The 71,656-nt window shown below is 46.8% G+C and overlaps 7 protein-coding genes across 7 annotated transcripts; 4 read left to right on the top strand and 3 right to left on the bottom strand.

The window, feature by feature from the left end:
- Positions 1 to 18,084: 18,084 nt before the first annotated feature.
- Positions 18,085 to 19,801, top strand: LOC149449479 (uncharacterized). Its single transcript, XM_089693191.1, has 2 exons — positions 18,085 to 18,651; positions 19,703 to 19,801. Exons 1-2 carry the CDS (start codon positions 18,085 to 18,087, stop codon positions 19,799 to 19,801), a joined length of 666 nt encoding a protein of 221 aa, XP_089549317.1.
- Positions 19,802 to 37,569: 17,768 nt separating this feature from the next.
- Positions 37,570 to 38,039, bottom strand: LOC149449478 (histone H2B 1.1). Its single transcript, XM_089693181.1, has one exon. It carries the CDS (start codon positions 38,009 to 38,011, stop codon positions 37,631 to 37,633), a length of 381 nt encoding a protein of 126 aa, XP_089549307.1. The 5' UTR covers positions 38,012 to 38,039; the 3' UTR covers positions 37,570 to 37,630.
- Positions 38,040 to 38,304: 265 nt separating this feature from the next.
- LOC149449477 (histone H2A type 1) lies at positions 38,305 to 38,778 on the top strand. Its single transcript, XM_089693195.1, has one exon. It carries the CDS (start codon positions 38,328 to 38,330, stop codon positions 38,718 to 38,720), a length of 393 nt encoding a protein of 130 aa, XP_089549321.1. The 5' UTR covers positions 38,305 to 38,327; the 3' UTR covers positions 38,721 to 38,778.
- A 1,199-nt stretch (positions 38,779 to 39,977) lies between these two features.
- On the bottom strand, positions 39,978 to 40,300 carry LOC149449476 (histone H4). Its single transcript, XM_089693196.1, has one exon. It carries the CDS (start codon positions 40,298 to 40,300, stop codon positions 39,989 to 39,991), a length of 312 nt encoding a protein of 103 aa, XP_089549322.1. The 3' UTR covers positions 39,978 to 39,988.
- Positions 40,301 to 57,100: 16,800 nt separating this feature from the next.
- Positions 57,101 to 57,475, top strand: LOC149449475 (histone H4). The gene has a single exon (XM_089693194.1). The coding sequence runs from the start codon at positions 57,107 to 57,109 to the stop codon at positions 57,416 to 57,418; it is 312 nt and encodes a 103-aa protein (XP_089549320.1). The 5' UTR covers positions 57,101 to 57,106; the 3' UTR covers positions 57,419 to 57,475.
- Positions 57,476 to 58,449: 974 nt separating this feature from the next.
- LOC149449474 (histone H2A type 1) lies at positions 58,450 to 58,936 on the bottom strand. Its single transcript, XM_089693193.1, has one exon. It carries the CDS (start codon positions 58,898 to 58,900, stop codon positions 58,508 to 58,510), a length of 393 nt encoding a protein of 130 aa, XP_089549319.1. The 5' UTR covers positions 58,901 to 58,936; the 3' UTR covers positions 58,450 to 58,507.
- Positions 58,937 to 60,769: 1,833 nt separating this feature from the next.
- LOC149449473 (histone H3) lies at positions 60,770 to 61,251 on the top strand. The gene has a single exon (XM_089693180.1). It carries the CDS (start codon positions 60,780 to 60,782, stop codon positions 61,188 to 61,190), a length of 411 nt encoding a protein of 136 aa, XP_089549306.1. The 5' UTR covers positions 60,770 to 60,779; the 3' UTR covers positions 61,191 to 61,251.
- The last annotated feature ends 10,405 nt before the right edge of the window (positions 61,252 to 71,656 follow it).

Genomic DNA, 71,656 nt, shown 5'->3' with positions numbered 1-71,656 from the left:
AGCGAGATATCCAGGGAGAAACTCCTAGTCTACGTCTGACCTCCCTCCAAGTGAAGAGTGTATCCCGTATGAGTGGATTATGTTTAAGATGAACCGGTATTGAGTTGGAGTTAGAATGTAATAGGGCCGACAGGTCGAACGGACTCACCATGGCTGATTCAAGTAGGTAATTGGAGAACATGGACGCTTGGGATAGCCAATCTATACACACCCGTAAAATACAAGATAAATTATAGAGCCGAATGTTGGGGAGGCCCAGGCCGCCCTCACATCTAGGGAGAAACAGCTTGTGTATAGCTATACGCGGGCGACGCCCCCTCCATAGGAAGCTGGAAATCCCCTTGTTTAACTTGACTATATCTGTGCGTTTGAGCAGAAGAGGGATAGTTTGGAGAGGGTATAAAAGCTTCGGAAAGCTTGTCATCTTGAAGAGATGGGCTCTACCCATGAGGGATAACGGCAGGTCTTTCCACACTTCCAATTCCGCTAAAATTTTTTGAATAACTGGCGAAAAGTTGAGAGAATAAAGGGACGAAGCCAATTTCCCAATTTTGATACCCAGATAGGTAATGTAACGTGTATTGATTTTAAAGAGGGAGTCGCAGGCCCAATCTGGAAGTCGAGCGTGGTAGAGGGGAAGGACCTCACTTTTTGCAAAATTAATACGAAGACCCGAGCAACACCGAAAGTCTGCAAAAACTTTCTGAATATATGGCAGATCTAGTGACGGGTTGGAAGTGAATATTAATATGTCGTCCGCAAATAAAGCTAGGCGAAGGTCTTGTTGAGCAACTTGAACGCCATGAAGTTGTGACTGAAAAAGCAGGAAGCGGGCTAGGGGTTCCAATGCTAAATTGAAAAGCAAGGGAGATAGTGGACAGCCTTGCCTTGTTCCTTTATGTAGTAGAAAAGAGTTTTAGGTGTGAGACGGGGAAACTGAAGGGAGCGAGGGCCACGGTCAACATTCTGCGATTTATCCTCCTGCTCTTGCATAACAGAATTAAAGTCCCCTCCCACGACGAGCGGCTTGTGAACATATGCCGCCAGCCGTGAAGAGAGGGCCTGGAAAACCTGCCTCGTCGGGCAATTGGGTGCGTAGAAACTAGTAAGAACCAATTCTTGGGTTCCGAGTTTGATATGTGCTGCTATGAAACGGCCTTCAGTGTCAGCATCCATAGCGACTAATTCCGGATTAAGCCGTTTGTGAATAAGAATAAGTACCCCTGCTTTATTATTTAGGGAGGAGGAGCCGAAAACATGACCCACCCATAGTTTACGCATGCGGATAAAGTCAGATTGGGTAAGGTGAGTTTCTTGGAGCAAAGCTATATCCGCACGCAAGCGCCGTAGATGTCGTAGAACCGCCATGCGTTTGTGAGGGGACCTGAGACCCTTGACATTCCAAGAGAAAATACGTGTCATCTTAACTGATGTGCTTGATATGATAGAAGGATAAGCATTTTACCCATTAGAGATGTACGCAAAATGAACACTGCGTCGCTAGACAATTGGGGGTAATTAGAAACCGGTCTCAGAGGACGGAGGAGTTCTCCCAAGAAATAAAGTTGGAGAGGAAGAGAAAAGCAAGAGAGAAAGGCGAGAACAAGATCAAGGGCCCTAATAGAGCCCAACAAAAAGTCAAAACATACAATATACCAATACAGTATACAGGACTTCACGTCATTCCGCATGCTGTTTCCACCAATACCAGCGTGACCGGGAGTATCTGGGAGAGGAGCCTGCCCCAGGGGCCAGTGTATAATTGCTGGGATGGGAGAGGGCCTCCCTCAAATTTATTCCCAGCAACGGCTCCAGCATCTCCCCCCCCCCAGCATCGCTGAAATAGGGAACCAGGCACATGCAGGAGTAGGGAAGTACAAATTCAGGCATATATATGATTTACACAATAATGTTGAAGCAGGTGAGCGTGAGAGAACGCCGCACCATCAGATAATATATATAACATTACAAGTTGAACAGCCAATAAAACTCAGACTTTGGAAAGTATGTTCATTGCAATAGAAAGCAATAGAAACCAAGCAAAAAATGAAAAACAGTCACATCTGTACCAATCGGGCCAGGAGATAAGCTTAAAGCTAATATGTAGAGACCAATGGCCTCTTAAACCTTCAAGGCGGGCGAGATTTGGAAGACGCTGGGTTTGTGCGTTGACGCTTAGGTGGGTCTTTGCGAGGACTACGTTGATCTCTAGGGCCAGAATTCCTGCCCGCAATACGTGTCGACGGATCCCCGTCATTTAGGTGATCTTGGAGGTATTGGTGGGCTTCTTCAGGGTGGACGAAAGATTTGGATTCCCCGGATGGTGCATTGAAACGTAACGTGGCCGGATACGCTAATGTGAATTTTATTCCTTTCTGGTGAAGAGTGGCGCAGACTTGCTGAAACGCTTTCCGTTTACGTGATACTTCCTGTGAAAAGTCCGCAAATATTAATAATTTGTGACCCTCAATTTGTAGAGAATGGGAATTACGAAAAGAGGTGAGGATCGCCATGCGATCAGCATAGTTGAGATAGCGGACAATCACCAAACGTGGCACCCGGCGTTCGTTAGATGGGGGCCCCAGGCGATGAGCTCTCTCTACCTGACAGGAGGAGGATAGACCCAAAGCTGCAGGGATTCGTGCTGAGCAGAGATCGGGAAGAGAACCTGTATTAAATGATTCTGGGAGACCCACGATGCGTAAGTTATTTCTACGTGATCGATTTTCCAGATCGTCGATTTTATCCAAAATATTTTGCTGTATACGATTGGATTGTGACGTAACTGCTTGTATGGAATGGACTTCATCTTCTAAGTCAGATAAGCGCTGCTCAGCCACAGTTAACCGTTTAGAATGTTCGCTCAAATCTATTCGCAGCTGTTCAATGCCCAGGCTTACAGCCTTATCCACAGCCTGTGTGATATTTGGGAGCAAAATAGAAGAAACTGCCTGGGCTATTTTTATATACTGCTCAGAAGAGCTATCAGTGCCTGAAGTGAGTGGAGAGGCAGTGAGGATGGTGGAGAGAGGTGCAGACATACCTGCTCCCACGTTGTGATCTCCTTCTGTGCCTGTGTCCATGCTGTGACAGGCAGCTTCGGCGGCCATCTTGGCTGCAGGAGGGGGAGAGCCGCACCCCTCCGCTCTAGCAGCCGACTCGTGGCCGGACTGCATCGGCAGAAGGTACCGCTCCATGCTGGGGCCGCCACGGGATGTGAGGAGGCACCCCAAAGCCAAGATGCGGGGTCCCCGAGGCAGATAGCAGGTGTTATAAGGGCGGGTTCCCGGGAGCCGCGGGTCCCGCTAGTCACAGCATCCGGCGCCGGAACCGGAAGTCTAGTTCAACCTTTCTAAAACCCTGCTCATAATATCCTCCCCACCCCCTCACACTTGTGCCCTCCTCCATGACTTTTCCATCAAGATCAATAATGCAACTATCAGTCCCTCCCCTCAAACAAGGGTACAAGTTGAAATTTTGGACTCTGGCCTGGCCTTTCAGAACTGTTTATCTCTTTTTTTGGAATGGCAGTATCTTTGCTTTTTTGGCTGCCTCTTTGCTGCACGGGCTTTCTCTCTGCTGCACGGGCTGTCTCTTTTCTGCACTGGCTGTCTCTTCTGCATCATCTGTCTCTGCTAGATGGGTTTTCTCTTTTCCTGAGAGGCTATCTCTTTTCCCAGTTGGGTCCAGCAAATAAATATCCCAATCAGGCAAAGAGAGAGCCCAGTCCAAGAAGGAACATCCACATCCAGCAAAGAGACATCCCTGTCCAGCAACAAAACATCCCATCTTTGCTATATGGGGATGTCTCTTTGCTGGACAGTCTGTTTCTTTGCTGGACTGGCCTGTCTCTTTGCCCAGTTGGGTCCAGCAAAGAGACATCCCAATCCAGCAAAGAGACAGTCTAGCAAAAATCACCCATCACACAGTTAACCCTTTGATTGCCCCCAAATGTTAACCCGTTCCTGTCCAGTGCCATTAGTACAGTGTCAGTGTTTTTTTTTTTAGCACTGATCCCCGCCGACCAGCCAGCCTCCCCAGGGTCCCCCTCACTGACCCTGGGTCCATCCCCGACCACCGGGTACCAGCTTGCCTGGAGCAGCCACCTGATTGCCAGCTCCGGCGCCCCTGCGCCCCATCCGCTGCCATCCGGGCCCCTGAGCCTGCTGCCGAGTTCCCCACCAACACCCACAGACACTCCGTCCCTCCAGCAGCGCTCCGGCGGTCCGAAGCCGCTTGAGGCCTACCACGGCACCCGAAGCTGCGATGTTTCCTGCCGGCCGTGGCTGGAATCGCAGCGGGAATTGCGGCCGCGGCGGGACGCCTCCGCTCCTCCGGGGAAGCTACCACCACCACCAACGGTCCTTCTAACCTAGGAGGGATCCACCTCCACCCCGACGCTCCAGAACCCAGGACACCAGGTACTCCACCAGGGGCACCCACTACCCATCAGGGAGCCCAACCACCATCCCACCGCCAGCCACCAGGGACACACTCAGGGATCCCACCATCCACCGGAAACTCGCTACTACCCCACCAGGGATAGCACGGCCACCATCCCACCAGGGATCCCCTGCTCACCACCCCACCTGGGACTACCAGCCAGCCACCCCACCCAGGACCTCTAGCCCACCACCCTGCCTTCCGGCACGCTTTTCCCTCTGGCGAAGCCCCGGCGACTCGTGGCTCACCACGACCCCTGAAGCCACGGTCTCTCCTACCGGCCGCAACAGATCACAGATTAGCACAAACCATGTAGGGCCAACGATCGCTACCGCAACGCCCCGCTCGACCCTGTTATCGCCATCCCTGACCAGCACCCCCTCACCCACCCCAACCTTTCCAGCACCCCACTCACCCCAACATGTCGCCCGCGCTCCTCCTCCTCGTCCTCCTCTCCTCCATCCCTTAAACCGCCTCCCTCTACGCACCCACCCCCGCTAAGCAGCTCTATATCGCCCTCTCACTTCTCCCCTCTCCCCACTACGGCACCCACCACCTCCTCCTGCTACTCCACTTCCCCGCTGACCCACTTGCCACCACTTTCAGACCCACGCGCTCCTACACCTCCCGTTCCCACGCCACCTTCCTCACCCTCCTCCTTCTCATATCAGCTGGAGACATCTCCCCGAACCCTGGCCCCTCACCACCTCACCCCCCCCTAGTGACCCCCCTGCTCACGCCTCATACATGTACCCCTCCTCCCCATATCTATCCCCCCTCTCTCGGTTGCACTCCTGAATGCCCGTTCGGTTTGCAATAAGCTTACCGCCATCCATGACCTCTTCATCTCCCGCTCCCTCAACCTCCTAGTAGTCACCAAAACCTGGGTACAGGCCACTGACTCCACTTCCCCTGCGGCACTCACCCATGGACGTCTCATCTGGACCCATTCACCAAGACTGAGCGATCGCAGAGGTGGTGGTGTCGGCTTGCTCCTTTCACCGCTGAGCACCTTCCAGATCCTCCCTAACCCACCCTCTCTTTCCTTCCACTCCTTTGAGGTGCACTGCATCCGACTCTTCTCACCCACCCCCCTAAGGATCGCAGTGATCTACAGACCTCCTGGGACCATACCCCACTTCCTGGACAACTTCGCCGCCTGGCTCCCCTTCTTCCTCTCCTCTGAGCTACCGACCATCATCCTCGGGGACTTCAATATCCCCATCAATGACAACAACCCGGCTACTTCCCAATTCCTCCACCTAACCTCCTCCTTCGCGCTCACACAGCACACTCAATCCTCCACCCACTTCGGAGGGAACACCCTGGACCTCATCTTCTCCCACCTCTGTACCCTCAACCAGTTCTCTAACACCCCTTCCCTCTCTCCGACCACCACCTCATCACGTTCTCCATCTCCCTTTCCCCCAACCCCTCCCCCCCAAAAACACCAAACCATCACCAGCCGCAACCTCCACAACCTGAACCCGGCCCCCCTCCACTCGGCCGCCGACTGCCTACACGACAGCATCCTCTCACTGTCATGCCCTGACATAGCCACCACCTTGTACAATGACTCACTGTCAGCTGCCCTAGACTCTCTGGCACCCCTTACCACACGCATCATCAAACCCAGACCGCTTCAACCCTGGCAGACCGACAGCACTAAATGCCTCAAATGTCGCAGTCGTGCACTGGAGAGACTGTGGCACAAAACCAGGTCCCCTCATACATTCTCCCTCTACAAATCTGCATTTCTCACCTACACCTCCTCCCTCCATGCCGCCAAGCAGGCCTACTTTGTTAACCTGATCAACACCCTCTCCTCCTGCCCCCGCCGACTCTTCTCCACCTTCAACTCCCTGCTCTCCCCCCCCCTCCCGCCTCCACTCAGTACCTCTCTCACCGTCCACGAGATTGCCACCCATTTCCACAACAAGATTGACGCTATCCGTAAGGACATCGTCAACTTGCAATCTACCCACTTAGCCTCCCCACCCCCGTCACCCCTTCATCTCCCCCCTCCTTTGCCCTCACAACCGCTCTGCCCCCCACCTCTCCCAAGGCCCCGCCCACCATAACCCCCCCTGCACTGCACTCCCTCAGCCCTGTCACTACTGAGGAAGTCGCCAAAGTCCTCTCAGAAGCCCGCCTCACTACTTGCCCCCTGGACCCTATCCCCTCTCAACTCCTCCGGTCACCCCCGCCTCCCTCATCCGCTCCCTCACCCACATCTTCAATCTCTGCCTCTCTACTGGCACATTCCCCTCCCCCCTAAAGCACGCGCATATCACCCCCATCCTTAAAAAGCCCTCCTTGGATCCCGCGGACCCCAACAACCTCAGACTCATCTCCCTGCTGCCACTCACCTCCAAGCTCCTCAAGCGCATAGTCTACGATCGCCTAAGCTCCCACCTTACAGACAATAACCTCCTTGACCCACTACAGTCCAGCTTCCGTCCCCTACACTCCACTGAAACTGCCCTCCTCAAAATCAGTAACGACCTACTAAACGCCAAAGCCAAGGGCGACTACTCTGTCCTCCTTCTCCTGGACCTCTCTGCGGCCTTCAACACAGTTGACCACCCCCTCCTCCTTAATAAACTACTCTCCCTTGGCATTAGAGATACCACTCTCTCTTGGTTCTCATCCTACCTATCCCGATGCTCCTTCAGTGTCACCTACAATGGTGCCACCTCCCCCTCCCTCCCCCTCTCTGTCGGGGTCCCCCAAGGCTCTGTCCTTGGACCCCTTCTCTTCTCCATCTACACCTCCTCCCTGGGCAAACTCATACACTCCCATGGCTTCAATTATCACCTCTATGCTGACGACACTCAAATCTACCTCTCCACCCCTCTCCTCACCCCCACTATCTCCGCCCACATCACTCACCTCCTAAATGACATTTCAGACTGGATGTCGCTACATTTCCTCAAGCTCAACCTCTCCAAAACCGAGCTCCTCGTCTTTCCCCCTGCCCACACCCCCCCCCCATTCTATCCATCATCACTAACAACTCCACTATCACTCCCGCCCCGCAAGCCAAAGTCCTTGGCGTCATTCTTGACTCGAACCTCTCCTTCCAACCGCATGTCAAATCACTCACAAACACATGCAGGCTCCATCTCTGCAACATTGCCAAGATACGTACCTTCCTCACCCTTGACCCCACCAAACTTCTAGTACACTCCCTCATCATCTCACGCCTTGACTACTGTAATTCTCTTCTCACCGGCCTACCCAAGTGCAGGCTCTCCCCGCTCCAGACCATCCTGAACTCAGCGGCTAGACTCATCCACCTCACCACCCGCTCCACCTCTGCCACCCCCCTCTGCCTCTCCCTCCACTGGCTCCCGATTGCCCAACGCATCAAATTTAAACTTCTTACCCTGACCTACAAAGCCGTTCACAACACTGCCCCTGAATACCTCACAAACCTGATCCCCAAGTACCGCCCTACCCGTACCCTTCGCTCCTCACTGGACCTCCTTCTATCCTGCTCCCTGGTCTCCTCCTCCCATGCACAACTACAGGACTTCTCCAGGTCCTCCCCCATCCTCTGGAACTCACTGCCCCAATCCATCAGACTGTCGCCTTCCCTCTTCACATTCAGGCGCTCCCTCAAAACCCATCTCTTCAGGGAAGCCTACCCCACCCTTACCTAACGGCCATTCTCCCTCTTTCCTCCCACCCCTCATTCCCCTCTGCCACTTCCTACTGTACCTTTACCCCCTCCCTCCTAGATTGTAAGCTCGAAAGAGTAGGGCCCTCTTACCCCTCGTACGCTGTTCGTTTTTGTTGTACTGTGCCATGTATTGTCCCCCCCTCTATTGAATAGTGCTGAGCAAACCCTTTGGCGCTATATAAACTCGATGTAATAATAATAATAATAATAATAATAATAATAATAATTGGTGTCACTGGGGATGTCAGTGGCACCAAGTCAGTTCCCCCCCAGTGTTAGAATGTGCACCGCCGTACCGCTATATGCCGCTAATCGCCAACATTATTATTAAATCAAAAAACAAAAAAATTCCAGTATCTATACCGCTATTTGTAATCGCTATAACTTTCACATAAACCAATGTATTGGGATTTTTTTAGCAAAGACATAGAGCAAAATACATTTTGGCCTAAATTTATGACAAAATTAGTTTTTTTTTTTACTGGACATGTTGAACTTCTTCTACGCTGCCCTATAGTAGAAATACCTTGTAAATCACCTTAACCAAAAATGTGCAGATGTCTATACTCCCCAGCAAAACATCTACGTTGATGAGTCCCTCATTAATTTTTCTGGCCGCCTTGCATTCAAACAATTTCTCCCCAGCAAGCATGCCAGATATGGGACCAAGGTGTAGAAGACCTGTGAGAGGGCAACAGGCTATACTTATAAATTTTGGATTTACGAGGGAAAAGATCACATGGAGCCCCTCGAATGCCCAGACTAAATAGAGAGCAGTGGCAAGACAGTTTGGGACTTGGTGTCATCCTTTTTCCATATGGGGTACCACTTATACGTGGACAATTTTTATTCAAGCGTGCCACTATTTAGACATTTGTACAATCTTGGACCAGTGACATACTGGTACATCCCTGGACTTTCAATGGTTATACCAGGATGATGCCTGCAGCTGCAGCTGCAGCTGCAGCTGCAGGCATCATAGTGGTATTGTTTTTTTTAAGTTGGTGATCGGCTTTCATGTAAAAGCAATCCTAGTGGTTAATTAGCTGCAGGATTGCTTTTATAAGCAGTGGGAGTATAAGCCCCCCTCCTCCACTGCCTTCCATGCTCTTCTCGGGCAGTCTCGTGCCATTGGGGGAACCTGAGAATGCAGCCGGTGTTTCTGCCAGCTGACCATAGAGCTGATTGGAGACCAGAATGGTGCCAATTGTCTCTATAGTCTAACAAATTGGAAGCTATGAGCATTTCATCACTTCAGTTTTGCAAGATATAAACAGCACCATTTGAAAATTGGGAAAGCATCTTATCACACCGATCTTGGTGAGATTAGAGAATGTAAGAGCAGTGGAGATATCTAGAGTATGATAGACCCCAGATTTCTCAAAAAGAATATAAGACAATGCCCATGAAGTTATAGGGGATATTTGCATTGCATGTGATAGCATTAAAAGTGTTCAAACAAAAAACAAAACAAAAAAAATTAAATCAGCACCCTTTATTTCCTCATTACACTTACTGACTGCCTATCACAGTTCTGGAGGCCCTGAAATGCCAGGATAGCACCAACAACCCCCCCCCCCCCCCATGACCCATTTTTGGAAAGTAGACACCCCAAGGAATTTGGTAAGAAGCATGGTGAGTATTTTGCAGATCTCGTTTGTTGTCACAAGTTTTTGGAAAATGAAGAAATAAAACAAAACATATTTTGTATTTTCTTTTTTTATATTTCAAATATGTGGCTGTATGTGGCTAGGCTTCCAAAAATAATAATAATAGATAAACCACCTGCGCTACTCCAACTGCACAAACTATGCACTAAACATATATATATATATATATATATATTTGGAGCTGCTATCGTCTGACTAAAACCTGAATGTGCTAATGAACAATCCAAAAAATGGTGTTGTGCTCCCTAAATGGTATCTAAATATTAGTTTATACATCCCATAAATATATACATTAAACCAATAATCTTATGCATACAGACTTAAATAATAACATGTGATACTTAGAATAATAAACATACGTGTGTAAACAAAAAACATCACATGATGACATAAATAAGTGAAAACTAAACATGCATCCTCAAAAACAGGGAAAAAATGTGACTTAGGTCACGAGTGAAGTTATAGATGAATGGCATTAATTGTGCCTCAATAGAAAGTGCTGTGTAAACATAACACAACAAATGTGAATGCACTAAAGTGGTAAGGTCAGGATAAAACCTGATAACAAAAAAAACTTTTAAAACCACATGACCTCCTAACACATCAATGTGTGAAATCAAAGTGATAAATAACAACCAACTGTTGTCTAGCTGGTGTGATATAATTGTAGTGGATTGTGATAGACAGCCCACGTTCTATTAGATGATCAGTAAAATGACAATTTTATAGTCTTGCTACTTTCTGCTTCTTGCTCTTTAAATTCCTTACTCTCTTAAGTAAACAATCAGATATAGGTTGAAAGAACAATGATGATAATTAAGATGGCGCCTTCATCCAGAGTCTCACCCTTGGTGACTCATTAGGAGAAAAGTATCTTTTAATGTAAACAACCCGCATAAAAGGGAATGAGTCTTTTTGGGGACAATGATTGGAAGATATCAACACGGATGGAAGAACACGCAGAAACCCAGTGGACTTTTCACCCAATCAATGTATATGCTTTGCCTGCATCATAAGCCCTATAAATGATACTGTTAGTTCCTCAATAAAACAGAATTTTAGGAAGTTGGCAAAAAGCAACAATGTCAGTGTCTTGCTTCCAGGTGCACGTAATTCTATATTAATTTGGCTCACTGGTAGACCATGGTAAATGGTCTGTAGGTGACCTAGTCCAAAACATTTTGGCGCCCAACGTGGGGCCCGGGTTTTCTGAACACTGGACCAGCCGACCGAAAGTGGATGAGGGGGACTGTGGAGCATTTCAGACTCGGTGACTGATCACCTCCTAAAGCGGTAAGTGAATTTTTATGTTTAATAATTCCTTACCTGCGTAGTCTGGAATTGCCCAGCGGGACTACTCACCCGTCTGGCTGTCCGTTGGTCAGCAAAGGACAGGTACTTGCCCGGGGCTCCTTTGAACCCACCTGCCTGTGTAATGTCATCTACCAGTGTGATATGTCTTGTCTTTTGTGTTGTCTGTGTGTACCAGTGTGATTGGTTGTTGCTGATGCGCCTGTGAGGGAGGGGAGAAGTATGGCACAATATTCCTCATCAGGAGTGGACAGGATACGCCCTGACTGGAGAGAGGGTGCCAGGGAACTCGCAGTTGCAGTAATGGCGACACGAGGGGAACTCGCAGTCGCAGTAATGGCGACACAAGGGGAACTCGCAGTCGCAGTAATGGCGACACAAGGGGAACTCGCAGTCGCAGTAATGGCGACACAAAGGGACTCGCAGTCGCAGTAATGGCGACACGAGGGAAAAAAACACAGCCAGGGATTGTTCTTGTGGAAAAGAATTAAAAATTTTACTCCCAACAGGCGTGTCTGAAATACTATGTCATGGTCACACTGTGTATGTGGATTAACGTTTGGTGTGCATGAAAGAAATAGGGGATTGGTGAAAGTAGTACAAGTTTTACAAGGTTTTAAACAGGGTTTACAGGGTTAATGTACATTCCTCAGTGTAGCTGGAAAAATAGGGAAGTTACTGGAGGAGAAGCAGGGGCGGGAAGGTGCTACGTGAGCTCTGTTTAAACCATCTCACGACAACAGCACTCTCAGAACAAGAGAGAGTGACGGCTTTGGAGTTCACCTTAGGGTCCCCGGGAGGGAAGTAAAACAAAATGGGACAGAAACTTACAAAGCCAGGGAACAGTTCATTTGTTTGTGAACTGGTGGAGGAAAGAGAGGGAGGAGAATATGTAAAAGAGTTGGAGAAGTTAAACAAACTGGGTGGAACATGTAAAAACGGCGGAAGATAGCAGGCGGAGGATTGGAGGAAACTGTGTAAAGAGAAGAAAGGGCTTCTAATGAAGCATAACATGTTAAAGACAGCGGAAACTTGGTTTAATGTGGCCCACACCCTACATCAGGAGGGGTGGGTGGAGCAAAAGCTGAATCAGGACGGGGGAGTTATATATGTATATTACAGGAAAGGAGACGCACCCGGCAAGGCGCCACCCCCCTATAATGATGGCCCGTCCTGGAGGTGCAAGGCATGTGGAAATACAGGAAAGCCTCACCCCGAGATTTCAGATTTTTGCATACCGTGTAGTCAAAAACGGATATGTAAGGGGTGTTCAGTTAAGAATCCGGGGTGGGAGGAGATTTGCAAGGTATGTGACCAGAAGCTGACTATGCAACATCCGATGCTTCCAACTCAGTCACCCCCATTTCCGCCTCCGGCCCCACCCCTTCCGCTTCCGCCCTCATCAAAGATGGCGGCGCCCAGTGAAGCCACCGGAAGCCATGTCGTCTCTGGGCCTAGCACACCGATACACCATACACACCTCATGCCAGCTGCCCCCCTTTGCCCAGTACTTACTGTCTCTTGCTCCCAACCACCTTCAGCCCTCCACACACCCCTAAGGCCTGTAGTACCACCACCAAAACGAACAGAAGTTTCAGACCAATTTGAACTGAAGACACCCACAAAATAGCAGAACAGGAATTTTACAGATGTGGTGACCCCAACCTGTCTGCCAGACAGAAGAGGATGGGCTCAAGAAAAGACAGTGGCCGGGGCAGTCCATCAGGTCACCCGAGAGGATGATGCTGTTTCCATTTGTTCCCAACAGGATGATCCGTTCTCAGAAGGCCATAGTCCAGAAAGCAAACCACTCATTCAACTTCCCCGAACCACACAACCCCAACGCCAAAAAGTATTTATGTATGAGTCTGGAATGGGAGCAGACTCAGCACTCCATCCCTTTTCTTCCACTCACCACCACAATCCTGTCTATCACCCCCAAGGATCTGAAGAAGACCATCCCCGCCCGGCGCCCAACCTACCTGATGCTCCTATCATGTATGTGGCCTTCACTCTATCCCAAGCCTCCGCACTGGTCACAACTCTCCCGGACCCGGAGAAACACCCGATGCCTTTTTACCGGCGCATAGCCCAGATCCATAAGACCTATTCCACAGCCTGAAGGGATTTATTCAGTCTGTGTGAGATCAAGGCTGGGGATGCATATTGGCCTATAATGGAAAAGGACCTCACCAGAGTAAAGCCAAATGAGGACACCACTTATGCCTCGGGAATTTCCTTCTGTGACCAGTTGCAGCAGTGGGCCAGAGAGAGACTGGCGGACCAGGCCACCACGTTGCAGAACATTACCCAAGACAAGACTGAGTCTGTGGAAAAATTCCATACCAAACTAACACAGGTGTTTACAGACCTGGAATTCAGTATCCATAACAAGGTACATACCCAAATGTTGGCCTCTGCATTTGTATCAGAACTAAAGGAGTCTGTCCGCAAGAGTTTGATAGTCGCCCGCCCGGAATATCGCACCCTTAGCCTGGATATACTACTGCTGGTGGTAAAAGGTCTGGAAGCGGCCCAGATAACCCAGAAGCTGACACCACTCATGTTGTCAACTGGAGAGCAGGTCCCCAGAAGAAACCCACTTGTTTGCTTCAACTGTGAAAAACCAGGACATTTCAGAAGGGAATGCAGAGCTCCCAGACGTTCACAGCGACTCGATAACTACAACTCAGAATGAAAAGAGTCTGCAGTGCCACCACCTTTACCGCCTCCAGGACCCTCACGGACAGGTCCTACCCAAGAACATCTGAACCTTCTCCAATAGGACAGGGGCAAGCCTGTGTCCACTCCCTTCTGACAGTTTCTTCTCATAAATATTGTGCTAGTGGGCCCCTGGCAAAGGTCACTGTTCCCATTGAGGGACATCCTACACAATTCTTAGTGGACACAGGTGCAGCCAGAAACGTTTTGCATAGAGAAGATCTACCCAATGAAACATACCTCTCAAACATTGATGTCTCCTGCGTTGGAGTAGACGGTTGCCCACAACGCAGTTGGCTTACAAAACCTCTACATATCGGCACCTTACCCAATCTTCTGTTTCGTTGGCGCGGCTGCTTAGGTTGCTACACATGCTGCTAAATTTGGGAGGAGAAATGGTGACTGTACCCCCTCTACATGACTGTGAGGAAATGGTGTTAGAGAATACTTCACCCAGAGATGATCTAAAGGACATCCCCCAATCGGGCAGTATAGATGTTTTGTTGATGGCAGCTGTGTCAGACCAGATGATCATACCTACCAAACGGGTTATGCTGTAGTGATGCTACCAGACATAATCATTGAAGCCAAACCGCTTCATGCTAATTCAGCCCAGCAAGCTGAGTTAGTCGCGTTAACGCGCGCCTGACGACTTTTTTCTGACCAAAGAGTGAACATTTACACTGACAGCAGATATGCATTTGGGGTAGTACATGATTATAACATGATCCGTTAGCCAGAGGTAACAATTTAGCAGACAGAGCAGCAAAGGAAGCAGCCGCGTCATCCACACCCACACACAACATGACATTGTTTATGCAAGATTTCAAATCACCCGACTTTGAGACAGTGGTACGTGTGATGCAACAGCTCTCCACAAAGACAGACTGAAGAAAGCCACAGGGGGAACTTTAAAGAACTGGCTGCTATATCTCCCCGCAGTTCTTTACCAAATTAGGACCACCCCTAATAAAAAGACTGGACTTTCCCCATATGAAATACTGATGGGTAGACCCCCAAATGACTGCCAAACCCCAGGTGACAAAACTAACTTTTCTTACAGGAGGAATACGTAAAACATCTGGTAAGTGTGTTATCTGAAAACCAAGAAAAGGTGTCTGTCACCTGTCCTCCTCTTTCCACAGATCCCACTCATCCATTCCTGCCGGGTGACAAAGTCCTGATCAAACAACTGGCTGCAAGGAAAAAGACGGGACCCATTTTTCAAGGCCCATTTGAAGTCCTTAAAGTCACCAAAACAGCAGTTCTAACTGACCAGACTCCACAATGGATCCATGCATCGAGGTTGAAGAAATACCTGAAGATGAAGGACTCCCCAAGAGGTTCGCCAGAACAAGAGAATACAGTTTCTATGCCCCCCGACATCCCACCCCAGAACTCTTGAAACTGATACCCCCAGCACAACAGCACACTTTTACCTGTTGGATGAATGGATATCCCACCCCACTGCATCCCACTGACCCACAGACATTGGAGGAGTTATACATAACCAAGACTGTTAACATACACATGATCAGTATGCTAGAAGATCCATCCATTAAGACACTGAATGAACCTCATCCACTTACTGCACATTTTCAGTTCAAAATGAGACTTACTGATGACAAATGAAAGAATCCTATAAGACATAGACAGCTTACATCCCAAAGGCCTCAAGACCCGGAGGAAGATGAATCTCAGGACAAAGGGGATTCCGAGATAACAGAGGACCCCCTTTCTTCTGACAACCAATCAAATAATGGAAGGTGCCATAATATTCGGAAGTGGTACCGGGGTATTCAAAAGATTTATAAAATAATTAATTGCACTTTATACACTAGCACTTCTTTTTGCAATTTTTATTTATTTAAATTTTGCTATATGGGGAGTGGGTAAGACTATGAAGCTAGCAGTTAAGCACAAGAGCCCAGACTCCACCTCTCCAACAGACGGCTCCAGACTTACTTTGTTTGGACAATCCAGAGAGGAGGTGTGGTATTCTGAGTGATCATGTTGAACAAAGGTTCAGTATGATCAAAGAGGGGGTTGTGGGGAAATATGAACTAGGGCTATTGCTTCAGGTATACCATTTCTGTATTCATTATGCTTGCATTGTGATAAGAGTTAGAGTGATGCTTTAAATAGATGAAATTATTATGTCTTAAGTAAATGTTATAAGAAATGCCAGCATTATTTTCGAGCTTATATGGAAAATTTTAAATGGTATATGTATGTAACAAGTACAACCGCAAAGTGACAGGGTGGACGCCTAGACCGCAGGTGTCTGCAAAATATCGTACAAAACATAGATAGATGTTCAGATAAGAGATCTGGGAACAGAGCCAAAATGGCAGGATGTACTGACTGAGGTTAACATTTTAACAGTTTAAGTAAAAGGTGCACCTTGTCTAGTATCTGGGAAGAAGTTAAAGGTACGCTTTACTATTGGATAATTTGGGTTTGTGGTTTTTACCTTTATAAACTGTTGTGTACGTAATAAACTTTGCAATCTTCCTGTATCCTACTTGAGTGTTGGTTATGTTGATTGCCCGATCGCGATCGAGCCCGTGACACACCCAGACGCTGCGCAGCACAAAGAAAATATAAGAAATAAGAATATAAGGATTCCAGGAAAGGGGGAATTCCTTACAGCTTTGTAGTGTCAAACACTTGCCCGCTGAATCTACTGGGAGCTGATGTCTTATCCAGGTTGCAAGCAACTATATCCTACAAACCAGATGGCACCATTCAGCTCTCCACCCCCCAGGGAGAGGAAGACACCTTGGCTCTGTATTCATTACCACTGATGATGTCTCTACTGGAAATTTCAGGCCGCCCTTTGCCAGACCATGTAGAACAGGGCTTACAGGAGCTGCCACTCACTCTTTAGTCCACCGGCCCTGAGGATATTGGCCATCTGAAAGTTACTCCAGTGTTAGTCCAGCTTAAGCCTGGAGCACCATTGCCAAGGAAGCCTCAATATCCTCTGAAACAGGCCCAGATAGACGCCATCTCCAAACAAGTCAATATACTTCTAGAAAACGGGGCATTAATTCCCTGTGTGTCCCCTTGCAATACATCCCTTTTTCCAGTGAAGAAAAGAACTCCAAAGGGTGAGCCCACCAAATATCGCATGGTTCAAAATCTAAGAGCAGTCAATGAGGCAACTATTTTGGAAACCCACATTGTGCCAAACCCCCACACCCTGCTTGCAGGGGTACCTCCCACAGCCCAAGTGTTCACAGTTATTGACTTGTCAAATGCCTTCTTCAGTGTCCCACTGGACCCCTCCTGCATATACCTCTTCGCCTTTACCCATGCCGGCCGACAGTATACCTGGAGAGTTATGCCCCAAGGAGCCCAGAATTCGCCAAGCCAATTTACAAAAGCCATGGCAACCATCCTCAGCACCTGGCAACAGTCACACCCGGAAGTCATAGTGCTCCAATACGTGGACGACTTGCTCCTATGTGCCACCAACCACTCTGAAGGAAAAATCGCCTCTCTGAGCCTTCTCCACCACCTGACTGAACAGGGCTGCAAGGTTTCCAAGGACAAGTTACAGTGGTGCCAAACTTCTGTCATCTTCTTGGGACATTGCATTTCCCAAGCCACTCGTCACCTCACGCCGGATAGAGTACGGGCTATCCAGAATGTCCCAATACCTCAGGGACCAAAAGCCCTGCATGCTTTCCTAGAATTAATTTCCTATTGTCGTTCCTGGATTCCAGAAGCCTCCATTTTGATGCAATCCCTTTATGATGCCTAAAATCTGAACCCTTCTTCCTGACAGAAGAAGCTGTATTTGACTTCCATCGCCTAAAAAAGGCCATTTCCACTGCACTTGCACTAAATCTACCAGATTATAATGAGCTCTTCAAACTCTTTGTGGCTGAGAGACAGGGTCATGCAACAGGAGTTCTGGCACAACGCCATGGGGGTCGCCTCCGGCCTCTGGGTTATTACTCCTGCAGGCTAGACCCGGTTGCACGGGGTGGTCCCTCCTGTCTGAGGGCTGTCTTTGCTGCTCATCTTCTCCTGGACTTGGTCTTAGGACATCCACTCACACTTCTGGCCCCCCATGACATTACCGCAATACTGAACCAAACCCAACCAAAACATCTATCTGCCGCCAGGCATCTGCGACTGCAAGGCTCCCTCCTTTTACCTGATCATGTCACCCTGGTCAGATGCACCCAGATAAAACCTTCCTCTTCGGGGGGGCTAGAAGAAACAGAAGAAGATACCGAAGACATGGAACCAGAGGATGTGGCACATGACTGTTTGGAACTTATGCAGGCAGAATCTACACACCTACCAACAGTCCATGATACGCCCCTATCAAATCCTGACCTAATACTTTTTGTGGATGGATCCCGCTTTGCAGATAATGCTGGCACCTACCACACTGGATATGCTGTGACTACCAACACAATGGTACTGCAAGCTAGACCTCTTCCACCTTTTATGTCTGCACAAGAGGCTGAACTAAGGGCCCTCACCAAAGTCTGTGAATTAACAAAAGGAAAGACAGCTAACATTTACACAGACTCCAGATATGCACTGGGGGTTGCACTTGACTTTGGCCTAATCTGGAAAATGAGGGGCTTCTTCACGGCAGCTGGGACTTCTGTAAAGCATGAAAAGGCGATCAACCGCCTTATGGAAGCACTCTTACTACCAGCTCAAGTAGCCATACTGAAGGTGAAGGCCCATGGTAAATTGACCACTATGGAAGCAAAAGGAAATCATATGGCAGACATGGCTGCTAAGCAAGCTCCGGTCAGGGAGCAGGAAGAGGATGAAGAGATGTGCAGTGAGGTGGTGCCTGTGTTAATTCATCAGCCCAAAAACAACCAACTCCAGGAAACCCAGGATAACGCTTCAGAAGAAGAAAGGAAGGAATGGATACAGAAAGGAGCAGTTGAGGACAAAGAATTGTGGGAAGTGAGGAAGAAAGTTTTATTTCCAAGATCCTTATATCCGGCTATAGTGCAGTGGGCACATGGAGCGTCACACCTGTCCAAGATGCTAATGAGCTCTTTGATCAATAAATACTACATAGCTCCCGGAATTACGGCTTACACAAACAGATTCTGTAAGTCTTATATTGTGTGTGCCAAGTGCAACCCTGGAAGACCTGAGAAACCTCCAAGCAAACATCTGGCCAAGGCTCTATATCCATTTCAGAGGATCCAGATAGACCATATCCAGATGCCAAAAAGTGGACAATTTGAATATGCTCTAGTAGTGATAGATATGTTCTCAGGATGGACAGAGGTGTTCGCAGTAACCAACCAGACGGCAAGAACCACTGCCAAGCTGCTCACGGAGATAGTCTGCAGATATGGGGTGCCCGAGGTGGTTGAAAGTGATCAGGGACCGGCTTTTACTGCCAATGTCACAAAAGAGATCTGGGGGCTCTGGGGATCACACTTGCATTTCACACACCCTATCATCCCCAAAATAGTGGGAAGGTAGAGCGCCTGAATGGGGTCCTGAAGTCAAGAATGTTAAAATGGCCCAAGAGGTAGGCATGGGATTGCCGGACAGTTTGCCTATTGCTCTTTTCAGTGTTAGATACACACCAAGGGGAAGTCATAGGTTGTCTCCCTATAAAATTTTGTTTGGGTCCGCCCCTAGACTGAATACCTACTATCCTCAACAATTACAATTGCAGTCTGATTCATTGATAAAGTATGTGATATCTTTGGCACGTGTGTTGACTAATATCCATGAGCAAGTTTTCTCCTCCATTCCAGATCCTGAGATGGACATAGGAACACACACTTTACAACCTGGAGACTGGGTCTTGGTCAAGAAGTTTCTGCGAAAACATGCATTGGAACCCAGATATGACGGTCTTTTCCAGGTGCTCCTGGTGACGACCACCTCAGTGAAGCTAGAAGGAAAGAGTACCTGGATCCACGCCTCTCACTGCAAGAAAGCTGCACCCCCAGAAGACAACTAGAAACATAAGAATATACGCAGATATCCTTTTGTATGTGCTTTGGGGAATGGATAGAGAACAAAGAGTGTCAATCACAAGGGAAGGTGGAACACCCAAACAGAGTGGCCTGAGTACATTTTGATACAATTCTTCCAACACCCGTGTGGCCACTTTCACCTTTGACTTCTGCTACATAGTGCCTTGTCCGAAACAACCTTGGCAATGCACTATGTATCAGGATCACTCCAGTAGTATATACATATGTGTGACGAATGATTATTGGGGAGATGAGTGCGGATACTGGAACTCAGTAGGATAAAATATGGGGCCTGACTGGGGGTATAAACCACTAAGAGCTTTAAACCGCAAAGATAAGAATAGGAAGAACCTAATTGATAGATTGACTATACTTAAAACAGGCACATGTTCATATGAAAAACCAACAGAGAGAACTATGCCACTCACCCTCACCATAGAAAACCCCAGCCCAGAAAATGAGGGGCTTTACTGTTTGGGACACTGGTTGGCAGGGGCACATGGAGGAATGATGGAAAAATTCTGGATAAAGGATATGTATGGGTCAAAACAATGGGAATCTTCCAGAAATACCGCTCCCACCCACAACCCACTGATGTCAAAGATCAAAACGTTGGCAGAGATGGTGGCCATAGCAAACCCTACATACGAAGATACCATAGCAGTAGAAACCGGCCTCTCAGACACTAATCTGTGGTTAGAATGGATGAGATACAATGCAAACTCGCATAATAAGTCCAACTGCTACAGTGGGGATCGAAGGTTTGGGCACCCCAGCTAAACATTTATAATAATGTGCATAAAGAAGCCAAGGAAAGATAGAAAAATCTCCAAAAGGCATCAAATTACAGATTAGACATTCTTATAATATGTCAACAAAAGTTAGATTTTATTTCCATCATTTACACTTTCAAAGTAACAGAAAACAAAAAAATGGCGTCTGCAAAAGTTTGGGCCCCCTGCAGAGTTAATATCTTTTACTGCCCCCTTTGGCAAGTATCACAGCTTGTAAACGCTTTTTGTAGCCAGCCAAGAGTCTTTCAATTCTTGTTTGAGGTATCTTTGCCCATTCTTCCTTACAAAAGTCTTCCAGTTCTTTGAGATTTCTGGGCTGTCTGTCACGCACTGCTCTTTTAAGGTCTATCCATAGATTTTCAATTATGTTGAGGTCAGGAGATTGTGAAGGCCATGGCAAAACCTTCAGTTTACGCCTCTTGATGTAATCCCCCGTGGATATCGAGGTGTGTTTAGGATCATTATCCATTTGTAGAACCCATCCTCTCTTTAACTTCAGCTTTTTCACAGATGGCATCAAGTTACCATCCAAACTTTGCTGAAATTTTATTGAATCCACTTTTCTTCTACTCGTGAGAAGTTCCCTGTGCCACTGGCTGCAACACAACCCCAAAGCATGATTGATCCAACCCCATGCTTAACAGTTGGACAGAGGTTCTTTTCATTAAATTCTGTGCCCCTTCTTCTCCAAACGTACCTTTGCTCATTCTGGCCAAAAAGTTAAATTTTAACCTCATCGGTCCATAGAACTTGTTTCCAAAATGCATCAGGCTTGTCTATACGTTCATTTGCAAAGTTCAAACGATGATTTTTGTGGTGAGGACGTAGAAGAGGTTTTCTTCTGATGACTCTTCCATGAAGACCATATTTGTACAAGTATCTCTTTATAGTGGAATAGTGTACCACAACTCCAGTGTCTGCCAGATCTTTGTGGAGGGATCGTGCAGTCAAACGTGGGTTTTGAATTGTTTTTCTCACAATCCTGCGAGCTGTTCTGTCTGATATTTTTCTTGGTCTTCCAGATCTTGCTTTAACTTCCACTGTTCCTGATGACTGCCATTTCTTAATTACATTCCAAACAGAGGATATTGACATCTGAAAATGCTTTGCTATCTTCTTATAGCCTGCTCCAGCTTTGTGAGCGTCAACTATTTTCAGTTTCAGTTTTCTAGACAACTGCTTAGAAGAACCCATGGTGCTGATTGTTGGGGCAAGGTCAGATGAGTCTGGGCATTTAAAACCTTTGAGATTGACATCACCTGGTCTTCCCAGACGATGATTGAGAACAATCCATGACACTGGCAGGTCTCAGCTTGGCAAAGGGGGCAGTGCATGCTATAAATTCTGCAGGGTGCCCAAAGTTTTGCAGACGCCATTTTTTTGTTTTCTGTTATTTTGAAAGTGTAAATGATGAAAATAAAATCTAACTTTTGTTGACATATTATAAGGATGTCTAATCTGTAATTTGATGCCTTTTGGAGATTTTTCCATCTTTCCTTGGCTTCTTTATGCACATTAATACAAACTTTTAGCTGGGGTGCTCAAACTTTCGATCCCCACTGTATGTGTGTGGACATGCCAGACCACATCTGGGGACGGTGCCACTAACCCTACCAGATTCCATAGAGGAGTGTGTCTTAAGCCTGTATACTAACATCTCTACGAACCAGTCTTTATATGAGGACTGGAAGAAGCGTTATCCCCTAATCCAAGGAGACGAAAAGGCCCCAAATGGTTTAACTATATATCCCGGTAATTATACCTGCTATGCCAACTACGAGGGAGAAGGAAGATTCCTGGGGAATTTCGCAAAGGGATTCTGTGCTGCTTATAGTACAGCCTGGTCGGATCTAACCCAGAACCAGGTCATATCATTGGGGGATATATTCTGGATCTGTAGTGATCAGAAGATTAGGACCCGACTGACAGGGAAATGGAGAGAGGAATGTACCCTTGCCAATGCCATAATGCCACTGCATATCCTCTCAGTCCATTACTTAAGGGGACGCTCAACCCCCCCCCCCCCCCGTGCAACCAAGCACAAACGAAGAGCCCCACAAGGGAGTTTTGACCCCCATGTCTATATAGATGCAATAAGAGTCCCAAGGGGGGTACCCAATGAATTCAAGGCCAGAGACCAGGTGGCCTCAGGATTTGAATCCCTATTCCTCTTCATCACTGAGAACAAGAATGTAGATTGGATAAACTACATTTACTATAACCAACAACGGTTTGTAAACTACACACGAGATGCCCTAAAGGGGATAGCAGAGCAGTTGGAGGCTACTTCTAACATGGTTTTTCAAAATTGTATGACACTCGATATGTTATTAGCTGAAAAAGGGGGGGGGTCTGAAAAATGATACCAAAGACCATGACCTGCTGTACGTATATCCCAGATAACACAGGCCCAAATGGGAAGGTGACACTGGCCATCAAGAGGTTGGAGGACCTATCAAATGAACTTAAGGAAAACTCAGGTATTACACATCCCTGGGATCAGTGGTTTGGATGGCTGAGTGGCTGGCAGAAGGCCCTCGCCCAAGCAGGGGTGGTTATCCTGGGTATTATCGTTCTAATGGCGGTAGTCGCCTGCTGTGTGATCCCTTGCATTAAGAGGCTAATAGGAAAAGCTGTGAATGAGATCTCCCCTACATTCCTGAACTATAACAATGTTGAACTCCCCCGTGAAGAAAGGGAATCCTATACTCCCTTACAGACTGTGGCCCCTGTTCATCATATTTCAGACTTATAAAAAAAAAAAAAGGTAATGCTACAATTTCCCCTCCTTAACAGACAACTATAAGCAGGGAAAGACAGTGCCTGACTGTGGCCTTCTCAGGACGTATCGAGACTCTAGGGATGGATAAGCCACTCGGGGGCTCTATATGCGTCTTAAAAGAGTTCCAAGGGGAGGGCACCAGGCAGTTAGGACATCAGAAGACATAGGGACAATCAGGAATAAAATAGCCATTTTAAGGGGGGATTGTAGTGGATTGTGATAGACAGTCCACGTTCTATTAGATGATCAGTAAAATGACAATTTTATAGTCTTGCTACTTTCTGCTTCTTGCTCTTTAAATTCCTTACTCTCTTAAGTAAACAATCAGATATAGGTTGACAGAACAATGATGATAATTAAGATGGCGCCTTCATCCGGAGTCTCACCCTTGGTGACTCATTAGGAGAAAAGTATATTTTAATGTAAACAACCCCCCATAAAAGGGAATAAGTCTTTTTGGGGACAATGATTGGAAGATAACACGGATGGAAGAACACGCAGAAACCCAGTGGACTTTTCACCCAATCAATGTATATGCTTTGCCTGCATCATAAGCCCTATAAATGATACTGTTAGTTCCACAATAAAACAGAATTTTAGGAAGTTGGCAAACTGCGAAGTGTCAGTGTCTTGCTTCCACGTGCACGTAATTCTATATTAATTTGGCTTACTGGTAGATCACGGTAAATGGTCTGTAGGTGATCTAGTCCAAAACATAATCCCTAATTGGGTTACATAAGTGTAAACACAAACACAGAAAAAAAACATTGTTACAACACCAAAACAGATAGTGAAAGAAAAACTTTTCAAAGAAAACCGCGTATTGTTGAAAAATGTGCCACTAAGTCATTCAGTTATAATTAGAGATGAGCGAATCGAAGTATCCGAAGTGGAATTCGAGTCGAATATCGGAAAAATTTCGATTCGTGCCGAATCCGAAAAACAGCCTAATTCGGACGCGCGAATCGAAATTTTTCCGAAAATGGCGGCTGACATGTGCGGCGACGGAGCGGGGATGTCGGGGAAGGCGCGCAGACAAGGCGCGCTGCCCCAGAATGCATTCCTCAACGACATGTGATCGCATCAGCCAATCAGCAGCCAGCCAGCCAGCACTGTGTAATGGTCGAGGTATATATAGCGGCCATTTTGGAAATCTTCATTTGCCTGCAGTCATTGAACAGAGGCAGACCGCTCTGTACTAGGGACAGGGACAGAGTTAGGGCCACAGAAACGAGAATTGGGGACAGAGAGAAGTTACTTAGGGACAGAGAACCATTACTCAGGGACACAGACTTGTTAATGAGGGCCACAGAATCGTTATTTAGGGACAAAGAAACGCTAGTTAGGGCCACAGAATTCATACTCAGGGACAGACAGAATTTTCACTCAGTGCCAGAGAATTGTTACTTAGGGCCACAGAAACGTTATTAGGGCCACAGAATTTTTACTCAGGGACAGACAGAATTGTTACTGAGTGCCAGAGAATTGTTACTCAGGGCCACAGAATTCATACTCAGGGACAGACAGAATTGTTACTCAGGGACAGACAGAATTGTTACTGAGTGCCAGAGAATTGTTACTCAGGGACAGACAGAATTGTTACTGAGTGCCAGAGAATTCTTACTCAGGGCCACAGAATTCATACTCAGGGACAGACAGAATTGTTACTCAGGGACAGACAGAATTGTTACTGAGTGCCAGAGAATTATTACTCAGGGACAGACAGAATTGTTACTGAGTGCCAGAGAATTGTTACTCAGGGACAGACAGAATTGTTACTGAGTGCCAGAGAATTGTTACTCAGGGACAGACAGAATTGTTACTGAGTGCCAGAGAATTGTTACTCGCACAGACACAAAATTGTTACTCGCACAGACACAGAATTGTTGCACAGACACAGAATTGTTACTCGCACAGACACAGAATTCTTACTCAGGGCCACAGAATTCATACTCAGGGACAGACAGAATTGTTACTCAGGGACAGACAGAATTGTTACTGAGTGCCAGAGAATTGTTACTCAGGGACAGACAGAATTGTTACTGAGTGCCAGAGAATTGTTACTCAGGGACAGACAGAATTGTTACTGAGTGCCAGAGAATTGTTACTCGCACAGACACAAAATTGTTACTTGCACAGACACAGAATTGTTACTCGCACAGACACATAATTGTTACTCAGGGCCACAGAGTTCATACTCAGGGACAGACAGAATTGTTACTGAGTGCCAGAGAATTGTTACTCAGGGACAGACAGAATTGTTACTGAGTGCCAGAGAATTGTTAATCAGGGACAGACAGAATTGTTACTGAGTGCCAGAGAATTGTTACTCGCACAGACACAAAATTGTTACTTGCACAGACACAGAATTGTTACTCGCACAGACACAAAATTGTTACTTGCACAGACACAGAATTGTTACTCGCACAGACACAGAATTGTTACTCAGGGACACAGAATTCATACTCAGGGACAGACAGAATTGTTACTGAGTGCCAGAGAATTGTTACTCAGGGACAGACAGAATTGTTACTGAGTGCCAGAGAATTGTTACTCAGGGACAGACAGAATTGTTACTGAGTGCCAGAGAATTGTTACTCGCACAGACACAAAATTGTTACTTGCACAGACACAGAATTGTTACTCGCACAGACACAGAATTGTTACTAAGGGCCACAGAATTCATACTCAGGGACAGACAGAATTGTTACTGAGTGCCAGAGAATTGTTACTCAGGGACAGACAGAATTGTTACTGAGTGCCAGAGAATTGTTACTCAGGGACAGACAGAATTGTTACTGAGTGCCAGAGAATTGTTACTCGCACAGACACAAAATTGTTACTTGCACAGACACAGAATTGTTACTCGCACAGACACAGAATTGTTACTCAGGGCCACAGAATTCATACTCAGGGACAGACAGAATTGTTACTGAGTGCCAGAGAATTGTTACTCAGGGACAGACAGAATTGTTACTGAGTGCCAGAGAATTGTTACTCAGGGACAGACAGAATTGTTACTGAGTGCCAGAGAATTGTTACTCAGGGACAGACAGAATTGTTACTGAGTGCCAGAGAATTGTTACTCGCACAGACACAAAATTGTTACTTGCACAGACACAGAATTGTTACTCGCACAGACACAGAATTGTTACTCAGGGCCACAGAATTCATACTCAGGGACAGACAGAATTGTTACTGAGTGCCAGAGAATTGATACTCAGGGACAGACAGAATTGTTACTGAGTGCCAGAGAATTGTTACTCAGGGACAGACAGAATTGTTACTGAGTGCCAGAGAATTGTTACTCGCACAGACACAAAATTGTTACTTGCACAGACACAGAATTGTTACTCGCACAGACACAGAATTGTTACTCAGGGCCACAGAATTCATACTCAGGGACAGACAGAATTGTTACTGAGTGCCAGAGAATTGTTACTCAGGGACAGACAGAATTGTTACTGAGTGCCAGAGAATTGTTACTCGCACAGACACAAAATTGTTACTTGCACAGACACAGAATTGTTACTCGCACAGACACAGAATTGTTACTCAGGGCCACAGAATTCATACTCAGGGACAGACAGAATTGTTACTGAGTGCCAGAGAATTGTTACTCAGGGACAGACAGAATTGTTACTGAGTGCCAGAGAATTGTTACTCAGGGACAGACAGAATTGTTACTGAGTGCCAGAGAATTGTTACTCAGGGACAGACAGAATTGTTACTGAGTGCCAGAAAATTGTTACTCAGGGACAGACAGAATTGTTACTGAGTGCCAGAGAATTGTTACTCGCACAGACACAAAATTGTTACTTGCACAGACACAGAATTGTTACTCGCACAGACACAGAATTGTTACTCAGGGCCACAGAATTCATACTCAGGGACAGACAGAATTGTTACTGAGTGCCAGAGAATTGTTGCTCAGGGACAGACAGAATTGTTACTGAGTGCCAGAGAATTGTTACTCAGGGACAGACAGAATTGTTACTGAGTGCCAGAGAATTGTTACTCGCACAGACACAAAATTGTTACTTGCACAGACACAGAATTGTTACTCGCACAGACACAGAATTGTTACTCAGGGCCACAGAATTCATACTCAGGGACAGACAGAATTGTTACTGAGTGCCAGAGAATTGTTACTCAGGGACAGACAGAATTGTTACTGAGTGCCAGAGAATTGTTACTCGCACAGACACAAAATTGTTACTTGCACAGACACAGAATTGTTACTCGCACAGACACAGAATTGTTACTCAGGGCCACATAATTCATACTCAGGGACAGACAGAATTGTTACTGAGTGCCAGAGAATTGTTACTCAGGGACAGACAGAATTGTTACTGAGTGCCAGAGAATTGTTACTCAGGGACAGACAGAATTGTTACTGAGTGTCAGAGAATTGTTACTCGCACAGACACAAAATTGTTACTTGCACAGACACAGAATTGTTACTCGCACAGACACAGAATTGTTACTCAGGGCCACAGAATTCATACTCAGGGACAGACAGAATTGTTACTGAGTGCCAGAGAATTGTTACTCAGGGACAGACAGAATTGTTACTGAGTGCCAGAGAATTGTTACTCAGGGACAGACAGAATTGTTACTGAGTGCCAGAGAATTGTTACTCAGGGACAGACAGAATTGTTACTGAGTGCCAGAGAATTGTTACTCGCACAGACACAAAATTGTTACTTGCACAGACACAGAATTGTTACTCGCACAGACACAGAATTGTTACTCAGGGCCACAGAATTCATACTCAGGGACAGACAGAATTGTTACTGAGTGCCAGAGAATTGTTACTCAGGGACAGACAGAATTGTTACTGAGTGCCAGAGAATTGTTACTCAGGGACAGACAGAATTGTTACTGAGTGCCAGAGAATTGTTACTCGCACAGACACAAAATTGTTACTTGCACAGACACAGAATTGTTACTCGCACAGACACAGAATTGTTACTCGCACAGACACAGAATTGTTACTCAGGGCCACAGAATTCATACTCAGGGACAGACAGAATTGTTACTGAGTGCCAGAGAATTGTTACTCAGGGACAGACAGAATTGTTACTGAGTGCCAGAGAATTGTTACTCAGGGACACCTAATCGTTGAATTAAATAGTATGTCAGACAACATGCAGAGGAGTGGCAGAGGAGGCAATGTTTTAGGAGCGAGCAGACGTGGCAGCAGAGGAAGAGGTCGAGGCAGCAGTATTCGCAGCCAGAGGCCAGTGCTCCCGGTGTCATCCAGCGGTCGTGTCTCCACCGACAACCCTGCCGTCATTGATTGGTTGGCTCGGTCGTCTTCCTCTTCCCAGGTCACCTCTGACACCTACAGCCAACGGTCGGTGGGTACGTCAGACACAACCGTTAGTTGGCATGGCCCGGGAGCAAGCCCACTGAAATCACGTGTCCTCTACCTGCCCCTGTCCTTTGCTGTTCCCTCACCAAGCGAAGTATCGCATGCTGTGGGCTCAGCCCCACTGTACAGTGAGGAAGAGCTAACAGAGGGCGGTCAGGAACGGGGGGAGACATCGGCCTTTTCAGCAGCCAAGCGAACAAGTACTGGCGAGGAGAGTGGCTCGGTAGCCGGTCTAGAGACAGGTCTGTCTCCTGACCCAGACGCAGCCGAGGGGGCTAGTAGTGAGGCGGAGACCGTACTTGATGATGAGGAGGTTGATCGCACTTGGCTGCCTCGTCGTCATCAGGCAATTTCTTCCGCATCATCAGGAGAAGAGGGTGCCAGCTTGGCAGCGAGCGAAACAGTCGGTGGGTTGCCCAGGAGGCAGCAGGGTCGCATCAGTGTCAGTGGAGCCAAACGTCCAAGGAGTAGAGCACCAGCTCCACTGCAGCCTACCACCACGGCCAGTAGTGGTGCCGGTGCGCACGGAGGAAGTAGCAGTCAGCCAGTGAAGAGTAGCGGGGGCAAAGTTTCCTACTCGGTGGTGTGGCAATTTTTCGTCAAGCCGCCCGAGGAAGTAAACGTAGCCGTATGTCGACTATGTGGCCAGAAATGCAAGCGTGGCCAGGGGGCCCATGTTGGGACTACAGCGTTGCGTCAGCATATGCAGCGTCACCATTCGGTGGCCTGGGAAAACCGTGATAAAGATACGGCGGTTCTGCCTGCCCCAGCCCCCGCTCCATCACCCGCTCCGTTACTTGCTCCGTCACCCGACGTCGTCAATCGCCCTCTATCAGCCAGTCAAGGCTCCAACACCTCTGCTGAGGGGAGTTGTCGCTCATTGGCATCTTCCGCTCGTTCAGATGCTCCTTCTCCTGCTACTCCTCTTCTCGGATTCCGTCAACAGTCTTTCTTGGAATCTGTATCCAAGAGACAACAGTTTGCGAGCACGCACCCGACGGTGCAAAAGCTGAACGTCCTCCTGTCCAAGTTGCTGGTGCTGCAGTCCCTCCCTTTCCAACTGGTGGACTCAGCACCTTTCCGAGAAATGATGGCTTGTGCCGCGCCGCGGTGGAGAGTGCCAAGCCGTCATTTCTTTGCCCAAAAGGCAGTGCCAGCCCTGCATTCACATGTAGAAGAGATGGTGGGCCAGTCTTTGAGCATGTCGGTCTCTGCCAAAGTGCACGGCAGCGCCGACGTGTGGAGCTGTAACTACGGTCAGGGACAGTACATGTCATTTACGGCCCACTGGGTGAACGTGGTGCCGGCACAGCCGCACCAGCAACTTGGACAGGTCACGACGCTTTTGCCTCCACGTTTGCACGTCCTTGGTCCAGCAAGCATGTCCGCCTCTACCACCTCTTTTTCCGCCGTGTCCTCAGCCGCCACCCCCGTGCCAAGTCCCATTACCCGACCGGCATATCACATGTGCAGGGCGCAACGGTGTCACGCTGTGCTGCACCTGGTATGCCTTGGCGAACGTAGTCACACAGGGGAGGAACTGCTGAGTGTAATGAACAGAGAAATCGACAGATGGCTGTCTCCGCGCAAACTAAAAATCGGAACCATGTTGACTGACAACGGAAAGAACATGGTGTCTGCTCTGCGTCAAGGAAGGTTGTGCCATGCGCCATGCATGGCTCACGTGTTCAATCTGGTTGTCAAGCGGTTCCTAAAATCCACCATCCCACTGCAAGACATCCTTAAAATGTCACGTAAACTGTGCATGCATTTCAGCCATTCCTACACCGCAAAGAACACCCTCATTGAGCTGCAGCGGCAGAACGGAATTCCACAGCATCGCCTGATCTGCGACGTTGCAACAAGGTGGAATTCAACCCTACACATGTTAGACCGCCTTTACGAGCAGCGAAAGGCCATCACCGATTTCCTGATGTTACAAGCGGATAAAGGTACTCCCCTGTGTAACTTAGATGTCAGCCATTGGCAGCTCATGCGTGACACCTGCCGCTTGCTCAGGCCCTTTGAGGAGGCCACGCTATTCGTGAGTCGGCAGGACTATGGGATGAACGACGTCATTCCTCTGTTGCACGTCCTGGAACAAATGCTGTTAACAATGGCTGGTCAGGGTGCGGTAGACGTGGCGCACAGATCTCAACGCCACATGACCCCTGTGGGGGCAGGACAGGAAGAAGAGGAGGAGGTAGAGGAGGACATTTGTGCTCAGGAATTATTGAGTGAAATGGGTGGTTTTTCCACTCAGCGGACAGGAGTGGAGGAGCAGGAGCATCTGGTAGAGGAGGAGGAGGAGGAGACAGAGGACCCAGACGCACCGTGGCAGTATGCTGTGGAGATGGAGGCAGGGAGTCCCTCGCATTCCTTGGCACAAATGGCCCATAGCATGCTCGCTTGCTTGCGTAGCGACAGCCGAATAATAACCATCAGACAGAGGGATGACTTTTGGCTGTCCACCTTGTTGGACCCTCGCTACCATTCCAAAATGGTGGCCTTTTTCACACCTGCTGAGAGGGAGGCCAAAATTACGTACTATAAAAACCACCTATGTAGTCAGTTGGTCTCTGCCTTTGTGCGCCAACGTCCATCCTCAGACACTGTGGGCCCTGTGCGCTCGCGTTCCGCTGGCATGGCAGCAGGGGAGGGGTGGGGTGGTAGGAGCAGTGGCAGCTCCACCAGCAGCGGCTGCCTCAGTCTGCAGTCGATGATGAGTAGCTTTCTTCACCAGCGCAGTGAGGAAACTACTAACCAGCCGCAGCAGCAGCAGCAGCAGCATCAGGTGGACCTGGAGCAGGAGCTCAAACAACAGGCTTGGGCCTACTTGGACAGCACCCTGCCAACCGAGGTAGACAATCCCCTTGACTACTGGGCAACGAAACTTGACCTTTGGCCCCAACTAGCTGAATTTGCCCTTGAAAGGCTGTCATGCCCGGCCAGTAGCGTGGCATCGGAGCGCGTGTTTAGTGCGGCAGGAGGTATTGTAACTCCGCGGAGGACACGACTGTCCACCCAAAGTGTGGAGAGACTCACGTTTGTGAAAATGAATCAGGCGTGGATTAGTCTGGACTTCAAACCACCAGTTCCTGACACAACTGACTAAATCCGCCATGAATCATGCCTCAAACATGTGCCACTTTCAGGTCTCCTCACACTGCTGGTGTGTTGAATTTTTTGACATAGGGTGCTGGCAGATTACGGGCCTCACATAGCTGCTGCCAGGCCCCTAATCTGCCATAGGCCCCTATATACCGCCTCCTCATGCTGCTGCTAGGTCCAGAGTCTCTCATGGGTCCCTGTACGGCCTCCCATTGCTGCTGTCTCCATCACCACACTCTGCTGCCATGTGCCACTTTCAGGTCTCTTCACACTGCTGGTGTGTTTAATTTTTTGACATAGGGTGCTGCAAGATAACGGGCCTCACATAGCTGCTGCCAGGCCCCTAATCTGCCATGGGCCCCTATATACCGCCTCCTCATGCTGCTGCCAAGTCCAGAGTCTCTCATGGGTCCCTGTACGGCCTCCCATTGCTGCTGTCTCCATCGCCACACTCTGCTGCCATGTGCCACTTTCAGGTCTCTTCACACTGCTGGTGTGTTTAATTTTTTGACATAGGGTGCTGCAAGATAACGGGCCTCACATAGCTGCTGCCAGGCCCCTAATCAGCCATGGGCCCCTATACCGCCTCCTCCTGCTGCTGCCAGGTCCAGAGTCTCTCATGCCATGTGCCACTTTCAGGTCTCTTCACACTGCTGGTGTGTTTAATTTTTTGACATAGGGTGCTGCAAGATAACGGGCCTCACATAGCTGCTGCCAGGCCCCTAATCTGCCATGGGCCCCTATATACCGCCTCCTCATGCTGCTGCCAAGTCTAGAGTCTCTCATGGGTCCCTGTACGGCCTCCCATTGCTGCTGTCTCCATCGCCACACTCTGCTGCCATGTGCCACTTTCAGGTCTCTTCACACTGCTGGTGTGTTAAATTTTTTGACATAGGGTGCAGGCAGATTACGGGCCTCACATAGCTGCTGCCAGGCCCCTAATCTGCCATGGGCCCCTATATACCGCCTCCTCATGCTGCTGCCAAGTCCAGAGTCTGTCATGGGTCCCTGTAAGGCCTCCCATTGCTGCTGTCTCCATCGCCACACTCTGCTGCCATGTGCCACTTTCAGGTCTCTTCACACTGCTGGTGTGTTAAATTTTTTGACATAGGGTGCAGGCAGATTACGGGCCTCACATAGCTGCTGCCAGGCCCCTAATCTGCCATGGGCCCCTATATACCGCCTCCTCATGCTGCTGCCAAGTCCAGAGTCTGTCATGGGTCCCTGTACGGCCTCCCATTGCTGCTGTCTCCATCGCCACACTCTGCTGCCATGTGCCACTTTCAGGTCTCTTCACACTGCTGGTGTGTTTAATTTTTTGACATAGGGTGCAGGCAGATTACGGGCCTCACATAGCTGCTGCCAGGCCCCTAATCTGCCATGGGCCCCTATATACCGCCTCCTCATGCTGCTGCCAAGTCCAGAGTCTGTCATGGGTCCCTGTACGGCCTCCCATTGCTGCTGTCTCCATCGCCACACTCTGCTGCCATGTGCCACTTTCAGGTCTCTTCACACTGCTGGTGTGTTAAATTTTTTGACATAGGGTGCAGGCAGATTACGGGCCTCACATAGCTGCTGCCAGGCCCCTAATCTGCCATGGGCCCCTATATACCGCCTCCTCATGCTGCTGCCAAGTCTAGAGTCTGTCATGGGTCCCTGTACGGCCTCCCATTGCTGCTGTCTCCATCGCCACACTCTGCTGCCATGTGCCACTTTCAGGTCTCTTCACACTGCTGGTGTGTTAAATTTTTTGACATAGGGTGCAGGCAGATTACGGGCCTCACATAGCTGCTGCCAGGCCCCTAATCTGCCATGGGCCCCTATATACCGCCTCCTCATGCTGCTGCCAAGTCTAGAGTCTGTCATGGGTCCCTGTACGGCCTCCCATTGCTGCTGTCTCCATCGCCACACTCTGCTGCCATGTGCCACTTTCAGGTCTCTTCACACTGCTGGTGTGTTAAATTTTTTGACATAGGGTGCAGGCAGATTACGGGCCTCACATAGCTGCTGCCAGGCCCCTAATCTGCCATGGGCCCCTATATACCGCCTCCTCATGCTGCTGCCAAGTCCAGAGTCTGTCATGGGTCCCTGTAAGGCCTCCCATTGCTGCTGTCTCCATCGCCACACTCTGCTGCCATGTGCCACTTTCAGGTCTCTTCACACTGCTGGTGTGTTTAATTTTTTGACATAGGGTGCAGGCAGATTACGGGCCTCACATAGCTGCTGCCAGGCCCCTAATCTGCCATGGGCCCCTATATACCGCCTCCTCATGCTGCTGCCAAGTCTAGAGTCTGTCATGGGTCCCTGTACGGCCTCCCATTGCTGCTGTCTCCATCGCCACACTCTGCTGCCATGTGCCACTTTCAGGTCTCTTCACACTGCTGGTGTGTTAAATTTTTTGACATAGGGTGCAGGCAGATTACGGGCCTCACATAGCTGCTGCCAGGCCCCTAATCTGCCATGGGCCCCTATATACCGCCTCCTCATGCTGCTGCCAAGTCCAGAGTCTCTCATGGGTCCCTGTACGGCCTCCCATTGCTGCTGTCTCCATCGCCACACTCTGCTGCCATGTGCCACTTTCAGGTCTCTTCACACTGCTGGTGTGTTAAATTTTTTGACATAGGGTGCAGGCAGATTACGGGCCTCACATAGCTGCTGCCAGGCCCCTAATCTGCCATGGGCCCCTATATACCGCCTCCTCATGCTGCTGCCAAGTCTAGAGTCTGTCATGGGTCCCTGTACGGCCTCCCATTGCTGCTGTCTCCATCGCCACACTCTGCTGCCATGTGCCACTTTCAGGTCTCTTCACACTGCTGGTGTGTTAAATTTTTTGACATAGGGTGCAGGCAGATTACGGGCCTCACATAGCTGCTGCCAGGCCCCTAATCTGCCATGGGCCCCTATATACCGCCTCCTCATGCTGCTGCCAAGTCCAGAGTCTGTCATGGGTCCCTGTATGGCCTCCCATTGCTGCTGTCTCCATCGCCACACTCTGCTGCCATGTGCCACTTTCAGGTCTCTTCACACTGCTGGTGTGTTAAATTTTTTGACATAGGGTGCAGGCAGATTACGGGCCTCACATAGCTGCTGCCAGGCCCCTAATCTGCCATGGGCCCCTATATACCGCCTCCTCATGCTGCTGCCAAGTCTAGAGTCTGTCATGGGTCCCTGTACGGCCTCCCATTGCTGCTGTCTCCATCGCCACACTCTGCTGCCATGTGCCACTTTCAGGTCTCTTCACACTGCTGGTGTGTTAAATTTTTTGACATAGGGTGCAGGCAGATTACGGGCCTCACATAGCTGCTGCCAGACATGTAATCTGCCATGGGCCCCCGTACCGACTCCTCATGCTGTGACGTTGCAACAAGGTGTAATTCAACCCTACATATGTTAGACCGCCTTTACGAACAGCTAAAGGCCATCACAGATTTCCTGATGTTAAAAGCGGATAAAGGTACTCCCTGTGTAACTTAGATGTCAGCCATTGTCAGCTCATGTGTGACACCTGCGCTTGCTCAGGCCCTTTGAGGAGGCCACGCTATTCGTGAGTCGGCAGGACTATGGGATGAATGAGGTCAAATCGGCCATGGGCCCCCGTACCGCCTGTTCACGCTGATGCTGGTCCCACAGTGTGACCTGGGTCCCTGTACGGCCTCCCATTGCTTCCACTCTGCCATGTGCCACTTTGAAATCTCCTCACACTCCTGCGGTTGTCCATTTTGTCATAGGTTGCTGGCAGATTACAGGCCTTCCATAGGTGCCACCAAGCCCCATATCGGCCATGGGCCCCCGTACCGCCTGGTCACGCTGCTGCTGGGCCCATAGTGTGACCTGGGTCCCTGTACCGCCTCCCATTGCTCCCACTCTGCCATGTGCCACTTTCAGGTCTCCTCACGCTCCTGCTGGTTTCCATTTTGTCATAGGTTGCTGTATGGCCTCCCATTGCTGCTGCCTCCACCGCCACACTGTGGCTCCAAACACTGGTTTTGGCCCCGTGACTGGCCAAAGGAGTGAAGTGTGCAGTGATTCTAAGATCGACGGCACTCATCTGCATGTCATACTGACAGACAGTATTATTTCTCTTCCCCAGCAGACTCCAAGGGCATTTAAATTAAAGGTACAGTTTTCTGCACTAATATTAAGTCTCTCTGAAGCCTAGAAACACCCTTTTTTAAGTTAAATTCACAGCGAATTTATTCGACTCGAATCGAATATTGTCCACGAATTCGCCGAATCAGTCGAATCAAATTTTTCATTTCTTCGCTCATCTCTAGTCTCTTTTGTTTTTTTTACTGCATTTAACCCTTTAATGAATGAGTAGGTGTGCAAGAACCCCTTACTCATTCACAAGTGATCAGGGTGCCCCCTTATTTATTATTTATTTCAGGTACTTATATAGCGCCGTCAATTTACGCAGCACTTTACATATCTATCTATATATATATATATATATATATATATATATATATATATATAGATCATTCAATATATACCGAACAACGATCCTCCCAACAGATCTCATCACCTCCTTCACACTCCACGTAGAAAAAAAGATGTTTTACTATCTGAAGGAAACGTCTATAACTGTCATTGGATCAACTTTCTAATTGCTTCATTCAAATCTCCCGCCGGAATTCTATGTGACGTCACAGACAATCCGCCCTCTTACCGCCAAATCCGATACGGAGAACCGACCGCATCCATTTACCGGTTTATCTGGGAAGATCGATTTATTTTTTTTAATCACTGAAAACTCTCATAATACAAAATCCGACAATGATATAAAACAAGAGCCGACGTTTGCCCATCTGATGGTCTGAGTCGTGTCTTCCTACGATGTAAGTTGGGTGGATGATGGTGTATATATGTCCCATAGTTAGACTCCCAGGAATGTATGACAAATGAGACAAATGATGAGCCCTAAACTAGACCAAGTGTGTCCAGAAGTCCCCATCCTGACAATGTCCCCCCTCCCCCAGCAGCATCCCCCTGTATACTGACAATGTCCCCCATCCCCCAGTATACTGACAATGTCCCCCATCCCCCTGTATACTGACAATGTCACCCATCCCCCAGCAGCATCCCCCTGTACACTGACAATGTCCCCCATCCCCCAGCAGCATCCCCCTGTATACACGTCTCCAGACATGAGCCTGCTCTGTGCATAGTCCTACATATGTCATCAAACACAAAGCGAACCTGTCCCCCCCATGACCCCTATAGATCTATATTCCTGGATACTATAGGATCGCCCTCCATAGGATGGGAAATACTGACTTCTGTATCGGGGAAGATATACAATGCGATCGGGCGGTTTATTTTCCGGCTCCCACTAGCAGACAATATTTAATGTACAATTGAGAACCTTTACATCTCCAAGAGGGAAAACATCAGAAACTCCGGAATAAGGGGAATGTGGGGCTCGGATGGATTTCTTGTACCTAGCATACATCTTCAGATTTACACCTTCCAATCAGATTGTACAATGATCGATGTCATGACCCATGGAAGGCCGGCCATACATTGTACAACCTTCCTGTAGATTCCCCCAAACCAGGTGCCCCCTCCAATGTGTATCCAATGAGGGAGGCCCTTGTACTACAGACTGACGAATGTCCAGTGTAAGTGTGACGTGTGGGGGACCTCTAGCGGCAATACAATGTGATGACAGCTCAGTGATTGGAATGGTGGGCGGCTCTTAGAAGAGCCTTTGTGTCCTTGTTGGGATGATGGGGCCCCGGCGGGGGGATTACTTGGCGCTGGTGTACTTGGTGACGGCCTTGGTGCCCTCGGAGACGGCGTGCTTGGCCAGCTCTCCGGGCAGGAGGAGGCGGACGGCGGTCTGGATCTCCCGGGAGGTGATGGTGGAGCGCTTGTTGTAATGAGCCAGGCGGGAAGCTTCGCCGGCGATGCGCTCGAAGATGTCATTGACGAAGGAGTTCATGATGCTCATGGCCTTGGACGAGATGCCGGTGTCGGGGTGGACCTGCTTGAGCACCTTGTACACGTAGATGGCATAACTCTCCTTCCTAGTCTTCCTCCGCTTCTTGCCGTCCTTCTTCTGGGTCTTAGTCACGGCTTTCTTGGAGCCCTTCTTGGGCGCCGGCGCAGACTTGGCTGGTTCAGGCATGATCAGGGTTCACCACTGCTTGGCTGGCTGCGGGGAAAGTGTGCTGGAGCCGCCCTCATGTGCTGCTTTTATAGGCGGCCTATGCAAAGGAGACTCATCTATCCTCACTCTTCTATTGGAGAACTCAGTCATGTGATGGAGAGTGACGTCACGCTTTCTTTTCTCAGTTACAGATTGGTGTAGAAACAAGTCTGATCGCTATTAGCTGAATTCTAAAGCAACCAATCCCAGCGTGTGACGTCAGAGCATGGAGTGTATAAAGGAGTGGAAGCGGCTGCTGGGGCCTATCTGTGTGTGATTCGTCAGTCATCCAATCATGTCTGGTCGCGGCAAACAAGGAGGCAAGACTCGGGCTAAGGCCAAGACCCGATCGTCCCGGGCCGGTCTGCAGTTCCCCGTCGGTCGTGTTCACCGTCTGCTCCGGAAGGGCAACTATGCCGAGCGGGTCGGGGCCGGAGCTCCCGTCTATCTGGCCGCCGTCCTGGAGTATCTGACGGCTGAGATCCTGGAGCTGGCCGGCAACGCCGCCCGAGACAACAAGAAGACCCGCATCATCCCCCGACACCTCCAGCTGGCTGTCCGCAACGACGAGGAGCTCAACAAGCTGCTGGGCGGCGTCACCATCGCCCAGGGAGGAGTCCTGCCCAACATCCAGGCCGTGCTGCTGCCCAAGAAGACCGAGAGCCACAAGGCCGCCAAGAGCAAGTAATCCCCCCACAGGATTCCCTTCTATCCGCCAACACAACGGCTCTTCTCAGAGCCCCCCACATCTCCATACAAAGGGCGGACATACGGCTTCTATGGACACCAATCCCACACTCCTCTCTATCTCCCGCTTCTATGGGATTCTCGGGGTCTGGGGGTGGAGGAGGAAAGTCGGCGACTTCTTCCCTCCGTCCTGCTCTGTAGATCTCGGATTAGTAAAGGACGTTCTGGGATGGAAGCTGTCACGTGTTTGTAATGACAATTCGAAAAGGTGGAAATCCTTCCCGCCGTCCGGACAGTAAGTCTCCTCTACATCCGGGTGTCATCTCTGCTTCTCCATAGGAAGACGTTTGGACGCCGGGAAGGATTTCTATGTTGAACTTTCTGCGGAGAAAGTGATCTCTCGGCGCCCCGGGATTGGGCGGGTTATTTGTAGCCGATTACCGGTTTACACATCCGAATTCTAAAATTTTCCTAAAATCATTGTTTATCGATCCTGATCAGATAATTTACTTCCAAATAATTTTTTTCTGTCTCTATGATTAAAAAACTGTCATTGCTTCAATTGTATAATAAATTCCACTTTCCCGCCGGAGTTCTATGGACCGTTACAGACAATCTGCATCCATTGACCGTTATATCCGGGAAGATCGATCAATCCTTCCATTCATTCCGAGCATTGCAGATATTCATGTGAAATGTTTTATTTGTACTCAAAACCCGACAAGATGGAGTTCTCAGTTTACTGATTTTGTTGCATTTTATTTTTTTTACCCATAAATGCATTACTGGCTGATGGAGACAACGCCCACAGCTGTGATTGGCTCAGATTTCAAATTCTGGCGCCAGAATTGTGTAGATCGTTCCAGAGAAATATTCCGCCCGATTATACCGCCAAATCCGAGCCGGAGAACAAAGATCATCAGATGAGACATTTATTGGCGATCAACAAACACCACTCCCCTGACTAATCGATAAATCTGCTTGGAATGAAAATCTACAACTGGATTCTGGTTACTGAATCCTTTCAATATCAGATCTATTAGAGACTTGCAGCTGTTACAGATCTCACATCTAGAATATTGATGAAATGATTGGTAGAAATAACTCAACACTGCCAAATAAATATGTACAATGAAAAGAATGTTTGAGTTTCTAAATATTCCCCGAGAGATTGATGATCGCGATGTTTCTATTAATAGCCCTTTGTATGAGAAGGTGGGCGGCCCTGAGAAGGGCCTTTGACGATGAAAGGGGGGGGGTTATGAGGATTTATCCTCCGAATCCGTAGAGAGTGCGTCCCTGCCGTTTGAGAGCATAGACGACATCCATGGCGGTGACGGTCTTCCTCTTGGCGTGCTCGGTGTAGGTGACGGCATCGCGGATGACATTCTCCAGGAAGACTTTCAGCACTCCGCGGGTCTCCTCATAGATGAGGCCGGAGATGCGCTTGACTCCCCCTCTGCGGGCCAAACGTCGGATGGCGGGTTTGGTGATGCCCTGGATGTTGTCCCGGAGCACCTTCCTGTGGCGCTTGGCGCCGCCTTTCCCCAGACCCTTCCCTCCTTTACCACGACCAGACATGACGAGTCTTCTCTGCTACAAACACCGACTGAGCTCTGGGCTGGGCCCGCCTTCCTTTTATACAGCCTGAGCGGACCTGATGGGAACCTTCCTGGGAAGAGGCGGAGTCACACCCATTCTTTACACACAATACAATTGGATTCATTTGGAAGCTTTCTCCACGTTCCGCCCTTTTCAGATCCCTTCATGACAATAGAAATCCATTTCCAGGAGAGAAATCTCTTCATTCTTCTCAATGGTTTTCTATTTCTTCCTCGGAGATTACACAGAAACATTCATCTTTCACATTTCAGAACACAAACCATCATCAGCAGTTACTATTGTTAGCAGCAATTTAATATTGAGAAATATGACTTGGAAATAAACAACACAAACATTTATACCGATGCCCCACGTTCCTGGTTATAATTCCGAGCGGACCTGAAGGGAGACTGTTGGAAAGGGGCGGAGTCACAGTGATTCATTCCTCTGCAGAGAATTTCATTGATTTAGACCCTTGTAAACATTTGGATGATTTTTAGTGACTGATTTGGAGGAGGAAACCGATTTGGTTCCTCAGACATGTCATATGTTCTCTCTGGATACATTGTCCGTATTTCATTTGTTTTTATGAATATTCTGGATGTGATATGGGGGAGGGGGGATCTGTATTCACAATGTGTTACATGATTCGGTAAATATGGAAATCCATCTCCAGACTCATCAATACATCTACTTGGGATGAAAGCGATGATAATACTTCTCGGATAAATGTCTCATCTGATCAGTTCTCAGGTCGGATTTGGCGGTATAATCGGGCGGAATATTTGTCTGGAACGATCTGCACAATTCCGGCGGGCAGAATGTGATGACAGCGATTTGAAATCTGAGCCAATCACAGCTGTGGGCGTTGTCTCCATCAGCCAGTAATGTTTGTCTTACGAGAAGTCCATAGAAATGTATCCGGAGATCTCGGTGTCGATGTTTCTAGTGCAGGAAGTGTTTTCTTGTTCTGTAGACTTTTCATTGATCTCTTCTCTACAACTAAATCAACAGACTAATAACTAGATCTTGTCGGGTTTTGTATTCTGAGGGATTGGAGGGAAAACATAAATCTTAATAAACGTTCTTTATATGAATATTTGCAATGTCCTTATAATGATGTTTGGCTGATCGCAGAGCCTGGAATGAATGGAAGGGTTGATCGATCTTCCCAGATAAAACGGTAAATGGATGCGGTCGGTTCTACGTATCGGATTTGGCGGTAAGAGGGCGGATTGTCTGTGACGTCACATAGAATTCCGGCGGGAGATTTGAATGAAGCAATTAGAAAGTTGAGCCAATGACAGTTATAGACGTTTCCTTCAGATAGTATATTTATTTTATTAGTATTAGATTTTTTTTTAGTTTATTTTTTACTCGTAATCAATGTGTCTTTGATGATAATAATAGAGGAGCGCAGCACGATATTTATCTATATATTGGTTGACACAATTGTATGAGTTGGTGTGATGTGTTTGCAAACCTATAATTTTGATTTAATAGATGTTTATTGAATATTTTTGGGTTGTTTGCAGAGAATTCACTGTATTGGCTCACAGGTGGACAGTTGGTTTTGCTGGGGAGAAATTGTTTGAATGGAAGTTGGCCAGAAAAATTAATGAGGGACTCATCAACGCAGATGTTTTGATGGGGAGTATTGACATCTGCAAATTTTTGATTAAGGTGATTTACGAGGTATTTCTACTATAGGGCAGCGTAGAAGAAGTCCAGTAAAAAAAAAAAAACAACAACATCAAATTTTTTATAAATTTAGGCCAAAATGTGTTTTGCTCCATGTCATTGCTAAAAAAAATCCCAATACATTGGTTTATGTGAAAGTTATAGTGATTAGAAATAGTGGTATAGATACTTGAATTTTTTTGTTTTTTGATTTAATAATTATGTTATTTGGAGTGTTAGAATGTGCATATAGCGGTACTGCAGTGCACATTCTAACACTCCAAATAACTTGGTGTCACTGACATCCCCATTGACACCAATACAGTGATCAGTGCTAAAAAAAAAAAAAAAACTCTGACACTGTACTAATGACACTGGACAGGAAGGGGTTAACATTTTGGGTTAATCAAAGGGTTAACTGTGTGATGGGTGATTTTTGATAGACTGTCTCTTTGCTGGATTGGGATGTCTCTTTGCTGGACCCAACTGGGAAAGAGACAGCCCAGTCCAGCAAAGAAACAGACTGTCCAGCAAAGAGACATCCCCATATAGCAAAGATGGGATGTTTTGTTGCTGGACAGGGATGTCTCTTTGCTGGATGGGGATGTCCCTTCTTGGACTGGGCTCCCTCTTTGCCGGATTGGGATATTTCTTTGCTGGACCCTGAAAGGATGATTTTCTTATCCCCTCAGAGACCCCCGGTCTGTGGAGAGATTCCTGGTTTATCAGCAGAATTCTGGGAACACCCCTTGAACACGGAAATAACGGCAGCTCATGTTCAGAGATGTTCAAAGTTTATTAGACATTAGTAAGATTTTATAGACTACAGATAATAATAAGGGAGGGGGGAGAGAGTTTCAAAACTGTAACTTGTAAATTTCCATCATGAGCTGACTACATGAAACATAACATATACATTTCTTGGTACAAATTGTTTTGGCTAACTTTCTGAGAAACAACCAGACAAAGACATTGTCAGGGTCATGTTAGCTTCTGTTGATACATCCTTGAACAACTAAAACAGTTTCATTAAACTTCTAATATATCTGCAAAAAGCTAACTTAATACTTAAAATGGCGTACATATAACAACATGGAGGTTATCTAGATCCTTTCAATCCCCTCTGAGATCATGAACATGATCTCAATTTTTTGCATAGCCAGATAACCTTCATTTTTGTATTTTGCGGCTTGGTAGCTCTAGCAATGCAATATAATGAGCATTTAAAACATAGATATAAAAATAAAACAAAAAACAATATCATGACTATGCTTACAGCGATACCTTTCATCCATGAAAAGACGGAACCAAATCCTGATCCTAACCAATCAAAAGGAGTTCATCCATCTTTTCCTATAGCTCTAGCTTCTTCCATCAAACCATCTACCTGTTCCCTGTGTTGCTTTATTATTTCATAATAATCTGGAACAGTCATTTTGGTATTATATATCCAAGTACAACATTCATAATCCTCTGTCATCTCACACAGAGCTGTCAGAGCAGCACTCATACTTTCAATAGCTAATTCTTGCATCTCCAGCTGTTTTCTAATAGCTCTGGTCTCAGTATTTAGCAACCCCATGTCCTTAGAGTTCCTCTCCAGTATATCATCAATAATGTTTGTGTAATTATTTATTTTGTTCATGAGTGTTATTCCCCATCCAGTGTAAGTAGGAAACCATGACCAAACCTTATCGCCTGTAGAGAATAGATCTACCTTTTCTTGTTTGGTTTCCCTTCTCTGTCTCAGAGTTAGTTGGTATTTTGGGTATGTACTGGCTTTTACCTGGTGTTCCTTTTGGTCTATAGCTGCCATGATTGTCACTAATTGGGCTACATAGCACCAGCCCGGGACATTACTCGGTATCCAAGGGTAACAGATCTTACCACAACAGATATACGTATTGTTTCCCAAGGAAATCAGCAATTTTTGTATTGCAGAATGAAATTCAGGGGTGACAACAAATGTAAAATAAAAAAGAAGTTTTCCAAACATAGTTTTCCCCACATTATCTTGTATCCCTTCTAAACTTTCATTCAGGGTTTTACCATTTACTTGCCAGAGTTTCACAGAAGAAGTTCCATCCTTCCTTCCAGGATCAGATATGTTTAATATGGACTGAGAGCACATTCCCTTTCCCTTGTGGGAAGTATTCCCCAGTCTAAAACACCAATCGGGGAGTTGAGTGACTCCCAGAGTTGGAAAAGATATGGTGGCATTAGAAGTAATATTGGTCAAACCAATACTTACATTCCCTTTTATTAACAAAAATATTTTGACTGGAGCGGCCAGAAGAGGAATTTCATATGTGCTGGGATGTAACTTACTACATATCCAACATTTATCAGAACCTGACTTTTGAGCATAAGCATATTTAAACTGCATCATCAACATTTTTCCTGAAAAAAGGATTGTTCTCTTCAAAACTTCTTTTTGACTTTCTTTCACTTTTGGTTATCTGGGTCTCATTTAAAACTAGTCCTTGACCACAGATACCTTTTATTAGACCCAAGTCCTCAGGGTGATAAATACAGTTAGTTATGATGCATACTGGCAGGAAAAAGAGCAGTCAGTGTGCCCAGTAGGACCCAGATCTTCAAAGCACCATGAGGGACAGTAAGAAATGTCATCTTCGGGGTCTTTTTCACTTACTTCACCCGCTCTTCGAGGATTTTCTACTTGCCCTTCACCTCCTTTTTCCGTTTCATGTTTCTCAGGTGTTTGGTTCACCTTCTTCACTCGACTAGCATGGATCCAGAACTGGGAATTCTCCACCAGAACAGCCGTTCTGGTAACCGCTATCACCGTAGTAGGTGGTCCAAAGGGGTAGCCTTGCTTCTTGTCTTTAGCGAGTTGGTGGACCACTACGACATATCCCACTTGGAAAAGGTGTGTTGGTTCCTGAAAAGATAAAAGAAAAGTACGAGCAACATTTCTTTCAACCTTATCTAAAGTCTGAATCAATTTTCTCACATATTCTTGTTGTACCAGGTCAAGGTCCCCTCTTTCTAACATAAGTGGCTGTCTAAACCAAGGAGTGGGGAACGGTCTTCCCATTAATATTTCAAAAGGGGATAACCCTGTAGTCTTATTAGGTGTCATTCTTACCTCTGCTAGAATTGCAGGTAACATCTTCTTCCAGTGGGTATAGGTTCCTCCAGTGGCCTTCCTCAACTTATCCTTAATTGTCCTGTTCATCCTTTCTACTATACCCCAATTTTGAGGATGATAGGGAATATGAAATTTCCAATCTATCTTAAGTACTTTTACCAAGTCTTGGCATACCTTGGCCACAAAGGCTGGTCCGTTATCAGAATTTATCTGCAGTGGACATCCCCATCTGGGTATTATGTCCTGTGTAAGAATTCTGACTACAGTTCGTGCATCTTCTTTATTAGTGACAAATGCTTCCACCCATCTGCTGAACATATCCACCACTACCAACAAAAACTCTTGCCTCTGTCCTGTTTTCGGCATGTGGGTAAAATCTATTGGTAAATGGGTGAAAGGTGTAGTTGGGTACACTAGATGCTGGTGTTGTGGTTTCTTTGGGTTCTGTGGATTGTTCCTTATACATGTAATGCACCTAGAAACATATTCTTTCACCAACCTAGATAAACCTGTAATATAAAAATCCTGCAATAATGTTTCACATGTTGTTTTCCATCCTCTATGTCCTAGACCGTGGTACTGTGCAATGAACAATGGGGCACTTGACATGGGAATGCATGGTTTCCCCTCTAAGCACACTAGACCAGAAGCTGGATCTAGTTGTGCTCCAGAACCATTCTAGTCTGCTAAATCAATTTTTGTAGCAAATTTTTGTAAATCTGCATACATCTGGTCATGTGGGGTAGTTGTGACGCCTGAAGTGAGCAAAGGCATCTGCTCACTGGCCACCTGTTGTAATGCAGCTTCCTTTGCTACCTTATCTGCTAATGCATTTCCTTTAGCAATAAGATCTCTGCGATTTGTATGTGCCCTGCAATGAAGAATGGCTAATGTTTTCGGTAACTGTATGGCTTTGAGTAGATCAGATATCAAAGAAGAGTGAGATATGGTTTTGCCATCAGCAGCAATGAATCCTCTTCTCTCCCAAATGACCCCAAAATCATGTACAGAACCATGGGCGTACTTGGAGTCTGTAAATGTTGACATCCCGTGCTGCAAATAATTGACATGCTCTTGTAAGGGCAATCAGTTCGGCTGCTTGGGCTGACTGATATGGGATTGGCTTTTCCTCGAGTATTTTGTCAGGAAGTTGCACAATGGCATATCCTGCATGGTAAATGCTGAGGGGGTGGTAAATATTATCATTTGGCCTAGAACATGAGCCATCTACAAACACATCTGGGGCCCCATCAAAAGCCACAGCTGACATGTCGGACCTAGGGGAAGTGTCTTGCTGTATGTGGGTTATACAATTGTGTTCTGGTGCCACTTCATCCTGTTCCCCCTTTAGCCCCAATAGGGCATTCAAAATTGGAGCAGGACCTGAATTTGCTGAAGAATATTTAATATTCAAGTTGGGATCAGATAGAAGAATCACTTCATATCCGCTCAACCTTTGTGCTGACATGTGTTCAGTGTGTATGTTTTTCAGTAGTAAGGACACTTGATGTGTGGTGTGTAGGGTAGTTTCATGTCCCAATGTGAAAGAAATAACCATCTCCACCAGAATCGCGCAGGATGCAACAGCTCTCAGACAAACAGGCATGCCCTGAACCTGAGTTGGCACTACTTTGGAAAAAAAGCTACAGGGCGGAGCTTGCCTCCATGTCCCTGAACCAGGACCCCCGCCATGGTTGTACAATTTTCCCTAGCATACAGATGAAACATTTTCTTATAATCAGGTAGTCCAAGACCAGGGGCCGTTACCATAGCATTATTCAGGTACACAAAGGCAGCCACCATTTCATTTGACCATGTGAGAATGTCAGGTGATTCTGAAAGTGTGGCAGACCTCAGAGTGTGATCATAGAATGAACAATCAGGTATCCATTGGTGGCAGTAACCAATCATACCAAGAAAAGTTAGCATGTCCTTTTTTGTTTGTGGGCGGGGCAGACCCACGAGAGCCGCAGCTCTTTTGTGACTGACATTCCTCTCACCATGATTAGAGTAAAACCAATTTACTCAACCTGTTTTTGGCACCATTGCAATTTCTTTTTAGATGCTTTGTGACCATTCCCTGACAACCATTCTAACAGAGACCAACTATCCTCCTGACTGGCCGCCTGACTTGAACTACAAATCAATAGGTCATCCACATATATAATGAGGACCAAACCATTGGGAGGGATCCAGAACCTCAGTGTGGTCTGGAGGGCAAGTGAGTAGACTGCAGACAAATCTACAAAACCCTAGGGCATTCTACACCAGCTCATCTGGCGATTTTCATAATATAAATACAAATAGCACCCTCGTCTGGTGGTCCACAGAAACCGAAAAAAATAAATTTGTTAAATCAATCACTGTAAAATATTCTGCATGGGACGGAATGGAGGTGAGGAGTGATGGCACATCAGGCACTATTGGGGCTAATGGAACCACAAAATTATTTATGGCCCTCAAAGCTTGTACAAACCTGTAATAGCCATCTGGCTTCTTAACAGGATTGATAGGTGTGTTGTAAGGAGAAACAGTTTCTTCTAAAATACCTGTTTCTAAAAATCTTTCCACTAGAGGAGCAATCCCTTCCTCCTTCTCTGGCGAGAATTTGTATTGCCTCTGTTTGTAGGGCAATGCCCCTTCCTTGAGTGTGACTGTGTATGGTGTACATAAAATGAATCCTACATCCATAGAATTTGTGGCCCAAACTGGATGTGTATCAGGAGGGGGTGTAATGTGTGAGGGATGACTCTCATCATTGAAATATGCGGGTATAATGGGTACTTTGGAGGATCTGGCAACAATACCTCCTTCCGATGTTACTCTCAGAGAAATCCCCAAAATTCCCATAAAATCTCTCCCTCTCTCTGGAATTGGTCTGTACGTCTCATAGCTTCTGTCCAACCTGCCATACAATCCACCCAGGGATTTATTAAATAATAATCTGTTCCACATACTCTGGCCACATAATCCTTACAATGTTCTCCCTTTTCTGGAGAACCTGGTGGGTAACTACCTCCTTGACCCATATTTAGACCGTGGATAAGACAATTTTACCTTAAAATCTTATTTTGTTCCACACAACAAATTATCTTATACTTCTACGCAACAGAAAGAAAAAGCAAAAGACAGATAAACCAGAATCTGCTCCACAGACTTATTAACCTTTTGATAACTTCCCAAAAGTTATCTCTTCACTGTTTTACCAAAAAACAGTGTGTTCTACCAGAGAACAATCTGTGTTTACCAAAAACACTTTTTTTTTTATTTTTATAGTGCACTATTTTGTAACTCTACTAAAGAGTTAAGTCTGCTTACCAAAAGCAGCTACAGGTTATCACGGGTCTATATAGACAATACAGAATGATTCAAGACCTTCCCTCAACACAGGGCAAGAAAGAGCTTTTAGTCATAAAAAGACAAAAGGTTTACTTACCAAGTGAGGTGGGTGGTCATCCCGGGCTGAGCCCCCAGCTGAAAGGATGATTTTCTTATCCCCTCAGAGACCCCCGGTCTGTGGAGAGATTCCTGGTTTATCAGCAGAATTCTGGGAACACCCCTTGAACACGGAAATAACGGCAGCTTATGTTCAGAGATGTTCAAAGTTTATTAGACATTAGTAAGATTATATAGACTACAGATAATAATAAGGGGGGGGGGGAGCGAGTTTCAAAACTGTAACTTGTAAATTTCCATCATGAGCTAACTACATGAAACATAACATATACATTTCTTGGTACAAATTGTTTTGGCTAACTTTCTGAGAAACAACCAGACAAAGACATTGTCAGGGTCATGTTAGCTTCTGTTGATACATCCTTGAACAACTAAAACAGTTTCATTAAACTACTAATATATCTGCAAAAAGCTAACTTAATACTTAAAATGGCGTACATTAACAAAATGGAGGTTATCTAGATCCTTTCAGACCCAACTGGGAAAAGAGATAGCCCATCTAGCAGAGACAGACGGTGCAGAAGAGACAGCCAGTGCAGCAAAGAGACAGCCAAACCAGCAAAGATACTGCCACTCCAAAAAAAGACAGCCAGTTCAGCAAAGGGACAGCTCGTCCAGCAAAGAAATAGCCCTCCATCAAAGAGGCAGCCCTTCTTGTAAAAAGACAGCCATTCCAGCTAAGAGACAGCCCCTCTTGAAAAGAGACAGCCCTTCAAGCAAAGAGACAGCCCCTCAAGCAAAGAGACAGCCGTCCAGCAAAGAGACATCCTGTACATCAAAGAGACGGCTTCTCCAGAAAAGAGACAGCCAATCCAGCAAAGAGACAGCTGAACATAAAATAGACAGAACTTCTAGCCAAGAGACAGCCCCTCTAGAAAAGAGACAGCCCATCTAGAAATGTTACAGCCCCTCCAGTAAGGAGACAGCCCCTCCACCAAATAAACAGTCCAATTAGCAAATAAACAGCCCATCCAGCAAAGAGACAGCTTGTACAGCAAAGTTACAGCCTGTACAGCAAAGAGACAACTCCTCCAGAAAAGAGACAGCCCATCCAGCAAATAGACAGCCCATCCATAAAAGAGACAGAACCCGCAGCCAAGAGACAGAGTCTCCAGAAAAGAGACAGCCAATCCAAAAAAATCACAGCCCCTCCAGCAAAGAGACAGCTCGTACCAGGGGCGGACTGACAACTCATGGGGCCCCCAGGCAATAGGGGATCATGGGGCCCCTGTGTCCTTGCCCAAACTAAAAAAAAAGCCTATGAAAAAGGTACCAGGGGCATCTCATGGGGCCCCTACTGACCCCGGGCCCTTGGGCAGTGCCCGAGTTTCCAAATGGTCAGTCCGCCCCTGGCTCGTACAGCAAAGTTACAGCCTGTACATCAAAGATACAGCCCATAAAGCAAAGAGACAGCTCATCCAGCAAATAAACTGCTCCTCAAGCAAAGAGACAGCCTGTCCAGCAAAGATAAAGCCTTTCCAGCAAAGAGAAAGCTCGTACAGCAAAGTGACAACCCATCCAGCAAACAGTCAGCCCCTCCAGCAAAGAAACAGTCTGCCTAGCAAATAGACAGCCCATCCAGAAATGAGACAGCCCGTCCAACAAAAAGACTGAACTTCAAGCCAAGACACAGCCCCTCCAGAAGAGAGACAGCCCATCCTTGTGTTGGTACAGCCACATCGGCATACCAGTACTTAGCTGTACAAGGCAGGCGGGTGAATGAGAAATGAACGTGTGAAAATAATAAACAAACCAGACAAAAAAAATAAATAAATATATATATATATATACTTTTTTAATTATTAATACAGTAGTTTATAACATGAAAAAAAAAATCATCAGGAAGATAATTAAATGGAGAAAGATAAAAAGGAGTTAACTAGCGCTGATTACAGTAAATGAAGGGTTAATAAGGGGTTACACAGAGGAACATTTAATTAAAAAAATAAATAAATGCATTTTTGAAAGGTTGCTTTTAACTGACTTCAACTGCAGATTGAAGTTCATCCCTTTGACCTGTAGATGCATAAACAGAAAGATACAAAATTAAACAATGTTTCTTCTTATCTTTCTGTTTTAGGGCTGAGCAATGCTGTTTATAAACATTGTTAGGCTGCTTTTTTTTTTGACAGTTCCATTTTCTGGGACATTTATTTTCTTTACACTTCGGATGTCAGCAGGGGAACCCCACTGAAAGCTGAATGAGTCATCTGTTGTTAAGAACGTGGCGGCCATGTGGACATCAAGTTATTTGCGAAGATCATCGCTAATCGTCTTCTTCCCCTGCTCCCCTCCCTGATTGACCTAGACCAAGTGGGTTTTGTCCCTGGGAGAGAAGCAAGGGACAATACCATTAAGGCCCTTAACCTTAACCATTGGCTCCATAAGTCTAACTCTCCTGGTTTTTTTCTCTCCCTGGATGCAGAAAAGGCCTTCGATAGGATTGCGTGGGACTTCTTGAAGGCATCTCTAGTAGCACTGGGTTTAGGTGAGAAGATGCTTAACTTCATAATGGCCCTATACTCCGATCCGACAGCTCGAGTGAGGGTGAACGGTCATTTATCGAATTCCTTTCATCTAAGGAATGGCACGCGGCAAGGATGCCCCCTCTCTCCGCTCCTGTTTGTTCTCTCCCTTGAACCTTTGCTACGGAAAATTCGCTCGAATTCCGATATCAAGGGGATTAGGGTAGCGGACAAAGACTACAAGCTCGCAGCCTACGCAGACGATATTCTCCTATTTCTTACTGATCCTCACATCACCTTGCCCAACCTACTGAAGGATTTTGCCCTCTTCAGATTCTTATCGAATTTTAAAATTAACTTCTCCAAGTCGGCTGCCCTTAACATTACCCTGCCTGTTGAGCTTGTCTCCTCCTGTGAGCTCCAATTCCCATTCCATTGGGAAAAGGAATCCTTAACCTATCTCGGTATTCAGCTTACCCGTAATCTGGACGACCTCTATGTGAAAAATTTCCTTCCCGCTCTGCGCTCTCTGCAGGAAGACCTTAATAAATGGCATCGTCCTTCCTTCTCTTGGTTTGGAAGGGCAGCAATAATCAAAATGAATATACTTCCTCGCCTTCTATATCTCTTCCAAACATTGCCAATTCATTTACCCCTTGTCTTTTTTATATCGTGCAAAAGACTTTGCTCATCATTCCTATGGCATCATAAGCGTCCGCGCATTGCTTTCTCCCAAATGACCCTTCCTAAGCTTAGAGGTGGAATTGGCTTCCCTGACCTTCACCGCTACTACTGGGCATGTCACCTTTCCCGGGTAGTTGATTGGCACGTTCACACTGCCTCCAAGGACTGGATATATATAGAAGATGCGTGCTCACCCTTACCCCTGGCATTGATTCCTTGGCTTCTGCCGCAGCACACGCCTCATACCCTTCTCACTCACCCTTTGGTGGGGCCTACCTTAAAAACTTTTCGCTTGGCTTGTAAATTTGCATCCATCTCCGAAACACCCAACCCGTTAACCTCTATTCGTCTCAATTCTGCTTTCCCTCCAGGAATGCACAAGGACTTCTTACTGAAATTTTGGCCGCATAAACAGATCTTGGTGAAACATTTTCTCCACAAAGGCAAGGTGAAAACACTCAGAGAACTGACTGAAAGTCTTGGTGTCCGCGATTTCCCTTTTTGGGTATATTTTCAGATTAGACACTATCTGCTTTCACAGAAACCCCCGTTCGACTGGGGCCGTTCTCTTACCCCTTTTGAAACTATCTGCGCTAAAGCTGAACCACGAAAGCACCTGATCTCGGAGATCTATCCCCTCCTACTGGAGAATCGGACTTATGACTCCCTCCCATCATGTCGAGCGTGGAATAGAGATCTTGAAACTAACCTATTGGACTTAGACTGGGACCGGGTATTTAAGCATTCTCATAAATGCTCCCTCAACGTCTCGACTCAGGAAAATGGCTACAAAATAGCCTCGAGATGGTACCGAACCCCTTGGAAAATTCATCGGTTCAACCCCGCTTTCCCCAACAGTTGTTGGATATGTGGGACCTCAGATGGATCATTCCTTCACATCTGGTGGTCTTGCTCTGTTCTGCAACCGTTTTGGCAAGAAGTACACAGGCTAGTGGTGTCTGTAACTACCTTGCCTGTGGATTTCTCTCCGGCTCAATTCCTCCTTCATCACTCTTCCCTTTCCGGGGGGCAGTATTTCAAATCCTTAGCTATGCACATGATCAATGCAGCCAGACTCTGCATCCCTGTTCTGTGGGGTTCCACACGCCCTCCTTCTATACGCGATTGGCTCACCCGAGTGGGTAAAACGGCAGTTATGGAAGAACTGATTGCGACTGCACTTGATACCCCTACGAAATTTTCCCACACTTGGGCCTGCTGGACTCATTTCCTGACCACCCCTGCATATCAGTCTCTTATGGACCAACCTGTTTGACTTGACTTAGGTTCCCTACTGTTGTAACTCAGTTGTATTTGACCCGATGGTGGTCAACATACTCCTCCTCCTTCGTGTACATCCCACATTTATTTGCAACTAATGTTAATTTAGACTTCTACCGCACCTGATATGACCCGTATTGATGATCCAATAATTTTTGCAGTCACCCCCTCCCTCACTCCCTTCTACCCATATGTTTCCCTCCCCCCCCCCCCTTTTTTTTTTTTTTTTTTTTTTTTTTTTTTTTCTTTTCCTTCTCTTCCCCTTTTCTTTCTCTTTCTTTCCTTCGCGCTTCTCTCCTTCCTCTTTTTTTTCTCCTCTCTTATGCTTGTACAAGCTCCAGATAATTATTCCGCAGAGCATTAGGCATGATGTCAACATCTTATCTCCTTTCCCATTAGCGATTTCCATGACAATCTACTCCCATATACGCTCTCCGCCACCTCCACTATCTCAAACCTGTAGTTTGGACTTCTGCTTAGATATTGTACGCACCTTCCTTTCCTCCATAGCACCATACTTTGAGACATTACTGTGGAATGCCTGGTGCCTCCTTGCTCTATTCGTTTGACAAGCACACTGGAATATTGCAGGCACAACCTTGTCGTGGTTTTACTCATCCAATTTGTTCATTTCTGCATTGGATTTCATGCTCTTCTGTATGATATATGTTTTGCCACATGACCTATGTTCAACCCGTTTGAAATTTTATTCTGTCTTGTATCAATCTGTGTGTTTTGTTTTCAATAAACACCTCTTTTTTTGGAAAAAAAAAGAACGTGGCGGCCTACTCCTTAACAACCAGCAATTGACCTTTTTTTTTTTACAGCTTTTTTAAAACTTACATTTCAGCTGTCAGTCGGGGAATCTCGCTGACAGCTGAAAGAACTGAGCCTGAAAGTATTGGTTTGCAAGTATCAGAGCATTTGTACCAATACTCATGCAAATGCCTAGTATCGGCACCGATATCCATATCTGTATCAATGCAACCTTAGTTTATAAACATAAGTAAAAAAAAAATACATCCAAATAATTTAAACCATTAAAACACACCCGTTTCTTGGATCTCCACCTCAAGAACACATCCTCCATTGATGGAGAATGTTCTTAATGTTCATAGCAACTGTGTAGAGATCCGCAAATATCATTTTGTCCAAATATATCCATCAAATGCTATTGCGAGCTGCATAGATCCATGTGGAGCTGGACAGCTCTGGGCCCCATAGGAAAAGCGTGGTCTGTTATGGCTCTAGCTACACCATTAACCCCTTTGTGTCATCTGCTGACCCTTTCAAGTGGACTTTAAAGCCCAGGAGGCAATGTTGATATTATATGTGACCACTGTCAATGGATCCCACCGTGGTCACATGATGCTGAGCTTGTCCCAAAGTCCTGACTGGGAACTTAGTCAGTGACCTAGAAGTGCACAGTGAGCTCACTCAGCACACAATTTCCTTTTGTCTAGAAATTAGAAAGGAAAGGGTAGACACCCCAAGGAATTTAAAAAGAGGCCTGTTGAGTATTTTGCAGATCTCATGTTTTTCTCTCAAGGTTTTGAAATATAAAATAAATAAATAAAAAATATTTTTTTTTTCTTTCTTAATTTTCCAAAAACTTGTGGCAAAGATGGAGATCTGTAAAATACTCACCATGCTTCTTAACAAATTCCTTGGGGTGACCAGTAAAGAGTCCCTGCTCAACTCTACCCGTAACACAACATCCCTTGAATTCAAAGGGGACAAACTCCAGATCTTCAGCAACTTATCCCATCAAACTTTGGCCAAGAGGCGCTCCCTGAGACCAGTTACAGCTCATCTTCAACTGCATTGTGGGACGCTAATGCTAGCTGACCTCGCCGGAGACACTAATACAGTGATCAGCAAAAAAATCTGTACACTGTACTAAAGATACTGACAGGGGAGTGAAGGGGTTAACAGGGGGAGATCAGGGGGATAAATGTGACCTAGCTGTGCTTTTACTGTAAAAGTGTAATGCTTATGACCCACGTGGATCTGCTTTCTTCTCTCTCTGGAATGGAATGTACCCAGGGAGAGAAGATTGCATCATTTCCTGTACCTGTGTAAGTGTAACCACAGGTACAGGAGGATCACTGATAGGGCAGGGAGCAATCAGCAAATCCATCCTGAACATCACTGGCCTGAATCTGCTGATTGATCGGTTGGGCACGGAACCACGGCACCCCTGGGTCGGAAGGAGCGTGCACCCATGGACTGCGATCAAGGCGGGAGCACAAGTCATGTATATATACATATGATTGTGTGCAGGGAGCCCGCCCTGTAGTAGTAATTCTGCTATAGGGCGGAGCTGAGCCGGTTTTTAAAGTCCTGCGGCGTGTGTCTTCCCCCATGTCAATTATCCTCAAGATATGTTGTTACAAAATCTAAAATAACTGACTTTTTTTTAAATTTGTTTTTATAATTTAAATGTTATAATTATTTTATAATACCATATTATATATTTTAATTATGATGACAATTATACATTCATAATAGAAAATGCTTTCAGTGTGAGACTCTGGGGAAATGACATCTTATTCCAGGGACTGATCTTATCCGCCTTCCTTTAGTTGTGATGAGTTTCTCCTGAAGATCAGAGATCGTTCAATATATACCGAACAACGATCCTCCCGACTGAGGGAACAGATCTCATCACCTCCTTCACACTCCACGTAGAAAAAAAGATGTTTTACTATCTGAAGGAAACGTCTATAACTGTCATTGGATCCACTTTCTAATTGCTTCATTCAAATCTCCCGCCGGAATTATATGTGACGTCACAGACAATCCGCCCTTTTACCGCCAAATCCGATACGGAGAACCGACCGCATCCATTTACCGTTTTATCTGGGAAGATCGATCAACCCTCCCATTCATTCCAGGCTCTGCGATCAGCCAAACATCATTATAGGAGCATTACGAATATTGATATATAAAATGTTTTATTTTCCCTCCAATCCCTCAGAATACAAAACCCGACAAGATCTAGTTATTAGTCTGTTGATTTAGTTGTAGAGAAGAGATCAATGAAAAGTCTACAGAACAAGAAAACACTTCCTGCACTAGAAACATCGACACCGAGATCTCCGGATACATTTCAATGGACTTCTCGTAAGACAAATATTACTGGCTGATGGAGACAACGCCCACAGCTGTGATTGGCTCAGAGTTCAAATCGCTGTTATCACATTCTGCCCGCCGGGATTGTGTAGATCGTTCCAGACAAATATTCCGCCCGATTATACCGCCAAATCCGACCTGAGAACTGATCAAATGAGACATTTATCCGAGAAGTATTATCATCGCTTTCATCCCAAGTAGATGTATTGATGAGTCTGGAGATGGATTTCCATATTTACCGAATCTTGTAACACATTGTGAATACAAGTATTGTAGATTTCATGATCACATCTGTATACGATCATGTCACTGACCGATATTTATGTGTCCCTCCTTCAGACATGTAGCAGTTACAGATCCCCCTCCCCCATATCACATCCAGAATATTCATAAAAACAAATGTGAAATGACTGGTAGAAATAAGGAGACTGCCAGAGAAATCCGGACAATGTATCCAGAGAGAACATATGACATGTCTGAGGAACCAAATCAAGGGTCTAAATCAATGAAAATCTCTGCAGAGGAATGAATGGCTTTGACCCCGCCCCTTTCCATCAGTCTCCCTTCAGGTCCGCTCAGAATTATAACCAGGAACGTGCGGCATCGGTATAAATGTTTGTGTTTATTTCCAAGTCATATTTCTCAATATTAAATTGCTGCTAACAATAGTAACTGGTGATGATGGTTTGTGTTCTGAAATGTGAAAGATGAATGTTTCTGTGTAATCTCCGAGGAAGAAATAGAAAACCATTGAGAAGAATGAAGAGATTTCTCTCCTGGAGATGTCTATATATTTGAAAACCGCAGAATGTGTATAATAGTTACAAATGACTCCAATTGTATTGTGTGTAAAGAATGGGTGTGACTCCGCCTCTTCCCAGGAAGGTTCCCATCACGTCCGCTCAAGCTGTATAAAAAGAAGGCGGGCCCAGCCCAGAGCTCAGTCTGTGTTTGCAGCAAAAAAGAGTCGTCATGTCTGGTCGCGGTAAAGGAGGGAAGGGTCTGGGGAAAGGCGGCGCCAAGCGCCACAGGAAGGTGCTCCGGGACAACATCCAGGGCATCACCAAACCCGCCATCCGACGTTTGGCCCGCAGAGGGGGAGTCAAGCGCATCTCCGGCCTCATCTATGAGGAGACCCGCGGAGTGCTGAAAGTCTTCCTGGAGAATGTCATCCGCGATGCCGTCACCTACACCGAGCACGCCAAGAGGAAGACCGTCACCGCCATGGATGTCGTCTATGCTCTCAAACGGCAGGGACGCACTCTCTACGGATTCGGAGGATAAATCCTCATAACCGCCCCCCCCCTTCATCGTCACAAAGGCCCTTCTCAGGGCCGCCCACCTTCTCATACAAAGGGCTATTGATAGAAACATCGCGATCATCAATCTCTCGGGAAATATTTAGAAACTCAAACATTCTTTTCATTGTACATATTTATTTGGCAGTGTTAGGAGTTATTTCTACCAAACAATTCATCAATATTCTAGATGTGAGATCTGTAACAGCTGCAAGTCTTTAATAGATCTGATATTGAAAGGATTCAGTAACCAGAATCCAGTTGTAGACTTTCATTCCAAGCAGATTTATCGATTAGTCAGGGGAGTGGTGTTTGTTGATCGCTGATAAATGTCTCATCTGATCTCCTTTGTTCTCCGGCTCGGATTTGGCGGTATAATCGGGCTGAATATTTCTCTGAAACGATCTACACAATTCCGGCGGCAGGATTTGAAACCGGCGGCAGAATTTAAAATCTGAGCCAATCAGAGCTGTGGGCGTTGTCTCCATCGACCAGTAATGCTTTTCTTAATAGTAAAAAAAAAAAAAATTATAGTGCAGGAAATTCAACAAAATCAGTAAACTGAGAACTCCATCTTGTCGGGTTTTGAGTACAAATAAAACATTTCACATGAATATCTGCAATGCTCGGAATGAATGGAAGGATTGATCGATCTTCTCGGATAAAACTGTCAATGGATGCAGATTGTCTGTAACGGTCCATAGAACTCCGGCGGGAAAGTGGAATTTATTATACAATTGAAGCAATGACCGTTTTTTAATCATATAGAGACAGAAAAAAATTGTTGAGAGTAAATTATCTGATCAGGATCGATAATGATTTTAGGAAAATTAGAATTCGGATGTGAAAACCGGTAATCAGCTACAAATAACCCGCCCGATCCCGGGGCGCCGCGATATCACTTTCTCCCCAGAAGGTTCAACATAGAAATCCTTCCCGGCGTCCAAACCTCTTCCATAGAAAAGCAGAGATGACACCCGGATGTAGAGGAGACTTACTGCCCTTTGTATGGAGATGTGGGGGGCTCTGAGAAGAGCCGTTGTGTTGGCGGATAGAAGGGAATCCTGTGGGGGGATTACTTGCTCTTGGCGGCCTTGTGGCTCTCGGTCTTCTTGGGCAGCAGCACGGCCTGGATGTTGGGCAGGACTCCTCCCTGGGCGATGGTGACGCCGCCCAGCAGCTTGTTGAGCTCCTCGTCGTTGCGGACAGCCAGCTGGAGGTGTCGGGGGATGATGCGGGTCTTCTTGTTGTCTCGGGCGGCGTTGCCGGCCAGCTCCAGGATCTCAGCCGTCAGATACTCCAGGACGGCGGCCAGATAGACGGGAGCTCCGGCCCCGACCCGCTCGGCATAGTTGCCCTTCCGGAGCAGACGGTGAACACGACCGACGGGGAACTGCAGACCGGCCCGGGACGATCGGGTCTTGGCCTTAGCCCGAGTCTTGCCTCCTTGTTTGCCGCGACCAGACATGATTGGATGACTGACGAATCACACACAGATAGGCCCCAGCAGCCGCTTCCTCTCTTTATACACTCCATGCTCTGACGTCACACGCTGGGATTGGTTGCTTTAGAATTCAGCCAATAGCGGTAAGACTTGTTTCTACACTAATCTGTACTCGAGGAAAGAAGTCATGACGTCACTCTCCATCACATGACGGAGTAGAAAGGAAGGTGGGGGTGTTAAAAGGGAGAGTTAAGTAAAGAATAGAGAGCACAGAGAATAGAAGGATCTCAGATGACTTCTGTTCGGTTCAGTTAAACGTGTGAAAGACATTCGTTCCCTCAGTGGCATTTGAAAGAGAATCATTCCTAGTGTTACCATATCACTAGAGCCTGCCTGGTGTGAAGGGGGACCAGGTAGTGGAAGCATATATATCCCTCTATGGGGACGAGGCGTCTGAACAGATACTAGGGAGCTCTGACTCAGATGTAGTGTAGCTCAGGTTTGTATCATCTGAGCTGAAGGGAAACATTGTCAACCTGTCCAGTAGGCTGGGCGGGCAGGGATAGGATACCATTTAGTGATGTCATTGATCCCTTTACAGGTGAAAAAGTTTGAGAGGTAGAGACTTGAAGATCCAGATGTTCTATGCAAGGTAGGCTGTTGAGGCCTTGTTTCAATTCGCTATCGACGGTGGGGGTGGTGAAGTCCACTTTTTTAGGATGGCTCTCCTGGCTGACATTAAACAGAAGGCTAGCCAAGGTTTGTGTTTATTGACGAGCAATTGATGGCTAAGACCAATGCTTTTGGCAATATAGTGTATATGCGGGAGCATGTCCACCGAGAGGCAAACAAGGCGTTTGCCTAGGGTGGCAATTTTTAGGGGGCGGCACCGCCCCCCAGATGAAGGGTCCTTTTGGGCAGCGGCAGGCAGGGCCGCCGGGAGAGGGGTTGCACAGGTGCCCTTGCAGTGGTCCGGACAGCAGGAGAATGGATGCGGGGGAGGACAGTTGCAGAGCGATGCTCCTGTACCTCTCCCTTTAGCGGCTGACGAGCCGGGGCGGGACAGCCTGGAGCAGAGAGAGGAGAAGTGTCAGAGAGGAATGAGCCTGGAGGTGAGCCGTGCTGTATTCTGTGGGATCTCCCTGCCTCCCGCCCTACACTGATGAATCTTATGGGGCTGCCATGAATGGGATGAATTGCTGCAGACTAGATGTCCGCCTCCTCACATCCTCGGCGATAGATTGTCATTGTGCCATCAAAGTCCACACTGTCATCGCCGGGATCGGATTGTCCTTGGAAGTGGGATTCGGAGAGAAAAGCCGGAAATCACATTGTATCTCCTCCCAGATCCGCACACAAGTCATGTCTCTTGTCATCTCGCTCTTCTATAGACAATACATTGCAGCCCTTCTGACTGTCCCTGTTAGTCCACAATTGTGCTGGATGGACCGAGATGGGCGACAAACGTTCTGCTTCTTAGTCCCGAACAGAGGAATCATCGGATCCGTGAGATCGGAGGAGGATCTTCTGTCATCCCATTCACTGTATTATGGGGGAATCCAGTCCGATGTCAGTGGATGTAATTGTTACATTGTACAGGGAGTCTCTGATCTCTGATTATTAGCAGATCTCTGATTAATCTTCTCTTCTTTGGTAGTAAGGAGAGCTCCGAGCATTGTATGATGTGGAGGACCTCCCCTCCCCCACCCCTGACACAGCGGGCTTCTCTACCTACAGAGATAACGTGCAGATCCTGGCGGGCATTTTGAAAATCCCGCTCTTTTTAAGTAACCCAATCATTAGAAGGGGCGTGACGTAGTGCTCCAATCAGAGGGCAGGGATGTGTATAAATCTCTCTGCAGAGCGGCTTCAGTTCCCATTCCCAGCACAGATCTGAGAAGTAATGGCTCGTACCAAGCAGACCGCCCGTAAGTCCACCGGAGGGAAAGCTCCCCGCAAGCAGCTGGCCACCAAAGCCGCCCGCAAGAGCGCCCCGGCCACCGGCGGAGTGAAGAAGCCTCACCGCTACAGGCCCGGCACCGTGGCTCTCCGAGAGATCCGCCGCTACCAGAAATCCACCGAGCTGCTCATCCGCAAGCTGCCCTTCCAGCGCCTCGTCCGAGAGATCGCCCAGGACTTCAAGACCGACCTGCGCTTCCAGAGCTCCGCCGTCATGGCTCTGCAGGAGGCCGCAGAGGCTTATCTCGTCGGACTCTTCGAGGACACCAACCTCTGCGCCATCCACGCCAAGAGGGTCACCATCATGCCCAAAGACATCCAGCTGGCACGCCGCATCCGCGGAGAGAGGGCCTAGACCCCCCCGCAACAGACATTCCACACAACCCGCCAACCAACGGCTCTTCTCAGAGCCACAACCTCCCCCCACACAGAGCTCTGTACCGGGACTTCTCCGCCTTTCCCCCTCATGGCGCCTTTTACATTTCAGCGCAATCTGGAGGCGCCCATTACAACATGTAAAGAACCAAACCGGTTTACACAACGCAGCGCCGTCTGTACATGGGGGGGCGCCCGATGGGGGAGGGGACTTGGGGGCAAATAGTTTCTGTTCTCCCTCAGTTAATACAAAAATACAGACTGCGCTAGTAACATATATAGATCGATAAGTGTCAGTGACGTGTCGCTCAGCTGCCGGGTTTCTGTCTCGGCTAATGTGACCTCACTGCTGACGGGCAGGCAAGGATGCTGTGCAGGGGCCCCATGTCCTTATCAATGACGTCATGGGTGGTTCTGCTACCAGCAGCTAGTAGGTTGGGGTAAATGCTGCTGTCTCATCTCCACCTTAAGCTGTCTCCCTGCAATGCATTGACTTCCTGCAAATCTCAGGATAATTAGTCTATCTATTTGTGGTGATTGATTCTCACCTCCTTGTGCCTTTTCTGTGATCAGAGAATCCGTCATCGTTTATGACTTTGGCCTGTCTGGTCTGGTTTAGATCAGCCTCTCCCCAAAAAATTACTGTGATCCTTATCAATTCCTAATTGGGGAGGAGAAGAGTTGCTCATTTGATCATCTCCCTATAAATGTGGACCAGTTTATGGGGGAGGTCACAGATGGCTCTGTTCTGTGAGGGCATTTTCAGTTGAACACAACAGGATAACAAGCAGCAAGTCTGATTCCCACTCCATGTACCTGTTTAATATGCCACCTCTACTCCTCATATTACTATCCTTTCCTCTCAAAATCTCCTTTCTTTATCCCTCTGCTCCACCTCAATTTATACATCTCACCCTCCCTTCTACTGCTCTCATCACTTCCTGCTGACACAAACACCAGGACAGGAAGGCATGTGCACTCATATACATCCCGCTCCCATGTTACTTTCCTCACCTGGCTTCTCCTAACCTCTGGGGATATTTATTTCAGGTACTTCTATAGTGCCGTCAATTTATGCAGCGCTTTACACATATATATTGAACATTCACATCAGTCCCTAACCCTCACGGGGCGTACAATCTAAGGTCCCTAACTCACATTCATACATACACATACTAGGGCCAATTTAGACAGGAGCCAATTAACCTACCAGCATGTCTTTGGAGTGTGGGAGGAAACCCGCACAGGGAGAACATGCAAACTCCAGGCAGGTGGTGCTGTGACTGGGATTCGAACCAACAACTCTAGTGCTGCCAGGCAAAAGTGCTAACCATTTAGCCACTGTGCTGCCCCATATGACATTTTTCTTCACTTCACTCTACACATTATGTTCCCCATTGGAAACTTTCATCAATCTACAAATCCAAAATTACGTGCAGTCCATCCTAAATATCTCTCCAAACCTGATCCTCCAGTATCTCACCCCCACACCAGGCACCCTCCTTCCTCCAGGAATAGCCATAATCCACTCAATTTAAGATCCCCATGCTCCTAAAAACCGCCCTTTTTCCATATGCGCTCCGGAATGCCCACTCTGTCTGTAATAAACTCACCTCTGCCCATGACCTTTGTGTCTCCCACTCCCTTAACCTACTAGCAATTACAGAAACCTGGCTCCAAGCAGCAGATTCTGCTTCTCCAGCAGCACTTTCCTATGGAGACCTTCTCTGGGCTCACTCACCCAGACCCAGTGGTAGGAAAGGTGGTGGAGTTGGTTTGCTTCTATCCCCACTGAGCACCTTTCAAGTCCTGCCTGCATCTGGCTGTTTTCTCCCATTTTTCTGAAGATTGCAGTGATCTATCGGCCTCCTGGACCCTTGTCCCACTTTTTTTGATGACTTCTCTGCCTGTCTACCCTACTTTCTCCCCTCTGAAATACCCACTATCAATCTTGGAGATTTTAACATCCCCATTAATGTGAACAACCCGACTACATCCCAACTCTTCAACCTAACCTCATCTTTTACCTTAACACAATGGACACGGTCCTCCACTGACTCTCATGGGAATACATTAGACCTTGTTTTCTCCCATCTTGGCACTCCCTACAACCTCACAAACACCCCCTTTCCTCTCTCTCATCACCTATCCCTCTGAACAGCAAACAATTACCCTTAGAAACCTTCACCAGACTTCCGGTTCCGGCGCCGGATGCTGTAACACGCGGGACCCGCGGCTCCCGGGATCCCGGCTATACAAATCCCGCTAACTGCCTCCGGGTCCCCGCTCTTCAGCCCTCGGGTGTCCCTTACCTTCTGGCAGTGGCCCCGGCATGGAGCGGTACCTTCTGCCGGCGCAGTCCGGCCACGAGTCGGCGGCTAGAGCGGAGGGGTGCAGTTCTCCCCCTCCTGCAGCCAAGATGGCCGACGATGCCTGTCACAGTATGGACACAGGCAAGGAGCGAGATCACATTCAGGGAGCAGTTATAATGGAATCTCCCTCCAACCTCCTCACTGCCTCTGCACTCCCTTTTGGCACTGACTGCCTTAATGAGCAGTATAATATGATAGCACAGGCAGTGTCTTCTATCCTGCTCCCTAATATCACTCAGGCTGTAGATAGAGCTGTCACAATGGGCATGGAACAGCTGAGAAAGGATCTATGCGATCATTCTAAACGATTGACTGAGGCTGAACAGCGTTTATCTGATTTAGAAGATGAAGTCCATTCCATGCAAGCGGGTACATCACAATCCAATAGTATACAGCAAAGTATTTTGGATAAAATCGAAGATTTGGAAAATCGATCACGTAGGAATAACCTACGCATTGTGGGTCTTCCAGAATCTTTTAATACTGGATTTCTCCCCGATTTATGCTCAACACGGATCCCGGTGGCATTAGGCCTATCCTCCTCCTGCCAGGTCGAGAGAGCTCACCGCCTGGGGCCCCCGTCTACCGAGCGCCGAACGCCTCGCTCAGTGATTGTCCGCTATCTCAATTATGCTGACCGCATGGCGATTCTCACCTCTTTCCGTAACTCACGCTCTATGCAGATTGAGGGTCACAAATTACTGCTATTTGCGGATTACTCGCAGCAAGTGTCGCGTAAACGGAAAGCATTCCAACAAGTATGTGCCACTCTTTATCAGAAAGGAATAAAGTTCACATTGGCGTATCCGGCCACGTTACGGTTCACTGCACCATCTGGGGTCTCTAAATCTTTTGTCCATCCTGAAGAAGCCCACCAATATCTCCGAGATCACCTAGCCGAAGGGGATCCGGCATCACAGCAGGCGGGTAGAAATTTTGGGCCCAGAGATCAACGCAGTCCCCGCAAAGACCCACCTAAACGTCAACGCATCATTCCATCGTCCTCTAAAGCTCGTCCGCCTTGAAGGTCTAGGAGGCCATTGGTCTCTACATTAAAGCTTCAAGCTTTTCTCTTGATCCGATTGGCTCTGATGAAAGAGCTTTCTATTGGTATTCTTATTTTTGAATGGTATTTTTTTTTTTTGCATACTGAAAGCTCACACGTTCTAAAGTCTGAGCCTGTTCGATTGTTCAGCGCTAGATGTTCTATGTATTATTTGTTTGGCACAAGGCCTTTGCATTGTCACCTACGTCAATGTCATGTTTTATTTACGTATATGCCTGAATTTTACTTCTTCCTTCCTGCATTTGCCTTGCTCCATACATCAGCGGTGCTGCGGGGGAGGGGTGCTGAAGCCGCTGTCGGGAGTTCCTTTGAGGGACGCCCTCACATATCCTTAGTAATTATAACTTGGTCCCAGGGGCAGGCTCCTCTCACTGCTACTCCCGGTCACGCTGATGTTGGTGGATACAGCATGCGGAATGACGTGAAGTCCTTTATACTGTTGTGGTATATTATATGTTTGGTATTTTTGTTGGGCTCTACTAGGGCCCCTGCTCTTGTCTTCGCTTTCTCTCCTCTTTTTTCTCTCCAATTTCACTTTTTCTTCTTTGGAGATCTCCGTCGTCTTCTGAGACCAGATTTACACCACCCACATCCGCCTAATGAAGCAGTGCTAATTGTTTCTACATCTCTAATTGGTAAGTCCTGTATCTTCTTATCGCATACCTTATCCCAGCTAGAATGACACGTATTTTTTCCTGGAATGTTAAAGGCCTCAGATCCCCTCACAAACGCATGGCAGTACTAAGACATTTGCGGCGCTTACGCGCGGATATAGCTCTACTCCAAGAGACTCATCTTACACAGCCTGACTTTGTCCGTATGCGAAAACTCTGGGTGGGTCACGTCTTCGGCTCCTCCTCCCTTAATAATAAAGCAGGAGTACTTATTCTTATTCACAAGAGACTTAATCCTGAATTGGTCTCTGTGGACGCAGATGCCGAAGGCCGTTTCATAGCAGCACATGTCAAAATAGGACCCCAAGAGTTGGTCCTTGCCAATATATATGCTCCTAACTCCCCGACGAGGCAGGTTTTTCAGGGCCTGTCTTCACGGCTGGCACCCTATATCCACAAGCCGCTTGTCATGGGAGGTGATTTTAATTCTGTTATGCAGGAGCAGGAGGATAAATCGCAAAGTGTTGACCGAGACTCTCGCTCTACTCAGCCTCCCCGTCCAACGCCCACTTTACTTGGTAATTTCGTTGAAGCTATGCAATTTACTGATATATAGCGCTTGACACACCCAGGTGGTAGAGATTATACTTTCTATTCTCCTGTTCACCACTCTTTATCTTGAATCGATTATATTTTTTGCAACCCCACAACGTTGCAACATGTTGTATCATCTACTATACATGACTCTCCAATTTCTATCATGATAAATTTCTTAGATCCTACACCGCACCCTAGGATATGGCGTTTCCCCTCGTTTTTGGCAAATAATCAGGAGCTTTCCCGGCAGCTACAAGATACCTGGGCAGATTTCCAATCTACTAATGCGGCTCATGTTTCTAATCCAAATTTATTTTGGGATACGGGGAAGGCGGTATTACGCGGTAAAATTATTGCTTTTACGTCCGCATATAAAAAAAGAATTCTGCACCATTTCACGGAGGCTAGTAACCTTCTTAGACTGACTCAGCGTAGGATGACGGACTCAAATACGCAGGACAATAGGACAGCTTGGGCGGACGCTAAGAACCAGTTCAACACTTGGGCGGCAGCACAGGAAACACTTCATCACTCATACCTTGACCTACAGTATCACAGGTTTGGTAACAAACCAGGAAAATTTTTGGCGCGCATGTGTAGGAAGCCTTTTACCCCCACGCAATTCACCTCTTTAAAGGATTCTCAGGGGATACTTAAACAATCTTCGGAAGAGATTATATCTATTCTGGAAAATTTTTACGCAAATTTATATGGGCCGGACCCTATAGACCAGGCACGGGCGCACTCCTTTCTTGACAGCGTACATCTACCACAAATTGATCCAATAGCACTGCAATCTTTAAATGCCCCGATATCGCAGGCGGATATTTGTCTAGCTATTAGTTCCTTAGCCAATGGTAAAGCTCCAGGCCCGGACGGGTACACTTCTGAATTTTATAAACTTATGGATAAAACCCTCTCTCCTACTCTACAGCTGGTATATCAGTCTATTCAGGAGAGCGGGGTATATCTGCCATCAGCTTCGCAGGCCCACATTAAATTAATAGCCAAAAAAGGCAAGGACCCCTCGGACCCTGGTTCTTATCGACCGATTTCTCTCCTTAATCTAGATGCAAAGATTCTCTCCAAAATAGTAGCTAACCGTTTGGCCATCATTTTGCCCACCCTTATTCATCCTTCTCAAGCTGGCTTTATAAAGGGGCGCTCGGCCACCTCAAATATTCGCAAAGTGCTCACAGTTTTACATCAGGCTAAACATAACCCATTACAGGATCTAGCGATTGTTTCCCTCGACGCTGAAAAAGCGTTTGACAATGTAAGTTTTCAATGGCTTTATTCGGTCCTCACTAAATTTGGCTTTTCCGGACCGTTCACGCGTTTAATTCAGGCTATGTATTCCGCCCCGACAGCTCAGGTAGTGGCGGTGGGGAAAATATCCAATCCCATTCCATTACATAAGGGTACAAGACAAGGCTGCCCATTGTCCCCCCTGCTTTTCAACTTAGCTTTAGAACCCTTAGCCCGCTTCCTGTTGTTTCAATCACGACTTCATGGCATTCAAATTGCCCAACAGGATCTTCGTCTAGCTTTATTTGCGGACGACATACTAATATTCACCTCCAACCCGACTCTAGACTTACCGTACATTCAATCCGTTTTCGCAGATTTTCGGTGCTGCTCGGGCATCCGTATTAATTTTGCGAAAAGTGAGGTTCTGCCGTTGTATCACGCTCGACTCCCTGAGTGGGCTGGCGACTCACTCTTTAAAATTAATACAAACCATATCACTTATCTAGGTATTAAAATTGGGAAATTGGCCTCGTCCCTTTATTCTCTTAACTATTCACCAGTAATTCAAAAAATTTTAGGGGAATTGGAAATGTGGAAAGAACTGCCATTATCACTATATATATATATATATATATATAGATATAGTCAGGCTGAATAAAGCGATTTCTAGTTTCTTATGGAGGGGGCGCCGTCCGCGAATAGCTATACATAAGTTGTTTCTTCCTAGATGTGAGGGAGGTCTGGGCCTTCCCAACATTAGGCTTTACAATCTATCTTGTATTTTACGGGTGTGTGTAGATTGGATCTCCCGTTCGTCCGTGTTTTCTAATTACCGACTCGAATCTGCCATGGTGAGCCCATATGATCTGTCGGCCCTCCTACATTCTAATTCTGCCTCACTTCCTCCGCATCTTAAGCACAATCCACTCATACGGGACACCCTCTTCACATGGAGGGAGGTCAGACGTAGACTATGAGTTTCTCCCTGGCTGTCTCGATATCTTCCTATTCATCACAATCCTTCCTTTTCTGTCTCTCAACAGTATGCAGCTTATGAAAAGTGGTATGACCAGGGTCTTAGATTTGTAAGTCAGTTGTATGACTCAGCATCAGGATCCCCCCTTCCGTTCCAACAAATTCTCAGCGCGTTTGACTTACCTTCCCATCATTTTTTGTATATTTTGCAAGTTAGGAATTATGTGAATTCCATAGTACAAAACAAGTCTTCTCGCTTTTGTTCTACTATGATAGAAGTCCTTGTAAAGAATCAAAAATACAACATATCCAATATATATGGTCAACTATCTATGCACTATGCAAAACCGCTGGATTCTTATACTTCCATCAAAACGTGGATACGAGACTTTGACAATGCCTTCACCGCGGAGCAATTGATCACAGGTTTTAATACTACCTGTGCGTTCAATACGAACAAATTTTGGAGGGAGCAGCAATTCAAAATTATGCACCATGCATATATGCCTTGCCTGTACTCCCGAACAGACTCATTGATCTCTACATGCCCGCTCTGTGGTTCATATAAACCGTCACTTCACCACAGATTCTGGAATTGTCCACTGGTCTGTGTCTTCTGGAACCAACTTTTGAACTTTGTGCTTTTCGTCACTACTCTCCAGTTACCTAGGGACCCGCTGCTTCTTCTCTTTTGGCAATCTGGAAATATCAGTGTCTGCTGCCTCACACTGCCATCTTGCTTTGTTCAGAGCAACCAAACCATGGCTATCCATTTGCTTGATGGCGGCGAGAAGGTCTATTTTGAAAAAATGGGTCTCCAACTGTCCACCTACCATCTCAGATGTCAAATTGGAACTCAACTTTCTACTTCGATTGGATCGGCTTGGTCTGCATATAGCTCCTTCTACAACAGGAGTGGAAAAGTTCAACCGCAAGTGGGGTCAATATGTTTCAAAAGTTCTCCCAAGTCCAGAGCCCCAGCACCCCTCTCATGGTTCTCTAAGCTAGATTTAAGCTAGTTTCCAGGGTATTCCTGATGCATGGTGTTTCTATTGCTCAAGGGGTCAAATGATTGCAACATTATAAATGCTGTGTACCTCTCAGAAATCTCTTTTGTTCTCGCTTTGCTCCACTCCCACTTCGCCAATCTGGCTTATTAATCTCTCTCTCATTTTCCTGGCGGACCTATATGAAGTGGTCCCCTACTAGCACATCTTTATACATACTGATGCGCTGCTTCTCACTATACCTTAATATCTCATTATACTTTACTATCTTATTACTTTATCAGTCTATTACTTTTTTATCCTAATCTCTTTATCCTGGCTTGTTTTCATGGTCCTCTGGCCTCAGACTTTTGGTACATAACTTCTTGTACTCCAGTTCTCCTTTTTTTCTTTCCCTTTTGGCATATTCTTTATATGCTGGCTTTTCCAACTCCCTGGTCTTATGTTCCTACTGCTATATCTCTATCCTATATTTTTTACTTTCTTTTTTCACTTTTTACTCTCATGCACGATGACCTCCCTATCGGTCGATATGACAAATGGTTAACATTGCTCACGTCGCTTATTCTTTTGCTTTACGTATGTTTATATATATATATGTGATTTTTCGAAATCCTGCATACTTTAACTTCAAGCCCTTGTACCCTGACATATTACATGTGCTATATTTTCCCATAGATACTCTTCTTTCCAAACTTCTCCATTCCCTCTCGGATTCTTTCGGGGCTTCTGTAATATGTTTATGAGTAAAATGTTATCCTGGAATTTATTCATCTGATTTGGCATGTTGCCACGCTATGAATACTGACAAACCTCATCGTTGGTTACTTTGTGTGTACAATAAAACCCAATAAAGCTTCTTTTAAAAAAAAAAAAAAAGAAACCTTCACAACTTAAACCCTTCTCTTTTCCACTTTGCAACTGATCGCCTCTATGACAGAATCTCTCCCCTGTCCTGCCCTGGCCACTGCTGTCTACAACAGTTCACTTTCATCCACACTAGACTCACTTGCTCCTCTAACAACAGGAAGTATCAGGACCCGACCATTACAACCTTGGCAGATTGACGACACCAGAAATCTTAAGCAATATAGTCGTGCACTGGAGTGATAGTGGCATAAAACCAAATCTCAGCAAGCTTTCACCTGATATAAATCTGCTTTCTTAACATACAATTCCTCCTTCCATGCTGCCAAATAAGCCTACTTTGTCACTTTTATTAATACCTTGTCATCCACTCCTCGTCTCTTCTCTACTTTTAACTCTACTTTCTCCACCCAGTACCTCACTCACTGCTACGAGATTGCAAATCATTTCAAACACAAGATTGATGCAATTTGTAGGGGAATCTCTGCTACATAGACATCTATCCCACTTAGCATACCTTATACTAAACCTCCCTCAACACTTTCCTCTTTTGACCTTGCTACTACTGAAGAGGTCACTAAGGTTTCTCAGAAGCCTGTCTCACCACCTGCCCCCTGGATCCTGTCCCCTCACAACTACTACGGTCACCCTCTTCTTCCATCTTATGCTCCCTCACTCACATCTTCAATCTCTCCCTCTCTACAGGTGCCTTCCCCTCCCAAGCATGTGCACACATCACTTTTTTTTTTTTAAGTCCGCAAACGTGCAGCTATAACGAAAAAACCCGTAAGTGTTCACAAAAAAGTGCAAGTGCAAAACACCACACAAAAAGTGCACTTAAGGGTGTGCTTTTGTCCTACCCCCGAAGGGGTTGGACTGCTACCCTGATCCCCCTGGGGCACAAAGCTCCTGAAAGGGACAAGGTTCCCATTTGGTCCTCCTGGCCAAAAGGCCTGGTGGACCACCGTTCCTTATGCCCAGCCGAAGCCAGACATCCAGTACTAGGCCAGGGGGTTCTCCCGAAGAGAAAACCCCCTAGGGACAGGGGAGGAAGGAACCGTAGGGCCACACATCCTCCCCCTAGACTTCAGGGCAGGCCCGAGGACCCACACCCTCCGTCCTGTGAGAAAAAAACACACACAAAAGTAAAAAGTGACAAACGTGGGGTGAAGGAAAATAAATAATTAAATAAATAAATCTATAAAAATAATAAAACGTGTCGTGCCCAAATTGTGCACTGACCAGACCCTGAGGCCTGTAGCAAAAAAAATGCCCAGAACTTGACCAAAAGGCCCGGTCCTAGAGGCGCAGTGCAAAAAGTGTTTAAACTCGGTGACCATGTGCTCATTCGCAACGTGGGGTCCCACACCCAAGTGCTACTCAGAGCACCCCTGAGGCGACTACTCAGGGGGCACTGTGTTTGCGGACTCTCTGCCTTCTCAGCCCCTGGCCAGACCAAGGTAGATCCGTCCAAATCAGGAGGTACTGGGTCTTTCCAGTCTTCTCGGAGGAATTACTCCCGGGGCCCCAGCATAACTCGTGGCACTCCCCGGTTTCTGTCCCTCCGGTACTAGCCTTCCGGACCCCCATCATACCATACTGTGCACACATCACTTTTTTTTTTTTTTTTTTAAGTCCGCAAACGTGCAAACTACAACGAAAAACCCGTAAGTGATCACAAAAAATGTGCAAGTGCG

This window comes from Staurois parvus, unplaced genomic scaffold, assembly GCF_062004578.1.
Source record: "Staurois parvus isolate SC_StPar_1 unplaced genomic scaffold, SC_StPar_1.0 ptg000617l, whole genome shotgun sequence".
Taxonomy (NCBI): Eukaryota; Metazoa; Chordata; class Amphibia; order Anura; family Ranidae; genus Staurois; species Staurois parvus.
This window is presented reverse-complemented; position numbering and strand designations above follow the sequence as displayed.

Bases quoted from the DNA above. Each gene is read 5' to 3' on its own strand.
- LOC149449478 (XM_089693181.1), bottom strand. From the start codon at position 38,011: ATGCCTGAACCAGCCAAGTCTGCGCCGGCGCCCAAGAAGGGCTCCAAG.
- LOC149449475 (XM_089693194.1), top strand. From the start codon at position 57,107: ATGTCTGGTCGCGGTAAAGGAGGGAAGGGTCTGGGGAAAGGCGGCGCC.
- LOC149449476 (XM_089693196.1), bottom strand. From the start codon at position 40,300: ATGTCTGGTCGTGGTAAAGGAGGGAAGGGTCTGGGGAAAGGCGGCGCC.
- LOC149449473 (XM_089693180.1), top strand. From the start codon at position 60,780: ATGGCTCGTACCAAGCAGACCGCCCGTAAGTCCACCGGAGGGAAAGCT.
- LOC149449479 (XM_089693191.1), top strand. From the start codon at position 18,085: ATGGAACCAGAGGATGTGGCACATGACTGTTTGGAACTTATGCAGGCA. The intron at 18,652-19,702 runs GTGGTGCCTGTG...GGTCTTTTCCAG, and splicing joins ATGAAGAGATGTGCAGTGAG to GTGCTCCTGGTGACGACCAC.
- LOC149449474 (XM_089693193.1), bottom strand. From the start codon at position 58,900: ATGTCTGGTCGCGGCAAACAAGGAGGCAAGACTCGGGCTAAGGCCAAG.
- LOC149449477 (XM_089693195.1), top strand. From the start codon at position 38,328: ATGTCTGGTCGCGGCAAACAAGGAGGCAAGACTCGGGCTAAGGCCAAG.